We start from the raw sequence: 61,266 nt of genomic DNA, 5'->3' as shown, positions 1-61,266 counted from the left end.
TGATGATCTCGCACGCTGGGGGGGGGGGGGGGTGTAACAGTAGTGTTAGGACCATATTCTGCTAGAGGACCATAGTCAACTTGTAATGAAGTGTAGAGAGATTGTAGTTGGGCGACGATGGTGGTCGGAGTGACCATAAATGGCGAGCGAACGATGTCGAAGGGACTATAACTGACGGTAACGATTGTTGTATGGTGCGTTATTAGACGTGATGGTGGTACCCGAGGGAGCATACTCGAGCCTGATGGTTGTCAGAGGGACCAGTAGCCAGGGGGCAACGATGATCGCAAGATCTAGTGTCAGTTGAAGGGACCATAGTTTGGTCATGGACAACATAAATTAGGAGGGACTGTAGTTGGGGGGCGATAATGGTCTAAGGGACATATTGGGTGGGCGCAATGGTTTGGAGGACGCATTTAGGCGGATAGACAATTGTTAGTAGAGAATGTAATCCAGGCGAAGCAACAAATGTTGGAGAGCCATAAGTAGGGGTGAAATAGTGGTCATAGGAACCATAAGCGGTCGGAGGGACCTTAGTCAGCGGATATGAAGGTTGCAGGACTGCGTAGTTTGGGGAGTTGTTAGTTGGAGGGACATAGTCCGAATAGGGCGATGACGGTTGGAGGGATTGTAGTTGGCAGGCGACGATGGTCCGGAGGGACCGCAGGTCGATGGGCTCAGTGAGTCGCAATGGCGGTCGGCATGTCTAACATGTCAGCAGCAGGGCAATGGCTGACATCATCGACGGAAGTTAGACAGCAGTTTGGGGTGCTATCGAGTGGAGCTCTAGATCCTTAGAACGCTTTAGCTTTCTCATCTAATTTATATGCAATAGATATATGCCCAGCCTCCCTTTCAATGTGGGAAGAGGTGAGTGGTCATTTAAAAAATTTTTAAAAGAATGGTATCCCTGTAAATGTGAAGTCTGGGCAATATTCGAACTGCTCCATCGGACAACTATATTGAACCCTCGATTATAGAGCATTTTGGTATATATATATATATATATATATAATAATAATAATAATAATAAGATCTTTCATTTTGACTATTTTTCAAAAGTAAATTTTTAGCACAAAAATTTCGTTAATTAGAAATTTTTATACTAAAAAGATGATTTAAAAAACAGTAAAAAAAACTGTCCCAAATAAAGTCTAAATCAAATTAAAAAAAAAGAGTAAAAATATTGTCAAATAAGAGTCAAATATAAAAATATACAAAAAATTATGAACTCATAAGCCAATAATTCATATTTCATCAACCTAGTTTGGATAGAGAGATTATAGGTTTATTATTACTATTATTATTATAGAAGACTTCAAATAATTTGGATTTTTAAAAGAAAATAATTATTTTTAAAATTTACACTGAAAATTTAAAACTAATAATTTATCTTATTCACAAATAAAAACAATTAATCTTAAGCCTTATGTTAGAATTTTCTTAAATTCCAACAATAATGCAAAACTATTGAAAATTACTATTAAAACTATTCTTCAAATATAATTTTATATTATATTTGAATTTCATAACAACTTCTACTTCAATTATCATATCTTATAATTAACTTTGATACATCATCTAAAAAGTCTCAATCGGGAAAGAATATCAGATGCATACTTGAATTGGAAAGTTTTAAAATTAAATTTGGGATAGTTTGGGTTCTAATTTTAGCAAACTTTTAGTCTAATTAAACATCTTGACAAAATGAATCCATCGATACTAAAAATAATCCAATCCGAGCCCAACTTATTCTGAATCTAGGATCTGTAGCATATTGGGGAACTTCAAAGCATTCATTAGATGACTAAATGAACTCTAAATATTGCATGCTTATAGTTAAATCCAACGGCTTGATGAGACAAATCTAATGAGCCCAAGATCACTTGATTCCGATATCATTTTGGTTCCCAAATGTTGAATAAACAGCATAAGATCAAGGCTGTTCGATGGAGGCTCCATGTTTCTCCGTATTTACTATACATGCCACTCGAAAATATATAAATAGACCCCTAGCCGATTGATTGGAGTGAGCTCATAGGTTTGAAAATTCGTGGAGATCCACCCAAGCATCACCATTAGTGAGCATTTGCTAGTCGACTGTGGCCATTGAATCTCAAATCCGGTCTCCACTATTGGACTTTTAACCGATCCTATTGGACCTTCACTCGATCATTGCCAATGACTATTCTTGACCAACAGTCGCTGGATCTTCGACTAGTCATCATTGCTAACTTGCTGTCATACCTTAGCCGGGCCACTTTCCGACCGCCGTCGTCAGGTTTTCATAGTCCGACCAATGTTTGATTGCTATTGTCAGACCTTTTTGTCAACAAACTCTCAATGTCTCAGCTAGACCGTCACTATTTCCACCCAGTCCTCAAATTCTTCTAAGATAGAAGACAGGCTAATATTTATAACTCATATAATATATTCAACTGTACAAAGCGTTGGGGTTTTTTTTTTTATAGTTTTCACGTAAAAAATCTCTAATAATTTTATTATTTGTGTCAAATCTTCATGCTAAAATTAGCATGTAAAACTCTCTAAGTGTATTATTATAATTTTTCTAGTTACAAAAATCTTATCCTAATACGAAGGATTAGTTTTATTGCGCTATTTATAAAATCTTAAAATAAAAATTTTCCAAAAGAAGTGGATTATCGTGAGCTCTTAATAAACCTACCTTTATTATTTTTTTAATAAGCTACCGAGATGCTCAGCTGAGACGCGATCTTCACCAATAAAATAGTCCTCCCTTGCCTACCTTCGACGGCCGGAGACCTCGAAGCTCTCCGCTCCCTGTCGGCGCTTACGTCGGTGGTTTCGGCGATCTCCTTCGCAGAGCTGCGTACGCCTTCTCCTTTTTCTTTTTCTCTACTTTCTTATGCCATCGTTGCCTTTACTTGAGCCATGACTTTGAGCGCATAATTTAGGTCTTATTTTTACCACTTTCGTCGGTTAGGTCGTGATATGCGTCGATTAATTTTAGATATGAAGCGATGGTTTTTATTGGAAATTTATTTAAGCAATTCGGTACATGTTTTTGTTGTTATCGAGTTGGTTTTCTGGTCCTCGAGGGTTTCAGGATTTGGGTGATGGAGCATATAGATTCAGGGTTTATTGCTTCGGAGTCTTGGGCTTGGATTTGAAGTTCGAGTTCTTTTGCCCTTTTCAATTAGGGTTGGGTGAATAACTAGGGTCTTCTTTAATCATTGACGGTATATTCTGTTGGGAGATTCTAGGGCTCCTAGTTTTCCTAAGCATTTCATGCTGTGGGCTGTTTGTTATTATCTGTCAGTGTCTTGGACGGAGTTGTAATCTATGAAACGACGGTACTTTGCAGCCTTCCCCCTTTTATTCTTCGTTTAGCGGTAAATTTCCATTGTGCATTTGCTGAGAAGGCATTTATTCGTATTTATAGTTAATGAGCTGAGTAAATACTGACGTGCTACCGTCGATAGAATGTCATGTCTTGTTTGTCGTTTTGAATATTCATCTTGATTCTTCTTTAGGGTTGAGATACATATATATACTGCTTGAGGAAATAAGGACATCATTTTGAAGGACTTCAGAACAACCATGATATCAAGTGGGGCGGTTTACTTTGTAGAATTGTTTGAATCTTTTTTAGGATTCTATGTCCGGCTACTTATACATATTTGTTGGATGCAGGCATATGACCTAGTGTTTACGTGTAGGAAATGAGCATATACTTACCTTTGTTACATAAAATTTTAGGATTATAGTTTTTTCTTCCCATTCCTTGTCCTCCTCTTTATTGTGTAGTTTTACTGGATCCATAAAGTGAGTCTTTGTCCTTTCTCTAACATTCTCAGTGTAATGAGTCATGTAAGCAATAAGGCATGTAAATGACAATGGATTGGGGTGACAACACAATATGAAGGTTGGGATTGAAATTTTCTTTAAACGTAGGACTATAGGATGTGATTAATAAAGATATGACTAAAATAAATTTAATAGGGGAAGTTTTAAAGAGTGGGTGATGCGAAAAAGGTTCATATGATTGGATGGGCAATTGATAGTGGGAAACATATGTAGGGTAATGGAAGTGAGCATACAAATATTGACATTAAAATAATTGTTCTAAAAGAGAGATGAATAAGCACAACAACAACAACAACAACAACAACAACAACAACAACAACATCAAGCCTTTGTCCCACACTCCCACAACGTGAGGTCGGCTATATGAATTTTTTTTCTCCATTGTGTCTAGTTAAAATTCAAATTCTCAATTAAATCTAATAAAGAATGATCATTTCTAATATTTTCTAACCAAGTCTGTTTAGGTTTACCTCTACCTTTCTTAACATAAGTCAAATCTAATACCTCTTCTTTTCTAACAGGGTCATCGGAAGGCCACTTTTTTTTTAATATTTAGAGGGAATTTTTTAGAATATTTTGGGTATTTTGCACATTTTGCCCCCTCTAAAATAATTTTTTTGTCCTAATTTTATCAATCCTAAACATCTTTGCCCATCCCTAAAAAAATTTTTTTTTTGCCCACCCTAAAAAAAGGAGTTGGATCCGCCCCTGCTTTTAATGGTCAACATTCGTCACCATAAAGAATTGCATGTCTCACCACCTTCTTATAGAAATTTTCCTTAAGAGAGATGAATAAGCAAACAAAAAAAAAAAATAAAAAAAAATATATATATAGGAGTATGGTAAGACAAATTCAAGTACTTTGTATTCCCATTTATGCTTACCATGTTGTATCACATTTGAATAGCAATAGTGGCTCACCCCAACAACTATAGGTACGTGGAAGTAGTTCTGATTCTAACTTTGCATAATAGAAACTTGGAGCTAAAATTAGTACCTAATAGTTGCCAATTTTGTATAACAGAAGCATTACATAACTTCTACAATTAACTTACTGTGGAAAATAAGCTATAACATCTCTACAAAGAAGCCTGGTTCTTTTAATTCAAAAGAGTAGTCCTCATTTTTCAACTGATAACATAATAAGCAATAAAGAAATGTAAGTAAGTCTTAGCAACCAACCTTCCGAACAACTCTACAAAATTGGTTTTCCTCTTGGACTGGTCCTTCTACCAGACACGAATGATTCATAAAATTTTCTTCGAATAAGTTTGATGAACAAACTTAGTCAGTGAAAATTTTCTTTGTCAAGAGTCAAGCAGAATGGTGATGTGACATACAAATAATACTTGATAACATGGCATGAGCATAAAAGTATTGCATTTATAATTTACATCTTAGATCAGACGCTTAATAGACAGTGACATACATTTTTTATGTTATTAGTCTATAAACTTGTATCAGATCATGTGTACATATATGTGCTAGTATCTCAATTTATATCAAATAATCTATTATGAAGCATTGATCAATATAATGTCTGATCATGGTCATCCCTGGAATGATTAGGAAGTTTTTTACCATCCTTAATCAATGGGAGAGTGAAAATGTTTCTAAATCAATCAAAAGATTATCTCCAATCTTAATCAATAGGAAGGCGAACAGAACTTGAATCAATAAGAAGATGAAGAGAGTTGAATCAATAGGAAGATCATCACCAACCCAAATCAATTGCAAGATTGAGAAATCAATTAAACTAGTTCCTAATCCTTGAGTTGGCATTCTTTTTATTAAGCTTGGGTTAGTTGCTCTCAATTTATTTATGGGACAAAATGCTTAGATTCTATCTTTTTTCTTAGGCTAATTATACATGGATTTGTAAAGGCTTAAATTTATGTAATAGATGAGTATATTAATTTACTTGAATTAATGTGACTACTTAAAACAATTAAATTTATCCTTTTTTGTGTTATTGCTTGCATTCAACACTCCCCTCCTCCAACTATCCATTGTCTTATCTCTTTGATGAATCGAAGTTTGCCCAAGATACCATTGAAGGAACTATTCAACAATGCATTGTGCAAGAATATAAAGGAATCAACAAAGCTAACATTATTTAGAAAGAAATGCAGTGGTACCTTACTAGAGAACCCCCAAAAAAGATAAGTAACCATTTAATGCTTGTTAAGTTTTTAGTTTTATTCCATGGATGACATGACCCTAGAATGATGATAGTAGTACCATAACAATGACTAAGTTAAAACGATAAATGAGAAAATGGGAGCAAGGAATTTTTGTCGGTCGGTGGGAACAGAAGCACTTGGTTGAGCCTTAATATTGTCCCTCTCTAGCGGTGTTGCATGCCAATAATGGAACTACCAACTACAATCTTAGTTGCAAAACTAGCCTAAATGCCATCATTATAATAAGCATATGGTTGGTTGCACCTCATTCTATAGTGAGTCCATGCTTGGCCCTCTGCCACCGAACAAGCTGAAAAATTATTTATTTTTTACTTTTGCAGTGTAATTAAATACTCTTTTTTTTGAAAATTTCAAGAAAATCTAAAAAAAATGATCAATAGGTTTTCCAACAATAATAACAACAAAAACATCAAGCCTTTATCCCATTATGTGGGGTCGACTACATGAATCATTTTTCTCCATTATGCCATATTAAGAATCAAATTCTCATTTAAATCTAATAAAGGTAATTTCTAATATTTTCTAACAAAGTCTTTTTAGGTCCACCTCTACCTTTCTTAACATAAGTCAAATCTAATACATCTACTTTCCTTATTGGGTCATCAGAAGACTGACATTTTATGCGACAAAACCAACTAAGGCGGCTTTCTCTAATCTTTTCTTCCATTAGAGCTACTCCTACCTTTTCACGTATGCTCATTTCGTATCTTGTCTCTAAGAGTAAAGCCATTCATCCACCTATGCATCCTCATCTCTGCAACACTTAAACTTAATGTTATGATTCTCTTTTAATGGCCAACATTTTGCACCATAATGCATTGCAAGTCTCCCCACCATCTTATAGAATTTTCCCTTAAGTTTTAGTGGGTCTTTTCTATCATACAACAAGTTCGATGTATTCCCCCTCTTCAATCATCCAACTTGAATTCTACTAGTAATATCACCATGGACCCCATATATTCCACCATCACTATGAACAATAGACTCAAGATATCTAAAATGTGTACTCTTATTAATGACTTAATCGCCCAAAGTCACAATCCTCCACTAGATCTATTATTACTAAAATTACATTCCATATATTCAGTTTTAGATATACTTAAATGAAAGCCTTTAGACTCTAATGTCGACCTCCATAATTCAAGTTTACCTTCAACTCCCTCTATAGTCTTAACAACAAGAAGAATATCATCAACAAAAAACATACACCAAGGTACAACCTCTTGCAAATGTCTAGTGAGAACATCCATGACTAAAGCAAAAAGATATAGGCTTAAGGCTGATCCTTGATGTAATCCAACTTAAATAGGAAAATACTTGGTCAAACCACCTTGTATTTAAAAACAAGTAACAACTCTTGCATACATATCCTTAATGACTTTAATATAAGCATTATTAACCCATTTCTTTTCTAGACTCTCCATAGCACTTCTCTTGGAACTTTATCATATGCTTTCTCTAAATCAATAAATATCACATGTAGATTCTCCTTATTCTCTCTATACTTCTCCATCAAACCTCTCAATAAATGTATAGCTTCTATAGTAGACCTACCTGACATGAATCCAAATTGATTTTAAGAAACATTAGTATCACGGCGCAACCTATGTTCTATAACTCTCTCTCATAGTTTTAAAGTATGACACATTAACTTAATTTCTCTATAATTTGCACAATTTTGTGCATCACCTTTATTCTTAAAAATAGGAACCAGCACACTCATTCTCCACTCATCTTGCATTTTTTTAGTGTTCAAAATAATATTAAAAAGTATAGTAAGCCAATAAGTGAGTATTTTTCAATTGGCGTCTTTTGAAGTAAATAGGTTACCTTTTTAGCTTTGAATTTTTAATTTCCTAGGGTTTATAATATGCCCACTACATTTGAATATGAAAAAACACATTTGCTTGTAATTTGGTGGGTTAGAGGCTTGTCCATGCGTGTGAGCATCGATAACCTACCATTTATTTTTAAAGTGCCCCCACTTAACACTTTATTGAAATTGTAATCCCACAAATTTTCATATAATCTGACATATAAACTACTTAGTCATCTATGAAGAATGATGCTTATAATTGTGTTAATTAGATAAATCTAGAAAGGGGTTGTGTGTGATAAGAATAAGTCGTTTTGAACTGGATTGGTCTAGATTTAGTTTGGTTAGATTTGCTTGGGTTGTGTTTAGTTTATGTTGTAAATTTTTGTACATGATTTGATTTGAGATGGGAGCTTCTTTTAGGGGAGAGAGTTCATGCTCCACTATTGTCATTGGTGGCAACCCATTTAACGTCGCAAATAGTGCTGAGTAGTTCTACAATGGCTTTCCTATTTTTAAAGTGCAGTGGCGCTAGATTTGAAGACGCATAAAGATAAAAATTTAGGTCTAGATGAAATAAGATTCGGTGATTTATGAGTAATAATGTAATGATTTAGTTAATTATCTTCCAAATTAAATTTTACATATGTAGGGGTTGAAAATTGATTGAAGAAGTATTTTTGTGCAAATATTTAACAACGAAAGAGATGTTTAAGATTATGCTAACTATTGGAGAATTAATATATGATCATATACTGAAGTTATGAGAGAGAGAGAGAGTAATGTGGCATATGCATAGAAAATTTACATTGGCTTTGGAGAATTAATGTCATTTCATATTGGAAAAATCTATCAGGAAAGTGATGTTTGTGTTAGGGCAATTAATTAAAAAGCACAAGAGAGTAGAGAAAGGATATTTGAATGAGTTTTCTTGATTTTGAACGAGGCATATGATTGAGTCCAGGAGAATTGATTTGATGTACATTAGATAAAAAGATGTAGTTTAAATGTACATTGTATTATCTAAAGATACGATTGATAAAGCATTGACTAGTATTAGAAATATTTGTGAATTAACTAAAGAGTATTCAATTGCCCTAGGATTTCATCAAGGGTCAACATTAAGCTTTATCTTTTTGTATTGGCTATATAGATGCTTACATAGAATATTCAAAGTAAAGTGCATTTATGTAAGCTTTTTGCAAATGACAATTCTAATTGGTGATATTTATTGAAATAAGTGAAGTTAGAATGTTTACCAGTATTTAGAATATAGTGGGCTCAAAATTAATAAAGCAAAGATTTAGTAAATATAATACGATGTTTTTTGGTGTGGTATTAACAGTTATTAATCAAGATTATTAAAAGATAAAATGATACATATGTGTGAGAGGTTTAAATATCTTAGATCTATTGTACAAAAGATGAGAAATAGATGAGGATATAATTCTAGAATTAAGATTTGGTTTTTAAGATAGAGAAATTCCTTAAGGGCATTTTGTGATAAGAGGATATTATGGAAACATGACGGTAAAATTTTATAAAATTGTAACTAGTTTTGCAATGTTGTATAAATACAAGTTTTCAGTGGTGTAAAATTCATTGATATTTAACTTGAATATGATTTGCTTGGGTTGTGTTGTAAATTTTTGTACATGATTTGATTTGACAAGGAAGCTTAGAGTCCATGCTCCACTATTGTCATTGGTGGCAACCCATTTAACATCATTACATCACGAATGGTGCTTGAGTAGTTCTACAAGAGCTTTCATATTTTTTTATAGGAGAAAGCGCATTGGCATTAGATTTGAAGACGATGCATAAAGATAAAGATTTAGGTCTAGATGAAATAAGATTAGGAGATTTATGAGTAAATAATAATGCAATGACTTAGTTAATAATCTTTCAAATTATATTTTACATAAAGGGGTTGAAAATTGATTGAAGAAGTATTTTTGTTCAAATATTTAAGAACAAAAGAGATGTTTAAGATTATGATAACTATTGGAGAATTAATATATGATCATATACTGAAGTTATGAGAGATAGAGAGAGTAATGTGGCATATGCTTAGAAAATTTACGTTGGCTTTGGAGAATTAACGTCATTTCATTTTGGAAAAATTTATCAGAAAAGTGATGTTTGTGTTAGGGCAATTAATTAAAAAGCACAAGAGAGTTGAGAAAGGATCTTTGAATGAGTTTTCTTGATTTTGAAGAGGCTTAGTCCACGAGAATTGATTTGATGTATATTAGATAAAAAGATGTGGTTTCAATGTACGTTGAAGTATTTAAAGATATGAATGACAAAGCATTGACTAGTATTAGAAATAATTGTGAATTGATTAAAAGAGTATTCAATTGCATTAGGATTTCATCAAGGGTCAACATTAAGTTTTATCTTTTTGTATTGGTTATATAGATGCTTACATAGAATATTGGAAGTAAAGTGCATTTATGTATGCTTTTTGGAAATGACAATTCTAATTGGTGATATTTATTGAAATAAGTGAAGTTTGAATGTTTGCCAGTATTTATAATATAGTGGGCTCAAAATTAGTAAAGCAAAGATTTAGTAAATGACTAAATGTAATACGATGCTATTCGGTGTGGTATTAACAGTTATTAATTAAGATTATTAAAAGATAAAGTGATACATTTGTGTAAGAGGTTTAAATATCTTAGAACTATTATACAAAAGATGAGAAATAGATGAGGATATAATTCTAGAATTAAAGTTTGGTTTTTAAGATAGAGAAATTCCTTAAGGGTATTTTGTGATAAGAGGATATTATGGAAACATGATGGTAAAATTTTATAAAATTGTAACTACTCTAGCAATGTTGTATAAATCCAAGTTTTGAGTGGTGTAAAATTCATTGATATTTAACTTGAAGTGATAGAAATGAGAATGTTAGGATGAATGTTTAACAAAACTACACCTATCGAAGATAAGGTAGTTGAAAATAGGCTTAGGTGATTTAAACATATTCAATGAAAGGTAAAAATTACAGTATTATATGAGTAGATGAAATTAGTGTTCGTGGATTCTTAAGTAGAAGACTTAGATCCGAGGTAACATGAATAATACAAGTTATTCAAAATAACTTACAGAAATAGGTTTAACACATTAGGCATCACTCAATAGGAAAACTGAAAATTGAGGATTTATAAAGCTGACTCCAAATAATTGAGATAAAGCTAATGATAATTATGATGATAATTTGCTTCAATAATTCTAATAGCACTATAAACACTTGAATTTTTTTTTGAGCCACTTGAACCTCTTATTATGATTCTTAAGCTATGTGAGTTGAATACTTCGTTTGCTTATGAAAAATGAATTTTTAATGTTGAGAATTTTTGGATCCAAAATTGCCCATGGAAAATACTTGACTCTGCTAGCATGAAAACTCAAGAGGCCTGAATTCGAAAAACCTATTGTTGGCATGGAAAGAGGAAGAAATTTTTTGGAAGTTTGATGTTTCACTAGCTCAGTAAGATTTTTAAGATATTGAAAAAGTTAAAAAATATGCGTCTCACCCTTGATTTGTTGGGATTCACGGTCTACAAGGAAGGCTACACCAAAAAAGATAAAAGTACAATAATAAATGAGGTACACAATGAGATGCGCTTGAGACATGTCTTGATTTGATAGGCGCTTGATATGATTGTTGCTCTATGGCCTAGATTTTCAGTGGTGGGGCGAGTTTTCGTGTGTCGAGTGTTTGTGGGCGAGTCAATGAAAGCTTGTCATCTGATGGATCGAGATGGAAAGACTACCATCGACGAATCCTTTGGCAGCGTTGGCGTTGGGCGAGGTATTGAATCATTTCGATATGAAGAGTGTATCCACTTGAATGATAGAAGTAGCAGCAAAGCGTGAGGGTGCGAGTTTGTATTGTTCTTTGGGGTGATCCTTCTTTGTGGCCGGGTTGGAAAATTTCGTTGATGGCTCATCGGTCGAGGTGACAGTGAGTCGCTTTGAGAGGGCACGTCCTGTTGGAGGGATGAGTCTTCAAGTATGGGGTTGGAGGGATGAGCCTTCAAGTATGGGGAGTTCTGACTACTTTGTTGAGTTGGGTCGAATCCCTTAGCTGTCATGTAACAATTGTTGAAAGTGACCATTTTTGGATAAGTCTTAATTGCAGGGGCCTATTGAGTCTAGGTCCTTCTATTAGAACATATAAAAATATCTATAAAACACCGGGAAGGCATGTAGTAGGAGTATATAAGATTACTCTTTTTGTAAAATTTTTATATGCTACTTGTGAGCAAATGTTTACTAGAAAAAGTTCTCTTTGTTGAACCGCATGTGCGGATATACCAATTTAGTTCAAATTCTTCTGCTTCGCTATCTGAATGGTTCTTCAGCATACTAGAAGTCTTGAGAGGAGATTTTATCCTTTAGTAAGAGCCGTACAAGAACAATTTAGTGCTTATTAGTGCAGTATGTTTCATCATTCGTCCTGTATATTTCTGTAGCTCCGAATGCTGTGCTTTTTTTACTTTGCTATTTGTTTTGTTCATAGATTCCTATCTCAAGTCCTAATAAATAGTTAGACTAATATTTTTTCATTTCGGTCCTATTTTTAATATCAACAAGGTGATTTTTTTCCATTTATGTAAATGAACAAGTTTGTTTCAATCGATACTGATTTTGAATCTTCACTTCCTAGAGTTTTCAAAAAAATTTCTACTTTCTGATGACCATTGTGCCTTTTTAGTTTGCTTGATTCAAGTGTCTCCATTAATTTGAATATTAGCAATATATTTCCGGTTGCCAATTTTAGACACCATAAATTCAACTCAACGAGAAGATTCGTATGGCTGGATATGTTCTTGGGGATTCTTCATTCAATAGAACGGAAAGACATGGACAGCTTAACACTTCTGAGGAGGAACTCGATAATTATGGGGCCCGGTGGTACTTTTCAAGGAAGGAAATTGAAGAAAATTCTCCATCAAGGAGGGATGGCATTGATCTGAAGAAAGAGGCGTATTTTCGGAAGACTTATTGCACTTTTTTGCAGGATTTGGGCATGAGGCTTAAAGTGTAAGCAAATTTAGCACCATTGACTTCAATGATGGCTTATATTTATTTTTTATTTATTTACTTTTAAAAATCATGTTGTTATCAATATTCTTGCTTTTGTTTTCTTCTTATGTGATGCCAAATTTAATGGTAGCATAATGGGGGGACTGCAGTTCTATTTGCTTTCTTTCAAAAAGGCATTTACTGTATATTTTTTTGTACTGTGGCCAAAATGTCTTGTTTTTGAATTTTGACACAATTTATTTCCTGATATTCGTTGCACAGCTATACAAAATTACTATGAAGACTTTGATGTGCTCCTCGTAACATAAGACTTTTATATTATCTAGAAATGCTCGACTTTTTATTTTCTTTCTCATGATTTTTATTGCTTGAAATTACGATCTTGCAGCATGAAATTGCTGTTCTATTAGGAAACCCAAGTTTTTGGTACCGTAGGATTGCAAAGTTCAGCATCCAGGTGTTCATTTTTTTAATTAAATTTGGAAGTCATAACAATTCTAGATGTTGGTAAACATCTAATGCTGAAATGATCAAAACTTACATGCATTGCTATGATGGAATAACCAGAACAGTTCAGCCTGCTTATTTGTGCCCTGAGGAGTTTTACATTAATATCATACAAGGAACTGTTCAGCCTGCAAGTGTTTGTAGATGAAAACAACTTTTCTTGATATTTTATTGTGCCTTATAGGAAAATGTCAGATGATTCTGAAGAAATAAATATTAACTTGAGGATAAGTTGAACATATCTTATATGAAATAATTAATACTTCATATATGAGACCATTTCAAACCAAGATTCATTTGAATTTTTTCTTGAGCAAAATCGCAATGTGAAAGACTAATATCAGGATGTAGGGAAAACAAAGTTCCACAGAATCGATATGTATACTGACATAAAATAACACATGATGGAAGAAAAGTTCGACTTCTATTTGATTGGCAAACTTAATAGAGGAAGCCTATGTTTCTTGTGCATTTAAGTTTTAAATCATGTATCGAAGTATTTTAGTTTACCTTTTCCTTATAATGTTCCCAGAAGCAAGCTTTTTCAGACAACTCTCTCGACATCTCATAGAAGAGTAATGCACGCTGCTTATCTCCCTAAAGCATTTTGTACTCCATGTTTTATTCTGTCTTAATGCATCATTCTCAGAGATACGACCATCGCCAAGTTAACTTTGCATATGATTCATGTTTGTAACCCTCTGTTGTGTGATGTAACTGCCATACAACCTTACACGAAAGATACAAGTCATTAAACCAAGCCAAGCTTTTGCTAAATTGACTGTCTTATGACATTTAGTTCTAAGAGCCAACCGCTTATCTGTTGGCTTAAGAGTTGTGGGTTTTTGATAGATTTTTGTATATTTTGATGTGGGATGTTTATGTGGAGTTGTAAGGTGGCTAATGAGAGTGGAGTGGAGATTATATGGTTGACCAAGAGGAAAACCTAGGCCAAGAGCAATAATGGGAGGAGATGGAATGCAATGGAAATAGTGAGGGAGATAACTATGATTATATTTAACATCACAAAAAATTACAAGATAAGTATAAGGGTTTGAAGATCTCAACGAAGGACTTAAAGGGTGGAGAAGATTGCCAAATATACTTTAAGGAAAATGTCATCAAACCAATCTACAAAACGCTTGAAGTACAAGTTATTAATTTATGAATCTACTCCTACTTGATAATTGCTTATATAGTGAAAATTCGAGCCTATGGTAAGGAGTGGATGGTCCTAAATAGGGGTGTCAATTTTTGACACGACCCGAACCGAACCCGACCCAGAAAAATCCGGGTTAGGGTCAATTCAGACCCTAAACGGGTCGGGTTCGGGTTCAACAAATCAACCCGTTTTAAAAATTGGGTCGGGTTCGGGTTGACCCAGCAACCCGAAATTGACACAAAAACTCCTATTTGACCCGCAAACCCGAGATTGACCCGTTTTTACCCAAAAATCGAAGATTGACCTAATTTTTGACCCAAACTAGCAATTTTAGGTCAACTTCGGGTCATTCGTGTCAGGTCAGGTTGACCCAGGCCTGAATCGGGTCGGTTTCGGCCTTTCGGGTCCGGAAACCTGACCCGTTTTTAAAAACGGGTCGGGTTCGGGTTGATCGAATAGTGCCGGGTCAGTTTCGGGTTCGACCCGAACCCAACCCGTTGACCCGAATTGGGTCGGGTTCGGGTTGACCCAGCAACCCGAAATTGACACAAAAACTCCTATTTGACCCGGAAACCTGAGATTGACCTTTTTTTTACCCGAAAATCGAAGATTGACCTAATTTTTGACCAAAAACTAACAATTTTAGGTCAACTTCGGGTCATTAGTGTCAGGTCAGGTTGACCCAGACCTGAATCGGGTCGGTTTTGGGTCTGGAAACCTGACCCGTTTTTAAAAACGGGTCGGGTTCGGGTTGATCGAATAGTGCCGGGTCAGTTTCGGGTTCGACCCGAACCCAACCCGTTGACCCGAATTGACACCCCTAGTCCTAAATTACAAGGAAGGCTTTATGCCAGTTAAAATACATCTCATGAATTGTAACTTAGCCATGACAGTTAAGGAAAGATAATGACACTTAAAATAATAAAGCAAATAATTAAACATAATATTACAAAATTATGCCTTGTTTGATTTGGAATGAGAATGATCTTCATTCCATCTTACTTTTGCCAAGAAGAGGGAGGGGGCATCCAAGTCTTGTATGGAAGGTGGAGTGCACTTCAATTAAACTTATGTTGAGTTCAAACAATGGTGACTTCAAATAAGGAGCTTCTCAGCTTCTCTTGTTTGATATTAATCAATGCATTATTAATTTTTAAAGGACTCTGACAATGCAAATAGAAAAGGGAGATCCAAACCTCTAATATGTCCACATTAATTGATCTTGACCTCTTGTAATTTAACTTAATGTTATCGATCCTTGTGTATTTGATCTTCATCACCTTTGATTGATTTTTTTTGGTTGCATCATCTCTATCACACCTCCAAGAACTATTCTACGGGGAGTTATAGGCTAAATTATATAAAAGGAACCTTATTTAACTTAATCAAGAGAGAGAATGCAGAATAAAGAAAATAATAAAACATCTAATCATTAGGCGTTTTCATAGAAAAGACCTAATGATTAGGTGTTTTCAAGTATATACATATATTATATTATTTTGATTTTTTTTGTGATATATTGATGAGTATTGTATTTGCTACTCAGGAGATAGGATTGAAAGTTAGAAAAACTATTTTTTTATTCATTTTTTAAATCAGGGGGTTCTTTAGTCATTTTTAATAAATAATTTATTAAATACAATTTTCAAGTAATGGTAATTTTTTAAAAAAATTATTAAACATTTATTTAATAAATAACATAAATAATTCTAATTTTAATTTAAAAAATTAGTAGTTATTCTAATTTTAATTTAGGATCATTATAGACTAAAATTATTAATAAATTTTTTTATTAAAGAAATGTTTAATAAATTTTATAAAAATACTATTACTTAAAAGTTATATTTAATAAATAATTTAATTAAAAAATAACAAAAAAATCTCTTGATTTAAAACTATTAACCCCAAAATTTTGATGTTAGGATAAAAAACCACTTTTTAAGGAGTTGAGGGACCAAATTGGTCCTTCAAAAGAGTTAGGGACCATTTTGGTCCCTCTCAAAGAGTTGAGGGACTATTTTGGTCCTTTTCTCTTGTTTGTAATGCTCAAGTTGGATGGTTGAAGTGGAGAAATGCTTCATGCCATCAACCCCGATCCCTAATAGCATTGTACATCCTGCAGTGTGATCGTCATTTTGCTGATTGGTATGTGGAATGTGTTTGTTAGTGGGCAGCACCACTCGCCTAACGTTGTAAAAAGATAGTGGTCTAGTCTTATGTACTGCAAATGGCCTATGCTGTCAAATCCACCATTCTGTAAACATACATGAATATGGGGCACTGAATGGGCCACTCACATGTTATGCGAAGATGGGTGGCTGCCTGTAAAAAGTAAAAATATATCCACTAATTTTACTTTTCTCTTGTTAGTAATGCTCGAGTTGGATGGTTGAAGTGAAGGAATGCTTCGTGCCATCAACCCCAATCCCTAATAGCACTATACATCCTGCAATGTGATTGTCATTTTGTGGATCGGTATGTGGAATGTGTTTGTTAGTGGGCACTACTGCTCCCCTAATGCTGTAATAAGGTAGTGGTCTAGTTTGATTTAGTACAATTGGCCTATGCTATCAAAGCCACCATTCCGTAAGCATACATGAATTTGGGGCACTAAATGGGCCACTCACATGTCATGCGAAGATGGGTGGCTGCCTGTAAAAAGTAAAAATATATCAATTAATTTGATCAACTTTTTAAATAAACTATAACATACTTATGAAAAATGTTCCTTACCTCATCCAAATTCGTAGCTCTGTGGGATAAACTCAAAGATGATATGCTTGGAGGCAACTCAACCTCACTCTCCTCATGCTGTGCTCATGTGCCTCTTTGACATGGACGACGACGCCCACCTCTACCTTTTTGCTCAGCCATGTCTGCAAAAAATATTGTAAAGCTAACATAAAGCACTACCTTTTGTGGTTTAACTTTTACATTATGATGCCACCTTGATGAGCTAGTATTGATGGGACATGTGGCACTATTGTGGCCAGCCAGTATATAAATTCTGCAAAGTTTAGCTGAGGATTTGCGAGTCATTCATTGTGTTTAGTATCCTAGCAGTTCTCTACTAACTTGCTTGGTGTTTAAAAGGTGGAGGTAACAATGATATAAGGCAAGAGTTAGTGTCATAAGGAGGTCACCACGTCTTGTTTGGTATCATATGAAGCAAAGCAGCATAACTTTCTTTGTAGCATTCCAGTGAGTAGTAGGGGGAGACAAATGGTATACTCCCTGCATTTCACACCAGCAATAGCAATTGCGTGATTGTATGAAATATGATATATTTATGTTTTGTTGCAACTGCACTGCATTGGGTGATGTTATTTGAACTCTGAAAGCTTTATATGACATGCCGAACACCTTGTACTCAAGATAATTAGGGGCTGTTTGCTATGATATATTAGGAGGGTAAATTAAAACAATTAAATGCATTTGTTAAATTAGATTGTTTGGTTGATTTTGAGCAAAAGTAAAGCATATACTCCGAAGCATTATCCGTGTATTACGATAGGTGTTTCTCGCGAAATAGAAACCCGCTCAAATTGAGCGGGTTCTGAATTCTCTCCACGAAATGCTTTTTTTCTTCGTCGATGTTGTTCAGCTTCATTGCTTCGCAGGAGGTGTAAGATTGCATGAGTGGCTTTTTGGCTCCTTCGTTCTCGTTCGACTTCGCTCCTTCGACGAGGATCCCTTCTCCTATCGGATCGGAAGCTGCGACGTTTTCATCGGAAGTAAGGACGGCAGCTCGCTAGTCGTGAAGGTAACTTTCTCCCTTTCGCGCGCTTCTTCGGCCAAATCCCGTCAATCCTTCGAACTACAGGAATTGGTACAAAAAATCAGATTTATTCCGCGGTGAGATGGGGGAGCTTCTGTGATAGTATTCTCTGAAGTATGAAGCATAATCAGAGGTTAGGGTCTCGAATTGCACTTTTCCCAAATTCTCGTGTCTGCTTTCCTTCCCCCCTTTGAACGGTTTGAAGAGATGCTGCGATTGCTTTGACTGTATCAGCACCTTCTTCACTCCTTGAGGTTCTTTGTGGATGTAATGCCTTTGATTTGGCAAGAGGGAAGAGTCTGCATAGTTTCTCTATAAGAGAAATGGTCGAATGACTTCGGGTCATTCAGTACTGCAGTGTTAACTTTGAGAATAAAATTAACCTAAATTACAATTTAAAGAAATTTAAAGAAATTAACCTAAATTACAATTTAAAGAAATTTAATTTACAACAAAGTTGTGTAGAAATTGTATGCAAACTGAAATTTTATGTTTATATGATTTTCTGTGTGAAAGGTTCATGCTCAAAGTTCATCTTTTAATCCTTTCTAATTTTCAACATCTAGTAGTATTATAATATTATCGTGCAATAAATGAATACATTAATTTTATTTTATAACACCAAATAATACTAATTACTATAAATACACTGCTTTTATAAATACACTTGTTTTAATGCCAAAATAAATTATTTTTAAAAAAATGCTTTTACTTTACTTTGGATATACCCTAACCAAATAAATGAAACAATTCTCCTGCATTTATTTTGCAGACAACCAAACCTGCTCAAAGTATTCTCAATGATTTACATTTACTTTACATTGCATTTACTTTACACTGCATTTCTTTTTCCGGCAACCAAACAGCCCCTTAATACATATTGATTTAGGGAACCTACGAGCATCACACTCGAACCGTTGCAGAGTGTTAGTTATATGAGGTATGAACTGGGAGTCACAAAAAGCAATTCAATGCATCACATTTTCAGTGAGCTTTAAGGAATAGTGAGACGAGATTGTAATAAGCGGCTATGATAAGTCCTTTATTGGGAGTCCTCTAGCATGTCTATGGACTCGATTGAATCACTCGGATGCATTAGTTGTCATTATTCCATAACACCTTCCTCCATCATGTCGTAAGCTTCATTTATTGATGTCACACTCGTCTAACCAATCCTACACCTCTTGCTTAATTGTTTAAAGCCCGCCATGTTACTATTCAAAACATCCATGGCATCAGTATTGCCGCCCTCCCAATATATTGTCACAGCTTACATCATAGTCACCTATTGTGAGGCGACTGGCAGCCTTCTTGAAGTTTTCTTGGAGACGACGAAGGCAGTGATGATGTGCAACATCCAAAAATATATTCCTACATCCTCTTACGATACTTGAGTACTTCTCTGAAATGAACTAAAGGCCTCTCCGACACGAACAACATGAAGCAAGTCTTGGAGCAACTATAAGAACCAACTCCATGAATCGTTAGTCTCTACTTCCACCACAGTGAATTCAATGGAGGACAACCCACCAACAACATACATGAGTGCTTCTTAGTTTTTGTGATGTGAAACAATGATGATGAATACAAATTGCATTTAAGAAATTAGTAAAATGCGAACTTTGTTTGGCTAAATATGAACGGATGCTTCTTCAAGTTAGATCTTAGAAAATTTCATGAAAGGACTAAGTACTGGCAAGCGGTTACAATTGAGATTACTAGGATACTCGCAAAGTAACAACAACAAATAAATGAGTAAAACAAATGGCAAGTTAACAAAATTCACTGTTTAATAATTAGATCGTTCACTTAGGGATCCCTCACTCACACTCTTGAAAGTGGTTGGCTTAGTGGAAGAGTGTTGCAAGCAAACTTAGAGACGCCACTAGAAGACATGCGATGCTGAGGGTGCTAGTTGCCAGGGAAGGAGTCGGAGTTTGAGGAACGGGTGGCCATCTGGTGATCTTCCACTCTCCAATAGGTCTTTGTTCGTCGATGACGTCCGCTAAGTGGGGAAGGATATGATCAACATATTCCTTGACGGTGCTTTCAGATCCAAATCCTGGGTCAAAGAATGGTGATTGGATGACGTCAATCTCCCCTTGAGAATTGAGAATAAGCCCGTGATCAACTTCCGGATCGGCAATACAAGCTTACCGTGAGAAATGAGAGAGTACAAGTGGGGAGGAGAGTGAGAGGAGGTGGTGGGTGGAGAGGGAGGCCGGCGGCTTGGGTAGAGGGGAGGAGGTTGGGACGGCGTGAGGAAGAGGGGGAACGATTTGGTTTGAGTTAGAAAGCGTTGGGATCAGATAACTTGAATTTAATTTCTGTATAAGTGAAATTGGAGGGAATCACTTTGAAATTAAATTCAAATTTCAAATTGGGCTTGGGCTTTGATGGGCAATTATTAGAGAGGGAATTAGGGGAGCAATTAATTATGATTGGGAGTTGATTAAGAGGGAGAAAAGGAAAGGGAGGGGCCGACCACATGAAGGAGGAGGTATCTAGGTTTGTTGTATGTGGACCATGAGGATTAAATATTGATTGAAATCAAATATGAAATTAATTTCAGATTTATTTAACTGTATGGAGGTTTCCTAAATTGAAATTTATTAGGGAGGGAATTATTTGAATTCAAATATTGAATTGAATTCAAATAAATAAGCTTTCCTAATTGGTAGGAGTAATTTTAGGAAAGTAATGAAGGATGAATTTGAATTTTGAAATTCAAAATTCAAGGGTTATGTGAGGAGGGATTGGCGGGTTGGGCAAGGGAGGGAGGTGGCTGAGGGTGGGGACTGCCGGCGTCTGCTTATGGCGGCCGGCGGTTGAGAGGGCCAAGGGGCTGACGGCGTGGGGATTATGGGAGGTGGGAGGTTCGGTTTAAGAGGAGAAGGGGATGGGGATGATGAGGTTGATGAGTTGGGCAAGAGAAGGAGGATGGGGGCTGTGGTGGAAAGGAAGAAACGATGAACCGCGAACTTTGGAATCCACCAAGATTGATGGGTATTGCTCTCACCCACTTAGGGTTGCTCTTCTCAAGAACTCACCAAGAGATCATACAAGAAAGTGGAAATTTCATTCATAAGCATCATTAACCATTACAATGCAAGAGGCCACATGTAAATAGGCCCAAATGAAAGAAAATTGAAAAGACTTAAGTGCCCTCGGGCTACAACATAGACTCAATTCCCCATAGGGGTAAAATGGGAAAACTCAAATACAACATAAAACATAAAACATAAAATACATAAAAAATATAGATTCTGAATCGTAGCAGTCGATCCATTACTACGTCGACAATACACATGTCGAAATCTCTGACTGATGTCCTCATCATTTTGGATCTTAAATATATATTTCATTATCAAAACCAAATAATGAGAACCAGATAGAGTCGAATATAAATGTGGATGCTTGTTCATCAATAACTTTCCAACAACAATATTACACAACATCCAATAAAAAAACTAAACTATTCCGAAGAAACATAAACTTTCATAATAAGTGTAGTGAGTTGCTTGCATTATTAATGACCACTTGACTGGCACAATATGTTCCAATCTCTTCAATATATTTGCTCAATAAATGGAAAAATATATGACTTTTTTTTAATAAGAGCTTGCATCTACTGGTTCTTTAAATATGGTTTCTCTTGGGTAATTAACCAATAAGTTTATTAAATTTTTCTTATTAAGAGGTGTCTCCAACAAACAATCTTCTTTATGGCATTGAATGTATTGGGCCTCTTTCAAATATGGATTTCTGCACCTAATGATAGCTTGGACGTTGTCTTCCATGATCAAATTATCTATGTGCCTCCACTATTGTCAAAAAAACAATTATCTTTAATTTCTTTGAAGGGAATACATGTATTATACTTTCATCAACAAGACACTTGAAATGTTCTTTCCCTCATCTCCATTTTAACATCTTTGTTTTTTTGCATTTTTCTCTTCTATATGTGCTTCAAGCGTGCATCATCAAAACACTTGAAATGTTATTTCTGTCATCTTTTTTCTAGCTACATCATTTTTTTTCATTTTCCTCTTTTATTTCTTTGCCAGTTTAAAGATATTCGGTGTTAAAATGTATCTAATGGTCCTTTACATTTGATATTTTTAGCATAGAATTTATAGTACTTGATTTTGATTTTGATAGTACTTTGATTGTCCAAGACATAAAATGTCCTTATTCATCTATTGAAAATCATCTTCATGTGGCATTTGATGAACTTGTTCTTTTAACTCCATTTTTTATTCACACACTTATAAATATCTTCATTCACATGCTGAGGGTAGCTACTAGGAATTTTAAAGTTTCTATAGCCCCTAGTTAGATAGTGTTTATGATGAACAATTCCTCCTTTCATTATTTTATCATAGAAAGTACTATTATTTTTTTTATCAAGATGGTATATTTCCATGTAGGACCCTTTCTAAAAATTTGATCTAAAATGAATATTTTCTTTGTTATGTAACTAATAAATGAAACTATGGGATAATTCAACTTAGCATTATTTTTAAATAGTAAGATTATAATTTTTCAAATTAAACAGGAAAAAATTATGTTCAAATGCTAAATCAAATTTAGATCAAACATTGGAAGAAATAATGAAGGAGACATGAATTTCAAGGCAATGAGAATCAATTGTCTACGTTCCTTTGTAATGGAAAGAAAAAGTGAAGATAGCAAAATAGCTGAAGAGGATCAATCATCAGCATATTTTGTGAAATCTTCTATTTCCTCTAGGGTTAGTTAAATCGTATTAATTGTCCTGAGATAACTCAGCAAAAGGAGGTCAACAGAGGACATTAGGCGAAAAAATGTATCATGGTTGACGACAGGGGTTGGTGATGGTTAATGGAGGGCATCGATGTTGGCGGCAGTGGGCATCAATAGTGGTTAATTGCTAGCATCTATGTTGTACGAGAACAAGTGTTTGTGGTGGTGCATCTTCTAAAATTCCCCTAATCTCAGAATCTCTCCACAAAAGTTCTCTTTGGGAATCCGCCTTGAATGTGTTTGAGGAAGGTCTATTTATAAATTTCTAGAGAGGAACTTTTAAGCATTTCTATCATAACCTAGGATACTTCATTTGACAGGCTGAAAGTTGGCCCCTCTTGATAATTTAGTGTTTTCTAGACATTTTAGTGCCTTAATTGTATCAAAATTGAACAATCCTAGGCTCGTTGAATTTCTCTCTTCAATTTCTCCGTTTTGATTATAAATGTGCAAAATTTAGAGATTTGGTCTCTCAAATGATCTCTCAAACTTTTCAATTATACTTTTTTTTTCTTTTTTGATGATATCCTCCATGATCATAAGTTTTCAATTATACTTGAGCGCTTGATTTGGGCTATTTCTTTCTTTAGTAGATTTAAACGAGAATTTGACTTTTAACCGGACACAATGGCGAAAAAAGATTCATGTAGCCGACCCCACGTAGTGGGACAAAGGCTTGATGTTGTTTGCTTGATTTGGACTATTTGGATTTAGATTAAGACATTATTGATATTATTGGATTTTTTTTATTTAAATGCTTATTTTATACATGTTTCTTTGGAGGATCTTAAAGTATATTATGAAATTTCCAGTCCAAAATTGTGGGAAAGAATCGCAAGATCTATACGTAAACTTAAAGAAACTTACCTGGAGAAATAATCGCAAGATCTGTAAAACCCTCTAAGATTCTACATCCGATGACACAATATTTGAGTAAATTGAAAATTTATTTTATTACTTAATGCTCCTTGTGATGTGAAACATAAATGCCATGTACTTGCCTAAGTGACAAGATTAATTAAATCCAATCAATTTGGGGAGAGAGAATGAAAATCTGAAATTAAATTTCAGATTAAGTGGAATTGCAGGATGAATTTGAATTTAAACTCAAATTTAATGGGGAGAATTAAATTGGATGAGGGGGAATTGTGAGAGGTAATTATGGAGGCTTAATGAGGGGGCCTATTAATGAGATAGGAGAGAGATGGGAAATTTTAAGTAGGTGGGGACCACAATTAATTAATCAAAATCTGAAATTTAGATTTCAGATTTTAATTATATCATGTAACTCCCTTCTTTAAAGAAAATTACCAATTGATCACAAAGATAATGGAGAAGAAGGTCTAGAACTCACAAAGAGATCTAGCTCTTCTCAAAACTCACTAAGAGATTTGAGAGAGAGATGCACTCACAAAGAGAACACAAAGTAGAGAACTCACTAAGAGATCTCAAAAGAAAAAGAACTCACTAAGAGATCTAAAAGATGGAACTCACAAAGAGAACGCAAAAAGCAAATTTTCATTAACCATTCATCATCCCATTACATAAGAAAGGGCCTCTATATATAGGCCTAAGAAACTAAAACAAGACACATATGCCCCTAAGGCTTACATAGGACGACCCTCTTAAGTGAGGGTAAAAGCGGAAAATTCATAATAAAAATTTAAAAATTACAAATAAAATATAAGATAACGTGGGACGATGACAGCCGTTGATCTTCAGCTCCTCGGATAGTCATGGACGGTTGGATGTCCGCATCACCTTGATTTTTACATGTTGTTGAGGTCTTAAATATAGCCTTGAAAGGACCCAAAATAAGAAATCCGATCTAGGAGATCATACTTAATGATATTCCAATTTCAATTGAAAAAATGAAATTTTATGCTAAATTAAACTGGTTTTTTTTACTATTACTTTGAGAAATAAAACAATAAGTTGGCCTTTCTGTCCAATATTCAATGAAACATGCACCTAGTTGGAAGTCATCATAATCATTATTAGTCATATCCCAATTATTTGTGATTGACTTTCTGAACACTTTCATTCGTACATGCTGAGCATTATCCGAGAAATAAAACTTATTCTTCATAAATTTTTTTAATAAACTTCTATCCTGGTTTGTGTTTGTGCAGAGTGCTGAGACAGTTAAACTTAATTATGTGATTTCATTATGCAAAGCAAGTAGTATGGGCTTCAAAGTTAGAAGCATAAGTTTCAAACTGAGTAGCTTTTGAAACATGGTTTTGAGGTGATTTGCGTGTGCTTTATTTCTAAACAAAAAAGGTGACCTATGAAGTGAGTCTGGCTGTTTGTGGGGATTGAAGATGTTATGTGCAGAGCAATTTGTTGCAATTTACTACCGAAGCTCTAACTGAAATATGATTTACACCTAATGTTACTGCTTGCTACACACAGCCTTAGCTGGAATTTATTAGTACCTCAAGCGGCTGTTAATTATGTATTATTTGGAGCCATTCAATAGATGCATGTAAGGTCATGCTTGATCACCATAGCTTTTATTGTCATGGAATGCACAACATAGTCACAAGTAAAAAATGGTAAATATGGGTTTTAAAAGTCATCTACAATTATTTAGATTAAGGTTTGACAATGATGTTGATGCAATGTATGATATTTAATCTTCTTTCATCATGAACATCTTGAAAAGCTCATCAAATCTTTTGTTTTGCAGGCCTCAGGTGACAATAGCTACTGCAATAGTATTTTGTCATCGCTTTTTCCTTCGCCAATCACATTCAAAGAGTGACAGGATGGTGAGCCTTTCATGCTTTTTCCTCTCTCTTCCTCTTAATTGCTTTTTCTCCACCAATCTCATGCAAAGAATGAATCATCTTCATTGTTTTTTCTTCACCATTCTCATGCAAAGAATGAGAGGTTAAGCCCTTCATTGTAATATTGCTTGTTGTTGCTGTTGTTTCTTATTTTTCTTCTCCTTCTCATCCCCCTTTTTTTGGTGCAAGTACATTCAAAGAGTGAGAGCTTGGTAAGCTTTTGTTTGTTTGTTCTTCACCCTTTATGTATTAATTTAGTTCACAAAATTATGCCAAAATTTTAGCTGCAAGCTCACCTACTTCTTTCCTGTTATGTTGTCATGTTTTTTGAATTCATATAGCTGTTACTTCTTGCATGCTGGTCTGGATGGCTTCAATTGACTATCAAACGGAGCTCTGAGTACTCACTTTTTAAGCCTTATGATATATTTAGCAGAATGGCTTCGAGCCTTTGATTGGATTTTATCTTCTGTTAATTCTTCCTTTTAATCGAATTTATGTGCATTCTTCTGTTAAAAATCTTAATTTTGAAAAATTACTGCGTATGTTTGGTGGATCACATTTTTTGTTTTGTCAGGCCTTAGTCTGGAATTTTTTGGTATAGGCTGAAAGTACGGTAATCTGACCAAATGTAACAGATTTAGCTTTTCTCGGTTAAGTTTTAAGTGACTATCTTTAGAACCTAAATCTTCTCGGGAAAATGAAAATTATGCGTGGGATGGCATCTCAGATTGTTGTAGTTTAATTCGAACTTTGTTAACATGTCTAAGCAAATGACATGGATCCAAATTCTCTTGAATTTCCAATGCGTATGAACTTCCTAATTAACTGTTGTCAAATGGAAGGAACTGCAGGATGGAAATTCGATAGAAACCCTAGATTCAAGGTATCCGTTCAATCTTAATATCTTGCAATTGTATGCAAGTTCTGGCAATTGTGCATAATATTAGCATAATATGGCTTTAATTTTTTGTCTCATGAAAATTATATGGTAAGAAAGCTATGGCAAAAACGTGAATTCTCTGAATGAATGAAAATTGAAATTTGAAACCTTGTTTTACATAAAATTTGATATTACATTAAAATGCCAGATAAATACGACTCGTCACATTATATTTCATTATAGGCGTTGAAGTTACATGGAAAATTGTTGCTGTGTAGGTCTTGCCCAATTTTACTGCAGAATGCGCGTCTATAGGATTTATTTGTTATAGTACAAAACAACCTGAAAAACTCCCAGATTGCGACTGATATCACGTGCAGAAACCATGGTTTCAAGACTTGGTGATCAAAAAAGCCTTTTCACTGCTGGCACCAAACCGACCAAAAGATAGAAATTGTGATGAAACAAACTGTGCCACACTTAAACACTGTTCCAAATGAAGTCTAAAGCTTTAGATAATCATCTCACATTAAGTACAATTCTTCTATTAAAGAAGTTGGAAGTTGGAAATTTTGATGCATATTTGGCCCCATTGGGAGGTGTTTATTATTATTTTTTAAACAAATATGCTGTTCAGTTTTTGCTGAGAAAGATCTGAGGTCAAATAATACAAGAAATAATTGGATTCCTACAGCCAACATTTGAAGGTACAGGAACACTTTTTAAAGCCTAACATTTTTTTTATTAAAAATAAAAAGGAACATGGCTAAAGAATTTGAAGGAGCAATGTGATGCTGGCCTTATTAGTAATAACCAAAGGTCGAGGATCAAATTAGGATAGATGATTGGCTACTCCAGTTGGTTTCTTGAACAGGCTTTAAGATGGTTGTTAGAAAAGCATTCTCTTTTCTTAGCCTTTCCAAAGAATTATTTGTATATCAACCTTAGCTTATATTTAAATAGTAATACTCAAAAACTACAAAACTTAATGGTGTCATCATGTTTTTAAAGCGTAGAGGCTAGTTCAATCACTAAGAAATTAATAAGCGTTTAGGATCTTTAAGATGCAAGGGACTCAATATTTGAAGTTGCATATAAATGTAGCCCATTTTAGTGTTTGATTTATAGATGGAGGTTGAAGGCTATGCAAGACAGTGAATAAGAAAGTTATTTTTTGGTGAGGAAAATTTAAATCATTTTTAACATGTGACATTTCAATCAATGTAGTATGCTATTATGAAGCATGTGACATTTCAATCAATGCTTTGCAAATATTTGAAGAGGATACATACGAATGGTCATCTTGACATTTTTTCTGGCGCGTTTCATTATCAATTCTCCACTATGCTCTTATCCCTTGTGTCCCATAAATGCAGTTTATTGTGATGGCTTGCTTACTTTCAGTGCAATAATGTATAGGGTGATAGACTATGCACATTAAGTTGGTATCTTGGACGCACGGACATGGACATAGACATGGGACATGGATACGACACGATCTATGATGCACCGACACTTCTCCTCAAAGAGGCGTGCAGTGTCCGACACCGTGTCTGACACGACGTGTCAGACACTCGTCCAACACTCCTCCGACAAGCGTCGGACACGCCGAAAACGTGTCTGATTAAAAAAATATTAGAAACAAATTGGACACATGTGTTTGACACGCGTATCTTAAATATTTTATAATTTGTTTAAAATATAATTTCTTATATTTGGCTAGATTTAAACTAAATTTTTTATTTCCTATCCACAACACCAAATCAACGTCTGCATTTAATACCCATTCATCAAATATTCTCATTTTCATTTCTCTTTGGCAGTGAAGGTATTTTCATTTCCTCTCTTTTTGCACAATTACAAATCTTTTTCTTGTTGAACTAGAGTTGAAAGTAGTGATATTCAATGATGATGATATTGAAGGCCAAAAACAAACCTCTAAAGCTAATCCTAGTAGTTGAAGCTTGAATGCTTGATGTTGTAGTAAGTGATTATTTGCTTATATTTTTGTGGTTGTACAAGATATTTTGTACTAAATATTTTATATATAAACTAGACAAATTATCATGTCATTCATTTATTATTGTTTGTCATTTTTAATATGATATTACATCAATATATATACACTATATAAAAAAAATGTATTGTCGTGTCCGCGCCGTACTCGTGTCCTATATTTTCAAAAAAAGCCGTGTCCCATGTCCGTATCGTGTCGTGTCTGTGTCGCCGTGTCCGTGCATCATAGGACACAATACAAAAAAAAATCTATTATTAAAAATATAGGACATGGACGCACATTATACATGGTATTATAAATTTTATATTTTTAAATTTTAAAATAATGCATATAAATCAAATGAAATTAATAGAATAAACTTTCAGTGTTATAGCAGTGCTCATTAATTTTTATTTCATATTACACAATATACATAAAGATATATACAAAATATTAAATAACACAAATTAATAGAATGATAAACAAAATCATGTCATGATAATTGAAGCAACATATTATTTGAATTTTTTTTATTAATGATGTTTTGTTTTGTAATAAACTTATAGAGTTATAATTAAATACTATTTATCAGAACTCATCGTCATTCCCTTTAATTATTTAGTATTTATTTGGAGGACCATGAGCTTTGGCATCGAGAGGAGAGGATGCAAATCATCGCCTCATTGGGCTTTGGTGTTGGTTGTGGCATCGAGAGGGGAACAACGTCAATCGTTAGACTTTAGAGTCGAGTTTTGACGCCGATAGGGGAGAAGAAGTTTGGAAATGAGCATGCAAAAGCCGTGCTTTGGAAGCCTATGATTTGATTTATAGATCTGGTAATGTCAATCCAAACCCTAGTTGAGCATTGGGAGAAAGGAAAAAAGAAGGTTTGTGAGAGAAGTGTTGGAGAAGGAAATGGAAAATAGAAATGTAAGTTTTTTTTTTTTTTAATTTTAATCAAGTTTTAGGGCATCAGTGTTGGACATGCTTGTTAAATTTTTTCTTTTTTTTTTAATTGGACACTTGACAGCCAAGTTTGATATGTTGAATGTGTGTCTAACGCATCCGTCACTACAAACCCCCTTAATATGAAATGTTGTTGCATCATAAGTCGTAAGTTGGTAGTTAGTGAGGTCTATAAACTAGACTGTGTATCAAATTTGGAGTGGATAATTCTTGCATGTTACGTTGTTGTGTAGGCCTTTCATGCAAGGGCAGACCTATGCTTGCCCACCTAAAAAAATAATGTACTCTTTATGATAGGGATAATTCGATAATTTTCCCCCTACACCTCACATCTTGCCCTTTTTCCCTAGCCAATCGGCAGTCACGCATTATTTTCGAAATCGCGAACAACTCTCCGTCTCTCCCTCCCGGCTCCCTCATCTCTTCCAGCAGCCTGCAATCGCCCTTGAAGCTCCACAAAGCTGAAAAATTAGTGTGCGACCAGCGTTTCGTCGATCTTATTGTCTTCCTCAAGTAAGTAGTGAAATTTTTTTCCTTCACGCATGTCATTTGTTTTGTCTCCTCTTGTGGTGAGGTTATTATTGAGCAATGTTGCACGCTTTGATGTTTCTATGTTGATTGTTTCGTCTCCTTCTCATGTGGTGAGGTGTATTGAGTTTTTAATAGTTGCAAAAATGTCATTTCTCTTTGTCGTCTTGCCATCATTTTTTCTGTTCATGTTCTTCAGTCCTTTATGATGATTTGCTACTAAAATGTAAAATGTTTAGGTTCTACCATTAGAAGTAGAATGATCAGTGATCAGGGGCAGTTTTCAGGTAATTTCTTGAATAAAGGTTTTGTTTTGAAGGTTTTGCTTAGATTTCAAGTGTTTGGAATTTCCATTTCCTTCTCCAACACTTCTCTCACAAATCTTCTTGCCTAACATTTTCCTTTCTCCCAATGCTCAACTAGGGTTTGGATTGCATTGCCAGATCTATAAATCAAATCATAGGCTTCCAAAGCTCGGCTTTTGCATGCTCATTTCCCTGTCATTTCATATTTATTGATGGCTCTTTAGAAGCTTGGTGTTTGAGATTAGATTATTTCAGAGAGGTTAAAGTATTGTCTTGGTACACTTTTTTTATATGTTTGTTTCATTAATAAGCAGCTTGGTGTTTGAGACTAGGAATGTTATGTTACATTTTTTTTTTAATTTAACTTTTTTTTGTATTGAGTTTGCCACCCTCGAATGTGAAGCTGGCTCCGCCCCTGCTCTCATGGTTTGGCCCTTTCATTTTTGAGGTGGTATTTTAATGCTTTTGTGGATTTGGTGTATTATACTGAACCACAGATTCCATCGGCCAAAGGTTTTTTGAGGAATTTTGTTCATAGGAATTCCCTTGAGATTGGTTGGTTTTTTGAAATTATGGATGAGTTGCACATGTTTTTAAATCACCTAATGCGAGATTCTTTTTAAGCATGCTGAATAGGCTATTGAGCAGAAACCTTTAATTATGCTATTGTTTCTGAAGGAACGTTTGAAAATTCTTTCTACAGACAATTGCAACGGTTTGCATGTTCCTTGCTGGAAAGGTTGAAGAAACTCCTCGCCCCCTGAAAGATGTGATCCTTATTTCATATGAGATTATTCATAAAAAGGACCCGTCTACTGTCCAGAGAATTAAGCAGAAGGTATCTTTATGTTTTAAGCTTCTCCTTAACTTTGGATAGAGTCACCAATCTAAAATGGTGCTTTCCTGTGTTGCGCACGATGAATCATTCTGTGCGGACGCCGAACACGGTCCAGAGCCCAATGAAAATGTGCCACGTCACCCCTACTCGGTACCGCGGCTCGGTACTGCTCGATGTTGAGCTCGGTACTGGATGACGTGGCTACACCTAATTCGCCTCTGGATGGTAAGCTGTGTCCGGTGTCCGCACAGAATAATCTCTCGTTGCGCACACCCATCCTTTTTTTATTTTTTGTTACGCCACTATTATACTACTGCTCTAGTGGTTTTAGTTTTGTTTTTCTGTTTTTTTTTCTATTTTTATTTGGTCTTGTGTCTTTTATCTGGCAATTTATTTCATTGCTTTCTTTACGTGTTTTATTATGGTCCTTTTTCAGGAAGTGTATGAACAACAGAAAGAGCTCATCTTATTGGGGGAAAGGCTTGTTCTTGCTACTCTTGGTTTTGATCTGAATTTACTCCATCCATATAAACCGCTTGTAGAAGCAATTAAAAAATTCAAGGTGGCACAACATGCTCTTGCTCAAGTGGCTTGGAATTTTGTCAATGACGGGTATTCTACATCTCTTATGCTCCATTGCTGTGCAGTTCTATCCTCAACACTTTCTCAACCATGCCATGCAGGTTGCGGACATCTTTGTTCTTGCAGTTTAAGCCCCACCAGATCGCCGCCGGTGCCATCTTTCTGGCCGCCAAGTTTCTTAAAGTGAAGTTGCCATCCGATGGTGAGAAGGTTTGGTGGCAAGAATTTGATGTTACACCAAGGCAGCTTGAAGGTTGACCCTTTGTCAAATCGCTTTTGTGGCATGGGAAAATCTTAAAATTTACATGAAATAAATTTCATGTTGATTCCTTGTAGATGTCAGCAATCAAATGCTGGAGCTTTACGAGCAAAATCGCACAGCCCAACCATCTCATGGTAATGAAGCTGAGAGCAGCAGTGGTGCTGGAACTGTTAATCCTCCGGCGGCATCCTTAACCACCGGCAAGAATTCAGCACCAGTAAATGCCAGGGAAGGAGCTCAAATTCTTCAAAATAGGCCCTTAGGGACACAGCAGGTGAATCTGGATGGTCAGCAGACGCAAAATAACAGCACTGAACATGGAAGCGCTTCCGCCTGGGACCATCTTAGAGATGGTGATGGGAAAGAAACCCTAAACTATGAAGCTGGGCCGGTTTCTCAGTTCAGGGAAACAGCCCTTGGTGGGGTAATTGGCGACAAGGCCAATGCTGTGGAAGCCATGACAAAGATTGACAAGGACAAAGTAAAAGCAGCTCTGGAAAAAAGGCGAAAGCTACAACGAAATGTCGTGTCCAAGAAGAATGTTGTTGTCGACGACGATGATCTGATCGAAAGAGAGCTCGAGAATGGAATCGAATTGGCTGCGGAAGATAAGATACGGAAGGAAGAGAGAGATAGCTGGCCGAAACCTCTCCGTCGGCTAGAGCAGCTGCCGCCTTCTCAGGGAAGGTCAAAACAAAAATCTTCAAGTACAGAAGATGGAAAGTTTGATGGCCAGCTTCATGAAGAGAATACCGAGGAAGGCGAGCTTTCCTCCCTCGACGAGCACGACTTCCCTTTTCCTAAGCTGCAGAGCAGCAATGGAAAAGTTTCAGGTGTTAAGAGAAGACCAGACGAGAAGGGATGGTCAGATTTTTCAGAAAGAGACCTCAAAAGAATGAGATGAGAAACTTCTTTTTACTACTCTTATGGGGAGGAGTTCAAATATTTCAGCTATGTATTTGCCTGTGCTAAATAGAGAGCCGAGCTATGGAGCAAATCTCGTAACCAAACTGATCAGTTCAGGAGAGGCTGTTGCTTCACAAGAAATTGAGGTACTTCATTCAGATTTCCTGCTGACTTTTATGCTTTATTAAATCGGGCCTTTTAAGTACAAATTTTTCATATTTTTAACGTTTTTATTGAACATTGTGGATCTCTATTTGTGAAATTTTGCTATTAAATGTAGTGATAATTTTGAAATAGGTAACTGTTGTCATGGACTGGAACTTTTAATATTATGATTGAGCTTTATACTTCAGACACCATATTTACAACTAAACAAAAGAAAAGAATAAAGAGAGAATAATTTTTTTTTTTTAATCTCTCATTTCTCTCTAAAAAATATTTAAAAGAGATTTCAATTCTATGGAGCGGAGTTTTAAATTTCATGATTATTCGATAAGTTTTATATTAGTTGTCGAATATCCAAATAGAATTTTTGTTTGTTTATTACGATGTATTTTAAATATATGGATTTTAAAAATATGATAGGTAGCAACAACAATAGGATGTGGGTGGGTTGGTGAATGGTGGCCGATGATGTTAGGCGATGAGAATCAATAGCGTCGGCAAGTTACGAATGATTGTGGCCAATGGCGGGGGTCGTGATTAGCCGCCAAAGGCCGTGTTTTAAAATTTTTCGATTTGGACAATTTTTACAAAGATGAAATTGAATTAATAAATTTTGTGTGCATAAACAAATTACTTTAGATTTATATTTCTTACAATAAAATAACTAAAATTTTAAAATTTATATACTCTTTTTACTCTATATTGAAAATACCTTAAATCAAGCAATCTCTCTTATCACTCGTAAAAAAAAAAAAAAAAAAAAAGCATATCTCATTTTTGACCTATTGTTAGAATTAGTGCTGGCAAGAAAATGCAAAATTTAGCATTTTTTAGGCCAATATTTTTGTTAGCTGGGAACAGTAATACTTTATGTCCTTTATCTTCATTTATTGTTCAATAAATAATGTAGCGCTTTACATTTTATTTATATTAAATTTGATTCAACAAATAAAAATATAAAGAACTAATTTATTTTTCAAGGCTTAGTGTTAGACAAAATAGCCTTACAAAGTTTCTTCCATTGAGAAATAAGTCTTCGTTTGGAATAATTTTATTATTATTTTTTTAGGCAATTAAGCTGAATGTTTTATAGAAAGTACTTCATTAACTACCAAATTAACAATTTAGGATTTTTTAAAAATAAATTATTTTACGTTTTTTTTTTAATTGACAAATATTAGGCCATTTAGAAAATAAAACTCAACATTTTACTTTTCTTCTTTACAAATACTCTTCGCTCTGCAGCAAATCAAATAATATAGAGGCCCTTCAAAATCCTCTTAAATGAATGATCTTCGAGTTTTTTTTTTTTACAAGATATTATAATTATTTTTAACTATATTATAAAAAAGAAATATAATTTGCTGACCAAATTAGCACCATAAGAACTAAGATTCTATGTAACATATACTGATATACATGCCACATAACATTCATTCATAAAACCTAAAAAAATTCTTTTAAGCTATATTTTGAACACAGTGGCAATACTCCATTTGAAAGGGTATAGATATGTGATTAATGTTTTTTTTTCTATTTATCAAAATCATCTCTCTTACTCTTACATATTGCACTTTAAATATCTTATTAAAAATATTTTTATAATTTTTAGTAAAAAATTGTTGCATTAATGCCCCTATTAACAGAGAAATTATTCTGTGCGGACACCGGACCGTTCGAAGGTGAATCAGAGCGTGTCAAATCACCTAGTACACAACGGGTACACGGCAAAAAGTGATGTGACGAGCTCTGATTCACCTCCGGATGACATTCGATGTCCGCAGTGAATAATTTTTACTATTAACATGACACGAAACATAAGGATTAATATCTGTGATTATCCAAAAATAATAAATTGATAGAAATTAAATAGCTAGAACATGATGAAATGGTAAGAAAATAAGTGAAGATTCACAATGTTGACCATAAAAAGTTAAGAGCAAAGATGACCAAAAGTGAAAGGTTCTATAACTCATTGGTTAAAGAAGATGTCTACATCTCTAAAAGATCACAGGTTCAAATCATATAATTTTAAGATTTATTTGCTCATCATTTTCAGTAAGTGAAAAAAGAAAGAAGAACAAAAATGCCTTCCCACATTCCAAGAAAATTTCATATGACATTATCATAGGCAATTTTGTATGACAAATGCTATGCATCAGCAGATATGGTGCATAGGAATATTCTCATAGACCCATCAAAAGAATGATAGGGGAAGAAAAGTAACAAGAAAATCCTGCTGAGCTTATCATTAAGTGCTCGTTTCAAGCATTTTTGTTGAGATGAAAAGAGATTAGAAGTTAGGAAACCAGACTCAAGACTACTTTTGGCTTACTTGGGCTCTTGAGGAAGTTGCTCCACTTGTTTGTCGCCTATTGATTTTCCATCCCCATTTGTCAGAATTTGCTTAAAAGATGAGTTCTCTTCGCCATTTGCTGCGTGGGATTCATCAGAATTCAGTTCAGAGATATCAAGAGAACTTGAAGAAGGTTCGGCCATGGCCGATCTCTCTGCAGCAACAGAAGTTTTGCTGTTTCCTTGAGACCAATACAGAGGCATCTTCTTATCATCATCTCTCATCCTCTTTGCATATTCTTTGATTTCAAATCCTGCTTCATTCTTTCCACCAAATGCTTTTTCGAGTTCATCCATGTTGAAGAGCTCCTCCATTAATTTCAGGGAGGCTTGATTGTCGGAGTATACAAACTTAACTTTTCTGGAAGTTTTGGGTTCTAGAAAAGGTTTAACCACCTGCAAGAAATTTCATTATTTAGCTTTGATGTCTTCTCAGCTAGATCTTCAAAGGTTTATTGGTTCCAGGTTACAACAAGGTCATCCAATGCAGTCTAATAGTAATTTAACAGCTTGATAGTGGCAGTCACATTCTAGACGTATATTACATTTTAATTTAAGAATAAATGGTAGTTTACAAACATGCTGATTTTTTCAAAGCCAAGTTCAGTACTTGAGAAAACATTGGATATTTTATGCTTGTGAAAAACTATGTAGAATTCTCAAAACCATGCGAAGCTATCAAAGAACACCGTAAGTTAACCAATAAAATAGATAAGCAAATGTTTATATGTATTGTAACAACCCTATGTTATCAAATATTAAGATATTGATTTGATCTTATAAGCGTTATGATTATGTCTTCTTAGTGCAACTTATTAGGGGATTGCCTATACCGGCAATGCTGTAGCATAAACTTTTAACTTCAAAGTTTTTGATGAAGCTCTAATCACTACATAAAAAAGTCTTGATGTTTAAGAGTTTGGCTTCACTATACTTGAGGAGTGTTTTTTTGTCAGCATCTGAGATAACGTCACACGCAAATTGAGGCAAATGAGGCTTTTGTCATTTTATCACTTATGAAATCATGAAATTGATAATAATAATAATAACAATAATTTATTATTGTCGATTTTCATACAACAAAACCAACATCAAGCCTTTGTCTCACTATGTGGGGTCGGCTACATAAATCCTTTTCTGCTGTGTCATGTTAAAAGTCAAATTCTCATTAAAAAAAACAATGTGTTTGTACCTACCGTTCGACGCTGATGCCAACGCCACTCATCCCTTCGCATGCTCTCCTGCTCGGATCGTAAAATCAAACTCGGTCATCATCATCAAAACCATAACGAAGCGAAACTTTGTGTTTTTCTCCCGGCACCAAATGAAACCTCCACTGGAACCGAATCCCACTAGCTGCAGCTCTCCAGCTCCCGATCGGACCCAGCTGCAAGATAAATCTGCCCTAAATTTCCATTTGACTCCACTGCTCTCTCTGATCTCCAACTACAACCCCGACTTCCTCTTCTCCAAACAATCGCAGCTCAAGCCGGCCGACCTCAGTCCCGACCCCCGACCATCGAGCAAATCCCAATTTCGCGTGAACTACAAGTCAACCATCTCCACACCTCCAGCCATTCCGAACGTCCGACCTCCAATCAACTGAACTACCTAAGCCCATCAACTCCCCAACGCAGCTGCTTCCCACCAGTTCATCCCCTATTTGCAAGATCCCGTCGACAAGAGTCCGAACCCGCTTCCTCAAGTCGTAGACACTTCCAAAGCCCCCGATTTCCACAGCTCTGATCTCACTCTCTACCTGAAGTTTTGACCAGCTTTTCCAGCCAACGGCCGCCCTACCCGTTCCAGGAACCACTCCGTCTTTATCCGGCTCCTATAGCCGGACAATACCCATTTTCCCTTTCTGATCGAACGCAAGTCGAGAGCTGCCTTCTCACCTGAACTTTCTTACCTTATAACCTCTTTACTCTATTTCTTAACAGCCAACAACAACTCCAAACTTACAACAACCCATTAAATCTCTAATTTACCAACTCAGCCCCATATTTCCAAGCAGCATTGGCAACCCATACAATCCTCAGAGCCCCTCTTCCACTTCACAAGCAATCGACAGATGTTTTATTTTATCACTATTATTATTAATAACTATTAGCTAATATTATTAATTGCTATTTTTATCATTATAAAAAAAGGGGAGGAGAAAAGGAAGAAGAAAAATTCCAAAAGAAGAAGAAGAGAGAAAAGGAGATTCAAAAAAAGAAGAAGAAGAGATTTCTGTGTTTTTACCACTGCTGACATCGACACCGTTGTCGACTTCTCAACAAGGTATAAATGTCTCAAACTCATAAAGCCTTCAAACCCCGCTTTCGACTCTCACAGTGCGTTGGAGACTTTCTATACACGCTTTTCGTAGCGTGGTGAGAGGAAATCTGGTGCAACACTTGCAGCGAGGCGAGTAGGCCCCATACAAGCTCTTCGTAGCGTGCAAGGGACAACTTTAAGTATCCGTATATGTGTATCAGTGCATGCGAGAAAAAAATTGTGTTTTCAAGCAAGTGCCTTGAAGCCCATGCATGCTCTTCATAGCGTGGTGAGATTAAAGAAAGCACGATCGCAGAGTCGCCCGACACCTACCATATATGCTCTTCATAGCGTGGTAGGAAGGCACAGACTCCCGAATTTCCCCTAAACAGAGGACACACCGAGAGATTGCCAAAATTTCAAATGGATGGAGGACTTGATTTGAACAAAACCATCGGGAACTTGTATAGATAGTAGGGAACAGAACATGAACCACTAAACAAGAGACTTGACTTGGACCACAGAGAACAAGACCTAATATTTAAAAATGAAAATTGAGAAATGCACAATCTTAATAAAAATTCAAAGGCTAATAATCCTTGTCATCCAAATGAACAAGCAAGGCGAGCAATGAATAAAGCATGTGTATATTACCCAAAAATGATGAAATTAAAGTAAAATATCATGTTCCATCAGTCAATTTACAAGCAGGGATCAAGAACATGCAACAAACACGAATTCTCATGAGAATATGCAGAAGACATGTACTGGATAGGATAATGGGCTTACAAGCATAAGTGTGAGCTTATGACACATGCAACAACTCATTTACAAGTCATTGCAAGGAAACTTGCAAGTGTTTACAGGCGATAGAGCAAGGCATGCAAATGAATACAATAACTTGCCAACCAAGGTGTATAGGGAAACCAATGATGAACATGGCTCAATTGGTTGCCCATACCAACATGCAACCAAGCACATCAAACTCTGCAAGTATTACAAAACAATATGTAGTGAACTACCTAAATCTGCAAGTATTAAAAAAATCCATTTGTACATGTCCGGCACCGCTCCGTAAGGTTCTGAAATCGTGCCCAAATTCTGCAAAGTTCGCGACTGGGACGTACGACCATGAAGTTCGCACGTTCGCGTAACCTCTTCGCACGACCCCGCATGACCTGCTCATCTTTAAAAGCCGAAGAGACGAAGGCCATTCGCTCTTTCTCCTTTCCCACTCGCAAAGCCTCCATCAAAGCCACCCGACTCGCATTCTTCTTCCTTCCCGAACTCGGTCGCGATCTTCCTCTCCTTTACAACTCACGAGAATGACTTCTAATTCGGTTGATTAAAGATATTTTTAAATATTATTAATGTGTTGAAATTAAACCTTATTTAAATAAATTTGTACTACAATATTCTTAAGAAATATTAATATTAATAAATAATAAATAAAAATTTTATATTCAAATTAATTAATACAATTATGATATTTATATAATTAAGTATGACAAATTAAATAAATATGTGGTTGATAATTAATTCTAAAATAGTATTATTATTATTAAATCATAATATTTTATTTTTAAATAAGTATGTTGACTGTAACCGCATTCCATTGACTCCCCCACCGACAAACTCACGAAAAAACCATCCCCGGTCCCACCTCACATGGATGATCGCCAAAACGAAGCAACTTTTCGTTAAAAAAAAATGGGAAACCGCCTCTCACGACATAAAAGCGACTCTCCCTCTCTCACGCACACTCACGCATATAGAAACTCTGGGAACTGCAAGGGATCACAAGCAAAGAATTGAGCGACTTACCTCTCTCTTGTTTGTGCTTCCTTCTCTTGCTCCGGCCGACTCCACCCTTCGATCGACGCTTGCTCTTCATTGTCCGAACTCGATGTGCCCTAGATCCGGTCGAATCCACGTCGCCGAGCCCAAAGCCGACCCGCCGGCCGACCTGCTTCCGACTTCGCCGACCCGAACCTTGACTTCGTCGCTCCCTCTTCGACCAAGGATCTCCGGCGTGCACCCGTGCGTGATCCCTCCGAGCCGGGAGGCTGCCGAAATTTTCAGTAAACAACAAAGGACTTGGACAGAAATTTGGAAATTGATTTGAACAAAATTCAAATATAAAATCAATTTTAAAATTAAATTTGAACTGAAATATATACAGAAAATATCAAGCAAACACAAGTAAACATATATTGTGTTTGCAAAGATGCCCTCAAATCAACATCGTTAATTCCTACAAGTCAATGCTCCACATCAAAATTTTCTTTTTTTAAGTAATTTTGTTGTGATAAAATGAATATCTTGGCTCTCACTAAGCATTTTTATGATAATTATGATAGCACATCCAAAATCATTTTTGGAAAATTTTAAATGATATATGAGATCTCAATCGTTAAGTTGGTAAGGCCATTTATGTGAATAATATTCTCATAAATATGTTTTGGGACTTATGCTTTGATATAAAAACAAAGATTATGATTGTAGTTGCATAAGTGTTGACGGTGCTACAAATTTAAAATCAAAGGAATCACAACATCTGTTGGAGGTTCATTGTAGATGTTTATATTAACTACAATGAATAGAAGTTGAAAATAACAATTTGATTAGGATCTCAAAATTGTTCATTCATGAAAACTATCCATAAGATCTACATGATATTCTGCAATCAATAGTCTTGAAGAGATCTATTCAAAGAGTGATGATGACACCAGGAGATGTCTCATTTTGACTCAAATGCACTAGACCATTTATGTGCTACTAACATTTTGACAAAAGCCTTAATCGTCTTCTTTCTAGCACTATCCCACGATGGTTACCCATTGTCCTTTCATAAAGAGGTATATTGTGAATACGTGACAAAGGAAAAGAATCGTGCTGATCTAGAAATTTTAGAATAACGCCACCGGATCCGCAACATGTGTGCAAGCGGACAGAAGACGTTCGTAGGCCCTTAAATGAAATCTTGGGCTATTTTTTAAGCAAAATCACTTGCGCAAATGGATCATATTTAAATATTTTAAAATGCCCCTTATGTATTAAATGTGATCCATTAAACTAAATCCACCCTGCATGTGCTCCGAGAAGTGCAATAAATTTCAAAATGCCAATATCTGAGAATGATGTGCAGGGTCAAATGCTCGCTAATAGAACATTCTATTTACAAAACTAAATATACCCTACATGTGCTCCGGTCATCATGTTAAAAGTATAAATACTAATGACCGAGAATGCTGCGTAGGGTCAGATACTATAACCCGCATGTGCTCCAATCACCACATCTAAATCCTAAAATCCAACGATTCGAGAATGCTGCGCGGGTTTATATTCAAGTTTCATCCTCCTCCACGAAAGGACTGGACTCGACATGACTTGAAGTATAAAATGCCTCCCAAAATCCTACGAAAATATGTGACTTTGAAGTCACCCCGATGATGGTATTGTTGATCGAAAATTTCAACTAGAGGGGTCAAAATCTCAAATCTCAAATACAATCAAATTCTTAAAATAAAATCAATCACCTAAAAAAAAACTCAAAACTAAAAATCATCCATCTCCCGCAACCGTTTGTCAGGGGTGATAAATTTGAAATTAACCTCAGCTCACAAAGAGCGAATGCATGTGGGGTGTATCACTTTGATTCATCCTCAAATAGTCTCTTGCCAACAGGGACGTGGCACGTGCCCTCTGATCGGGTGGTTTTGCCGCAAAATGGCACCATTATATTACGATCACGGCCAAAGCCCGTATGTTCCCTAAAGGCGTCAAACCCTTGAGCGATGGATCATAGGGTATATCCAATAGGCATAAAGCCCTCTGTTAGCTAAGGTGGATTCAGATATATCCCCTTAGACAAACACCAACCCAGGTCTACAAGGTATCCTTGGACGAAGCAACCCATGGACAAGGTGCCTTCGTCAGAATTGGTGTCGACTACCTCCTCTGACTAAGTAGATCAGAGGTATCATGCGACCCGGGTGACTGGAACCATGGGATCTTGATCGGGCTCGTCTATTCCCCCCACCACCAGTTTTAAGTTTATGGTGATAAACTATAAATTCCAAATTTCCAATTTTTAAATTCAAAATTTAAACCCTAAATTATTGCTATTATACGATAGGTTCATAACCTATGTGAACGCTTGAACGACTAGCCTTAATCGAAAGTTCTCTCTTGTTATCAGGAGGGGTAATTAACTATAGGGTCTTACGCCTATAGGAAACCAGAACTCAGATCAAAAAGTCCTCACCAAATGAGGGTGAAATCGCTGGGTAATGTCTTATCGAAAACCCAATCTGCCTTCTGAAAATTCCCCCGGAACCTAATCTCGTTAAAACTTTCTACCGTCATCGTCAAACATTTTAAAAGAAAAATTGACGGATGGCGTGGAGAGGCCGGGATCATACATACAAAATGAAATTTTCGGAGCCCACAAAGTAATTATACATGTTATTTTAATCAATTTTAAATTAAATAATATACAAGTTATTATTGAGTTTAAAATCAAACCTTTAATAAGTTACTTGTTGAACAACAAACAAGATTTTCACAAACATAAATAAACAAGCTAGACTATGTTTAAGTTTTGGTTCATTTTAAACATTTAAATTGTTTAATTACTAACTTTAACGAAAATTGAATGAGTATTAATTGAGTCAAATTTGAGTTGTTCATCACGTGCATTAGTTTACCAGCACTAAGAAAAGATTATGGTTCAAAGATTTACTTGGATGGATTGGGTTACAATAGACCTAATTAACCTCTTAGAGAGAAAAGGCGAGTCAAACCAAGCTAAGGAAGATAAGAGAGGAAGCAATAAGTCTATAGTGAAACTGGTTAGACAATGTGGCCAAAAGTATAAGAAATGTCATAGATTCATATATGGTCATACATAAACTCTAAATCACTATTTAAGATATGTCATAGATAGTTTTGAACATTCTTTTTTGTCTGTATTGTTCGCTAGGTATTTTTGGAAAAACATAGCTGCAATGGTTTAGATGGACCAGGTGAACCGGTCCCGCCTGGACCCGTGCGGGTCTACAGGCGGAAGAGATGGGGGGCGGGGGACTGGCTGGACCAAAGGGACCCACCCACTTAAGTGGGGGTAATTTGGGGAGGGGAGGAATTTTTGGGGAGGGTATGAAGGGAGCCATTAGGATTTAGTTCTAGCATTATGAAAAGTAAAGTCTCTTTCTAGTTTTTTTTCTTCTTCTAGTCTTCTTCTTGTTCTTTTCTAGGGTTTTCTTTTGGGAGATCTTGTCCTTCTCGAAGTGGACAAACTTATCTTGTTTTCTCTTGGCTTTCTAATGCAAAGGTTTTTGCTTTTCATCTCAACCCTCTTGTGATTGTTTCTCTTTGATTTTGGAGGAGAAATTCCTCTTTTTTGGGGGAAATTAGGGCAAAACCGAAATTGTGGAACCCTAGGACGTATCAGGTTTTTAGGGCAAACAAACCTCATGCTATGTTACTTCTAATGTTTAATCTTTGATGATATTTCTAATTAAATTAAAGCATTTAGTACTAAAATGGGTATCTTACCATCCAGAATGGTTCAAAGAACTTTGGCGGATTGTACAAAATAGCTAAACCCAGTCTTTCAGGATAATGATTTTGAAGGACATCAGCAGTCTCCTTTGTTACCTTAACTGATAAGTGAGACATATTGTACCCACAAAAATCAATCAGCCAGACCATTTGCTCCTGGTCAGATGGCAAATTTAAGATAGCATTCTCCATGCAGTATACCAAATACCTGATCTTCCCCTTGGTTGATTTAGAATTCTGTAAATGTCATTAAATTTTTGTAGTAAGAACAATTGAGAAGGAAAGAGAGCAATGATATATGGCCATAATCCAATTTAAAAAAACAAACAAACCTCGCAACCAGGTCTCATAACAAGAACGCTTCTCCCATACTTGTCAAAGCAATTAGATCGGTAAATTTTTCCAGTCTCAGCTTCTTGAGCTATCTCATCCTGCAAGTCAAAAAAGTTATAAAAAGGAACAACGGGAGTGAAGAATAAGTTGAAGGAAAGCACAAGTATGCTAAAGCTAGAATACTTTAAAAATATAAGAGAACGGCGGTAAACACAGCAAAGTCTTCTTCCAATATATGCAGCTAAAAGAATTTGAATATAAAGCCTGATATTTGTCTGCATAGAACAAATAGTTAAAGAAAACAGCAAATTTTTTTCTCGTCCAATTATTTAGAAATGTCATTTATAAAGCCATACTAAGAATAAATGGCGCCCTTTTGTCTCCCACGACAGACAACTTACAACAACCTTAGACACTACCCAGTATCATGATTTTGCAATAATACCATAAACAAAACAAGAATTAGTGGCTTAAAAATGACGCTGATATATAATAGTATGCAGATAAATAGGCAATCAAACACTTCATGTTATTTGCCTAGAAATTACCGATTTTATTCATCAAAAGGTTGAAAACAATTGTTGGTACTATCGTGAAAAAAAAGGTCATAAGATTCAAATGTACAATAAAAAATATCATCCACTCGGGCAATAGGTTAAGTAAATCATATACTTACTTAAATGATTACATTTTAAGTCATTTGTGGAAAATTATATACAAATATTCAAATCCATTTTAAGGGGAAACACTCCATTAAAATGAAAAAAAAAAATCAGAATAGAAGCATGAAAATTATACTTTATAAATTTCATAGCAATATCAGCAAAACATTTTTTTTATTAAATTGAAGAAATAAACTTTTCTTTCTTGATAAAAAGTTTGAATTTCAAGCCCAAGAAAACCAACACTAACCTCAAATCCTTGAATAGAATATAATGGCTAACTCAAATCATCTCCAATAGCAATCTAAAAGACATTCAATGACTAAATTCAGATCTCCAACAACAATAATCTTAAAGACCAAAGCTTTCGTCTATCCATCCATAACCCTAGAAGTATAATGGTTAAGATCAAATCTTGAAATAAGGTGCCTTAATCCTCATCTATGGGAACTTTTGTACAGCACAAATATCGAGAACAAAACATTTCTCAACCTAACATTTGCCTTGCTAAAAGCACCAAACTACCCTCTGCTCAAGCAAATATACATACTATATATGGAAAAGGTTAGATGTGTCAAAATGGGTTGTTGGGTTGAGTTCAGGTTCAACCCAAATTTGACCTTGTTTGGACCCATCCAACCTAAACCCAACCCAAAAATCTAAACGGGTCAAAATCATGGACCCATACCAGACCTACGAACTCATTTATATAAAAAAATTAGTTTTAAGCCCTGAATATAATACAAGCAAGAAATAACCAAAAAATAAACAAATCTATAAAGCCAACTCCGCCTTGAGCGACCTATGAGCCTAAATAGATCAACTTAAGAGAATGATTGAATGAGTAACTAGAAGGATTTCCTTGAATCCCTTCCCAATTCCAAGTCCCAAAACTATGAAAAAGAAAAAACCCTAAACTATAAAATAGACAGAGAGCAAGAGAGAAACAGCAGTCTCATGGGATAGTGGGAGGCGGTTTGGAGGTTGCAAAGGTACAATCTAGTCCTCTGAAGGTTGTGACGATGAGATGGCAAAGTTGGCAATTCAAAGGGAGCAGCTCAAGGCGAAGGCAACTACTGAGTGAAGGATGAAAGGAAGGAGGAATATACGAAGTAAGAATAACTGAATGAGCATGATGACCATTAATTTTGTCCTAACTCTAATATAAATCGAATCGGGTTGCTTTCAGGTCATTCTTTTTTTTAATCACAAATCTTCCCCAATTTACAATAACAAAATCAGAAGAGATGATCAAAGAAAAATCTTTCACAAGCGTCCATGCGCATTGGATTTCGCAAGCCCTGAGTAGCCAGCTATAGTACTTGAATCAAAAGAAAGATAGAATTCCACTAGTTACGGGTATCCGGCTACAGTACCCGAATATCTAGTGTAGCACAACTCCACAAGCTACAAAAAGCCAGCTAACGTACCCGGATCTCAAGGGAGACAATTCCACAAGCCAAGGGTGAGAACGGAGAGGCGTTAAACCAACAGGAGTAGAGGCACTAGACCAATGAACAGAGTTGAAGTAAAACTGCAACTCGAATAAAAAACCAAATCAAAGCAGGAGAGGAATTCAGAAAATCAAAGAACATAAACTTCCCAGGAACATCATAGACATGATTCAAAAGAAAACTGAAACTAATCCAGAAACTACTAAAATAATATCAACTAAAGAAAGCCAATGCTCATAATGTCAATTTGCTAGTCTGAACGCACACATCTTATGTTTCCGACAAATATAAACTTCAAAGTTTGCATCCACATTCTTCATTGAAAAAAATGACTAATTCACCAAAGATGGGAAGAAGTGCATTGCATTACCCACTCAAGACCTTTTTTTTTCAAACAAAGAAAAACATCAGAACGCAATCATTCATGAATGACAAGGGATATCACAGATGAAGTTAACTTGTAAAAAGGTCAACTAGACCGGCTGCATCATGCCATTCAAGTATTTAAAATGTTTCTAATATACTCAGCAACTTTAATTTTAATTAATAAAATGGGTATTATAGGGAAAGCCAAGATATATTATCCATTTTCTGGCTGTTTTTAAGGACAAATCATCAAAAACATGATTAAATTTGATCATTTCCTAGTGTTTATATCATTATCACTTGATCATAGATTTGCATGTGTTGAAACAAAAAATCAATTGAGTCGGAAACTGACTTTTTCCCAGTCAGCAAAGGTTACATTGATAGACAATATACATCATATCCATAACCTCAAATACCGTATCAAGATCCTTGTAACGAACCTTGCTTCTCAGAAGACATTCTTGAGAAATTATGCTTTCATAGTTAGGTACACTTGGTACCTACAAAGAATCCTTTAATTTATTTATTTTATTTAATCATTGCATAACTGATGCCTCCGAAATGACACAGATAAACAATAATGATTATGCTGGCTAGCATTTTTATTGTTCCCGCTGTATGTAAGAATCGGTTTGAAAAGGAGATGTATTTCTTTATTCATTTTAGTTTACGTAAGAAAAATTTTCATCCCATTGTGAACTACTAGTTCATTGCTATCATGGAACAAGCTTCTTTGTTTACCAGTAAAATATATTCTTAAATAGTATAAGCATTACTTGGGGAAAATTTAATAAGGAATTCAATATTAAATGTAATACAATTTAGTGATACCTTTGTTTCCAGCCTTTCTGTCTTATATAGACCAGTCTTACTGTGATGCTCATAAAGCATTTGACCAGTATCCATATCTATGCTTCTTAGAAAAGAGAATGAATTTAAATGAGACATTAGGCAGAGGAAGGGGTAAGTAATCAGAACTTGAAAAGCACCTTAAAACATACATAAAATCCAAACTTCTCATTCTTTTTGCAAATACTTAAATATGGCGTTAGCCTAGCTCTGTAAACAAGAGAAGCATTTGTATATCTGGGCAATGAACACTGGTCATAGGGCCCAGCCCTTTGTCGATTTGTACATATTTAAAATAAATATAAGCTCAATTGGTTAGATGCATTTTAGAATATCAAGCATAAATAAAAATCTGTAAATTTGTTCTTCCTAGCATAAACCAAGTCATTGAGCCAGGATTATGCAAGTTATTTACCAGATTTCATAAAGAAAAGTTCACATACCCAGCGTATATCTTCAGGTTTGTATTCAAGGCGCCATTTCAATGTTTCCTTCAACATTTTAACTGCTTTCTTCACATTCCAGTTTCTTGCCCTTAAATATCTTGCAATAGAAGCGTCAGAACAGTAAAGCAACAATTTGTCTGGCACTGGTTCCAACAGCTTTCTCACTTCACTGATCTTTAATGATTATGAAAGAAAATTAGAGAGTAAGAGAAAGGAAAACATTAGCATTGAAAGAATGCCAAGAAAAGTTTTTTAAAACAATAGACAGCTGAAAAATATAATAAGAACAAATGGTTCAAAAATACAACCCAACTCCTAGTTCAGTGGTAAGATAATGAAAGAAAGAGGTTAGTAAACTTGACAGCAATGCCTTAAGATGAATGTTTAATATAGGAAATCCGGACTTGATCAACATACCTTAGCTCTCTTCTCCTCAAACAGTGCCTTCTCTAGAGAACCATTAGCCTCTGAGTTCTTTAAACTCATATTCACAGATTTCTGCAGATGTAGAATTAGAAGTTCTGCAGACAGCAATATCTTCTGCATGGAATACCATAAAGTTAGAACTTCTTGATCTTCTTATAAACTTTCACTAGTTGGTACGAAAATAAGTAAGCTAATCTTTGTGTAAGAAATCTAAGCGGCTCATTTGGTCGCCTCAAACCATGTTTTATAAAACAATGAATTTAATATACTCCATCATCTGGCCAGATGTAATAAGAAATCCACATGAGTTTTAAACTCAGCAAACAACTCAAAAGGACTTCATTTTCACACACAAAATGGATGAAGAAAAATATTGCTTTCTAAAATATGTTTTCAAACTATAAGCAATCAAATGGGCTCTAAGAAAGTATATTTGAGGACATACATTCACAATGAGATCCCTATGACATAGAGCCTTGGCTAGGAAGCCTACTTTAATAACACTTATAATAAGCAAATGACACTAAAATCATAATATCGAGCTAATTATGATTGTTGTCTATAATCTGGAAGTTTTAAAAATTAGAATTCCAATAAATTTGTTGAAGATTTATGTATTGGCTTAAAATAACTTAAATTTTATTTCAAATCAGTGAGGACTTAGATGTCAAATGATAAAAAAACTGGGTTGAAGATGCAGATTTTTAGAGATGAAAGTTCATTTATGTGTATTATTCACTAGAGGACCCATCTATATATAATAGAAGAATGACTATAATGTTCTAAAATATAATAAAACAAACATACATGACTTATTAAACATGGAATTCTTTCCAAATATGATATTTTCCTATGCTAACACTCCCTCTCAAGCCAGAACATATATATCAATTAACTCTATCTTGCTACATAATCAAAAGGAAGGTAGAGAACCCAAACTTTTGTAATAATATTAGCAACATATTCTGCCAATTTCTTGAAAAGTATATCATGTCCATTTTGGATAGCAAATGCATGTTTGTTATATCACAAGCAACTTTGTATAATTCAATAACACTTGGAGATTTTGATGTGCGTCACCAGATGACCTTTGAACATTGTTAGGTGCTCCTAGTCCTCTCACCGCCCATCACCCATCTTCTATAGCCAACAGTGTGGAGGAAGAATCTTATAAAGTATATAAGAGGAATATATGTTTTTTAAGACTAAACACTAAACCAAAAATGTTAAAAACTACTCTTGGCTCTCCCCCTAGTGCTTCTTATCAAGAAGTGGTTTCCCCCACCCTCAAAGCCTCATAATGAACAACCACTTTTGCACCACACAATGGGCATATAATACAAAGCCAAACCACTTAAACTGGTCATGTTCATATGCTCTAGTCTTCCTTATCTCTTCTATTCCACTTTCTCCTCTCTATCCTCCCAAACACCTATAAATGCAATATCTCGGTCTAATGACTACATTTCTTCTCATTTAATGCCATCCCATCCACATGTCGAGATGTCACCCACTGACATGATGATAAGATTTAACTATTTATTAATATTAAAAGATATAAAAATGAGAAGAGACTCATGGAATGGAAGGCATGGAGTTTCAACAACCTAATTACTAAAAAAAATTTCAAGGTTTATTCTACTTTGATTCGATTTGGCAAGTGTGGGCCCCCATTCTTGAAATTGATTATGATATTCATCGTCATTCTTTGAGGATCATTTTGAAGCCAACAACATATTCGAAAAGGAGCATAAACTCTATGGTACTTCGCAAAAGTTTTAGGATTGCTAGCAAATAGTAGCGGGCTTGTTGACAATAATTGAGATTGCCAACAAGCACCTCATCATTGGCTGCTCCTCCAAGAGAAAGAGTGTATGTCCATACTATCTATAGCAGTGATGTCACACAACACTACAAGGCATTGCATGGTGTAGGGTGCCCGCACATAGAGGAAGAACCTAGGCTCGAAGGATCTAATCCTATGGCCAGCTCAAGCTGACCAACGCCCATTCAAGCTCTAGTTTAATTAGCTTGAGCATGCATGGACACCATTTAACTTGTCTAAACCAACTCCAAGGTCAACTAAGCCAATACGAGACACTCAAACTTAATTTCAACCTTTTATAAAAGCTTAATATTAGCATTTTCCTTAGAAATTATGCTTAATTAAATTGGGCTTTTATGAATCCACCAAAAAGTAAAAGGATTTTATTTGCTTTTGCAGTATGGATGTATAGCTGTTACAAAAATCAATCAAAATTTGAAGAATTGCAACAGCATGTTCACATTACAACTTGCATATTTCTATTTTTATATTAGCCCTAGGAAGTAAAGATAATAGATGCATTGTAAGAAGATGCTCCACATAAATCAATAAAAATCCTTGTTAAACATTAGTGCATGAAATGCTATAATAATAGTTGTTGGATCCAAAAGTGTTCATGAAAATATGCCAACACTTTACTAGAAAATGAATCAGGCTCAAAGAGTAAAGAGAGGAGAGATTTGGTCTCAATGAACCTCTCTGAGAATTGCTTTGCAAAGAACTCAATCAAACCACTTTGAATAAAAGACAGCAGGTCAACATGGGCTACAAAGGAACAAAATTATAAAAAATTGGAAAGTTATAGTGAAATTTTATATTAGATTCTCTCACATATGCCATTATTCTACTGGTAACCTCCTATTAATAGGTAAAGACTAAGGTCAACATTACAAATTTGTCTACATAGTACAATGCTATACATAATTTGAAGTTGGAGTAGCTAGTCATATAGTCTACAAGTAGTCATTACTAGTCAAGGGAATTTCAAGTAAACATTGGCGAGTTCTTCCGACAAAAAATAACAGTGGTTGGTGAGTAATTAGATCAGCCGATGAATTTCTTTTAGCAAATAGCCTCATTTAACTATTGATTTCATGAATCCAATAGGATGAGTTCAACATCTTAGTACTAAAGACATAGTCAAAGCTAATTCTTAGGTGAATTAATTAAATTTCAGGTCTAAGAGAATTGAGGCTACAGGCGACTTCAAACCTGGCAAGTTCCAAGTTGTAAGCAATTCAAGCTGCTTCTCAATCAGCAAATTCTCATAATGACTTGATTTGCTCGACCCAGGAGAACATGCATGAATAATGGTTAATATCGTGTAAAATCAACCATCAAATCAAGGAGCCTAGCAGCAATAACAGCAGACAAACGCCGCCTACAGAATCGAACTCTGTAAACTACAAAAGGCCAATTTGCACACTCTCCCTAATCGCTAATATCTCCTACTGTCCCGGATAAAAATTCCAATGTATCCTCAATCGAACGAACCCCAAGCCAACCAAAAAAACTGTAAAGAACAAAAAAAATGCAGAGAAATCGCAGAGAAAACAATGGTTTTTCCGTCAACCCGAACGCAGACTTACCTCCAACGGATCGTACTGTGGAACTCAACCGGAACCCTCGGATCGATTACTGCACAATCCGCCGGCGAAGAACCGGAATCACTTTCGGACCTAGATAGAAAGCGGAGGGGTAGCTGTAGCTGGTCAATGGGAATGGGCGAAGTCGATTGAAGTGGAAGAGGGGGCTTTCATCGAACGGCTGATATAGCTTGGCGATGTGGGCCCCACTTGTTAGAAAGGCAACCGACTGGCCTAACGAAGAAAACAGTGAAGACTGATTTTGCGTACTTGGCTGTAAGGGAGGAGTCGCGGAGAGTGGAAACCTTGCTGTTGCAATTATGGCCTGGTGGGCTTGAGGATAATGAGAGTATTAAAATAGTATTTAAATTTATCTATTTATCTTTTGAGATTTCTACTCATCTTGATCACTTATGTCTTACTATTTTTATAAATATATTTCTGAATTGATTAAGTTTAAATTCTACTATTTACATTTATTTCGAATTAATTTTTTTCCTGATGATGTATTTTTAATGATCAGTTTTTATAGTTTCAAATCAAAAATAAATTTTGCCCTAAAAATTTCAATCGTGCACGTGCTTGCCCATCCCGTCATCCATTCGCGAATCGCGTCTTCCCAATCACCCTGAAGAGGTTGTCGCCTTAATCTTTGAAGCCTTCGTTAATCATCTTCGCAATCTTCTTCTTCACAAACTGCAGATGCAGACTTTGGCTAATCAACTCTTCGCAGTTGTAGACTCGCACCCTTCGAACCTTCAACATTCTTGCTGGTTTGAAGAGATCGCTATTCTCATAGGACGCAACCTTCATCTTTGCCATCTTCACAGAATCACAATCGCACTGTTGCAGACGGCGTTCTCGCTCGTTGAAGATAACTTTTATCCAATTGAATCATTTTTTTCTGATGATATATTTTTAATGATATGTTTTATAGTTTCACTATTGCATAACATTATTTTTCTAATCAAACTTTTTGTTTTTCTTAATTTCATTCATTTCTAATTACACAAATTTTATTTATGCTTTTTTTTTTCATACTTGTACTTCAACAAAAGAAGATTTGAACACATTATTTTTTGTAGAGCTAATGTTTTAATCTAGAAATTTTAAATATTGAATTTTCCCACCTTAAAAAAATGGTTAGATCCGCCCCAATCCATAACCCCTCTTTTTTTTTTTTTTTTTTTTTTTTTTTTTTTTTTAAATATTCAATGCTTATACCATTCTCCACTCTTGTGCAAATCTCTAAGAGTAGATTGGCATCCCCTACCTTATTTTTTAGTCAACTCTTCTTCTCCCAACTCACCATCACTTATTACTCAACCCTCGATGACAAAAAAACTAAACCACTTCAGTTGAAACGGCCTCGAGCCTCACATCACTCATGTGGTCTATCTTATTATATCCAATTATCATTGCATCCCCTTTCTTGTCTTATCGTTCGGATACCAATCAGAATGAGCCACATCAACAGCATCGAGCCCGAGACACGATACTGAGCAAGAGTGATGTGACGCATTTTGATTAATCTCTAAACAGTATTCCTCATCTGCACAAAATAATTTGCCCCACAAATGAGCATCAAAGCGATTGGGAACCAAACCCATCTGTCTGAAATAACAAAAGCAGCAGATCATTATTATCAAATGATTGTCCTAAGCCAAAGGGTCATAAGACAAGACAGTCTCTAGGCCATACCTTCACTGCATAATGAATCTAAAACAGCCGGATGCAATTATTCTTCAATAACACCTACCTTTATTACCAATACGAGTATGGCAAGCCAACTCATGGCAATTTTCTTGCATTGCTCCTGCTAGAGAACACAAAAACTCATTGAGGTTAGGTTCAAGGCAATTACTCTGCTTATATGTCCCCAACATTCAAGAGACGCCCAGCATGTTCTGAAAGATGTGGCCAATCAGAAATTATTTTGTGCGGAATTTGAATGTAAAAGATCTTCCAAATTACTGTGTATCCTATGCTCTATGTATTTTCTATTTATATACCGCGTATTTATAAATACGCGATAAATAAGCAACAAATAATTAATTATGAGTTGTTGTTTTTTGTTGCGTATTTATAAATATGCAGAGTGTAAACAGAATGTACGCAGTGCATCTAGTAATCCAAAAGATCATCAACATACAGACTCTGAATAGAATAATTTCCCATGGCCAACAGTAACTGCCCATGCCGCCAGCAATGGACTGCAGGACCATTCTCATTAAGTAATTATAAAGTCAGCTTCTAATCCTAACGATAGTTTTGCTTGGGTTCTCTACCCACAACTGTTGGACATTTCTACATTTCTACGCCTAGCCTAGCACCTGGCACTAGCAGGAGCCACTTTCTGAAAAATTATTCTGTGCGGAGATCAGACGCAGAACATTATTCGGAGACCAATCAGAATGTACTACGTCAACGGTACTGAGCCGCGGTACCGAGCACATGGATTATGTGGCACATTCTAATTGATATCTGGATGATATTTGGTATCCACGCATAATAATTAATCCACTTTCTTAGGCGATAGACGGGTGACTAAGCTAGTTTTGCGAGAATATCTACAGCAGTGTTAGCACAACTGCTTCTACGTATTCCCTCATTATTTTTAAATTCATATAATCATGAAATCTCGTAGAAATTTAAAAAAAAAAACTGATGTAAACTAACATAATTTAACCACATTTCTCACATGAGGAAACAAAACAAACCAAAATCAATCGAAATATGCCACACGAGCTCAGGAAAGTAAAGATAAAAAGAAATCGTCTTACAACAACAAACCACAAAGTTCTTCAACAATGCAAAATAAATATACGCATAAAATAAGATAATGAACTGAGCAGTGCCACCTTCTGTCAAGCACCCAGTTCTGCATCCAAACACCCCACACCACCACTAATATGCTAGCAACAAAGAACCTCTCCTCGTTTCATTTTTTCTTCGCAGCAGATTTGGTAACCTTGGCGCCACTTGGATCCTTCTTCTCCACACTCTTGATAACACCCACAGCAACCGTCTGTCTCATGTCCCTGACGGCAAACCGCCCAAGCGGCGGATACTCGGAGAAAGTCTCAACAACCATGGGCTTGGTAGGAACCATCTTCACAAATCCAGCATCTCCATTCTTCAGGAATTTCGGCTCTTTTTCGAGCTCTTTACCGGAGCGCCTATCGATCTTGGTCAAGATCTCGGCGAACTTTACAGCAATGTGGGAGGTGTGACAGTCGAGAACTGGAGCGTAGCCATTGCCAATCTGGCCTGGGTGGTTCATGATGATGACCTGGGAAGTGAAGTTGGCAGCTTCCCTGGCTGGATCATCCTTGGAATTGGAAGCAACAAATCCACGTTTCAAGTCTTTCACTGCAACATTCTTGACGTTGAAGCCAACATTGTCCCCTGGAAGGGCTTCTTGAAGAGCCTCATGGTGCATCTCAACTGACTTGACTTCAGTTGTAAGGCCGGTGGGGCCAAAGGTGACAACCATTCCTGGCTTGAGGACTCCGGTTTCGACTCGGCCGACGGGGACGGTTCCGATTCCGCCGATCTTGTAGACATCCTGCAGAGGAAGGCGAAGCGGCTTATCTGTGGGACGCTTTGGTTCCTGGATCAGGTCAAGGGCTTCAAGTAGGGTAGGGCCCTTGTACCAATCGAGATTTGTTGACCTCTCAATCATATTGTCACCTTCAAAACCAGAGATTGGCACAAAGGGGATCTTCTCTGGGTTGTAACCAACCTTCTTCAGGTAGGAAGACACCTCCTTTACAATTTCATCATATCTAGCCTTTGAGTACTTGGGAGTGGTGGCATCCATCTGTTGCATCCAAATGAAGTTAGTAAAGCAACATTATATTATAACTAATAAGAATAACAAACAAGCAAAAAGACAAATACTAACCTTGTTACAGCAACAGATCATTTGTTTGACACCAAGAGTAAAAGCAAGAAGGGCGTGTTCGCGAGTCTGACCATCCTTGGAGATACCAGCTTCAAAACCTCCGGTGGTAGAATCTATAATGAGTACAGCACAGTCTGCCTGAGAAGTTCCAGTGATCATATTCTTGATAAAATCGCGATGACCGGGGGCATCAATGACAGTGCAATAATATTTTGTGGTTTCAAACTTCCACAAGGCAATATCAATGGTGATACCACGCTCTCTCTCGGCCTTGAGTTTGTCGAGCACCCAAGCGTACTTGAATGACCTCTTGTTCATCTCAGCAGCTTCCTTTTCAAACCTCTCGATAACACGCTTATCGATGCCACCGAGCTTGTATATGAGGTGACCAGTAGTGGTTGATTTCCCAGAGTCGACATGACCAATTACTACAATGTTGATATGAACCTTCTCCTTTCCCATTGCTACTTCTCTTTAGACTATAATAAAAAATGTCTTCAAGTTAGATTTTTGTCACCTGACTGTTTTATAAGAACAAAACTCCTAAGAAATATTACATGGTAAATCCCATTGTGGGGTAAGCACAAATGTGTAGAGAAATATAATAAAGAAAAGAAACAAAGCCATTCAATAGGTTCTCAAGCCACATCCAAATTCTAGGAAAATCTCATATTGGAAGGTTACAACATCCCGAAAAATTTAGATTTGGAAAAGTTCAGCATCCTCTTGAACAGAATTAGTACATAAGCACAACATTTGAAATATCTCCAAGAACAATATAAACTCATCAAGATTCAATTGTAACACTACCTTCAGAAAATAACCAACCTAATAGATCAGCGTAACAGCAATAATCAATACAACACTGACGTCACATAGTGAAATGCGCATGTCTCATATAAGGATTGCATTACAATGACTGCATCATTATACATAATATTGTATTCTAAACAATTGAAACTTCAGGATACGTCATGACTGAAACAACAAACACTCCATTTTTTTTTAATTCTAAGCAGTAAAAAATAAATAACTAAATCTTAAGATCAATTCTCAGAACATGTGGAAAATTTATTGAGTCCATGAAATGTGGGGAGTGGGAGTAGTGCATACATTGCAGGCGCAAATGCACAGCTAGGGGTGTAAACGAGTCGAGCTGAGTCGAGTCAAGGCCCTATAGAGCTTGGCTCGTTAGTCGGAAAGTCAGCTCGAACTCGAGCTCGTGCCATTGTAAACATGCTCGAGCCAGCTCGCGAGCCACATGCAAGACTTTTAAAATTTTGGAAGGATTTTTAAAATTTAGAAGGGATTTTCAAAACTTAGGCGGGACTTAGGCGGGATTTACAAAAATAGATGCAATATTTAGTATTTATTATTAAAATTTATAAATAAAATAGATTATTTAAAAAATATTAATAATTATTCAAGCCGGCTCGCGAGCCGAGCCTCATCAAGCTCGAACTCGAGCTTGACTTATAAGCTCGATAAGCTCGGCACACAAGCCCATAAACAAGTTGAGCTCGAGCCGTCTCGGCTCACTTACACCCCTATGCACAGCTACAAGAGTACACAACTTCGTATTACACTCACTAGAGAAAATTGTTTTGTACTCATATCTACACGTATGCAATGCTACAAATGTTGCATGGATACAATAATTTCTCTGACATGTAAGGCAAAGCTATAAACAATTTCGATACTCATATCTTCATCTATACACTAGCTATCAGAAAACATTTTCACAACGACAGCAGACTTTTAATCCCTAAAGAACTATATAACATCAATTATCACAAAATAAAAATATCTACCAAAACAAATGAATAAATTTTCAAGTGAATGAAGAACATACTTGTATGTTCAGTTTATTTAAGGATGCAAATACAAAAATAGCTAATCTTTCTGTGTTTTACAAGTTTATAACTACCTTGAAAGATAAAACCATAACAACCACCAGCTCCATGAAAGATTTACCCTTGATTTGATCTGACCTTGGTTAGATACCGTTGTAAGTCATTTGGTCTGATCATGAGACAAACCAAATCTAATTATGGTCTAGCTTCAAGTTTAATATGATCCAAAATAAAATAGAAATTTGATTTTTTTTTTCAAAAGGAATACCCGGTTCAATCTACGTATGTGCATGTATGGATATCGGATCCACTCTCGAGCTATTCATATTAGAAACATGTTAGGCTCAACTAAAGATAGATTCAAACTTGACATGGGTTGGACTCATTAGTCAACTTGTTGATTTCAACCCAAGCTCAAGCATGGCCAAAAAAGAATCCAATGGTTAAATTCTCAATCTTGTCAGCCAAAATCTTCAGGGAGGAGGCACACAAATCCATTTCAGTATAATAGGGGATTCTTCTTCCCACAGGTGTATAATATCATTTGCGGTTATCACGTTTTTCCTATTTCTCTTTATATATTCAAAATTATGAAAAAAAAAAATAACGCCGAATCAGTGTAGCAATATTAGAACCATTTAAGAAGCTTAAACATAAGAAAATGTTGCACAGGGCGATCCGCCTTCTAGGCAACAACTGTCATAAGAATTTTACTAGTATCTAAAAAAATCAACCTAAAATCTGAAGAACAGAACATGAATATGAATGAAAAAAAGCTCAGAAACACATATCTTAAAATTCCCAAAGGTCCACCGTAAACGGAACAAAAGAACAAATCTACAACCTACAAACAAAGATTAAATAAAGAAAATCAATTGCTCCAAAGCGTGTGATTGCAAGAAGAAAAAAACCTCATCGGCAGTACCAAACGGAGTAACCCTTCCTATCTGGATGCTACCTCAGGTCAGCGTGTAGAGGAAAAACCCTAAAGGGTGTCAACTGCGTTTTATAGAACATTTAAGTATCAAATTACCCTTACTCGCTACCATAGATGGAGCCCATTTTCGCCTTTTGTTTTGAAAATTATTATTTTTTTGGACATTTGAACCATGAAAGTGAATAGCCGAGTACATGTATTACATATGCAAGCCTCAAATTCAATACTTCTTAGTCAGTAATCAAACCCAAGACCTCTTAGTTAATAATTCTAATCAATTATTAGTAACCCAAAAAACCGAAGGCCTCTTAGTTAGTAATTTATTTACTACAAAAATCATATCAAATGCATAAACATCACATTAAAATACAGGCAGTGTTTTAAAAAAAGGCCATTAAAAAGACTTATGATTTAAAAAATAACTTAGATCTATGTTGCGAAAAAAAATAAAAACTTAGATATTAAAAATGGTGGAGCCAGCAAATTTTGCCAGTGGGGGCCTAAATTTATTTTGACAATTTTTTCCTCAGCAGAAAGGAACGATTAATTACAAAAAAATAACTTTGTTATGTATAACAATTAACTTTTAACAAAACGACAAATCTCAAATGGCTTTCATTTAGATCTTATAACACTACGCATAAGGCAGTCAAAGCTTGCTTCAAAGTGAACCAATCCCAAACTACTAAAACTTATAAGCTTGAAGTTATTCTTGATGTTCTGACTAAGATTTTTTTTCTTTGGTTTGAAAAATCAAAATGCATAACTTTCCACAGTGTTTGATAAAGTTATATATTAAACTAAAGTTATTAATTTCATTATAATGCTCAAAATAAGCTGCAGTTATTGCAACTTCAATTGCAGTTGTTTACTTCAAATTTCTCAAACTACAATTATTAACTTGATTGCTATTCATATATTTGGCTGCATACCTCTGAACTTCATTCAAGAGACTCCTTTTGGTATACCCAGTAAAAGAGAATAGCATTGTTTGGACTCACTTCAGATCCACGTTCATAATTATATAAATCCTTAAATTTTGAAATAACTAATCAAATACTTTCTCTGAGTTTAATTAAATTTAACAATTTTTAATCCAAATAATTTTCAGAATTTAATCAAACAGAAATTATTAAAATTTAGTGCAATCCTGTTTAGATCCAAACAATTTAATAGTGGATGGATAAAATAATTTTTCAAAGACAAGAAATTGAAGACAGATTGTTTGCAATTTAATGCTTACCTTATACTAAAAACTAATTTGAACAACATAGAACTCGCTTAGGCTGTGATAAAAAAAATTTCGGTCCTATTAGCTTGGGGAAATAGAGGTAAGAAGGCAATTATCCATTTTCATCGGAAGATATTTTTTTAAAAAAAAACTTCCACCTTACAGCTTACTCCCCCCTGTTTCCTCATGAATCAGACAGAAACGGACGAAAGAAGAAGCTCTTTTCGTCAAGGAGAGGGAGAGAGAGAGAGAGCTGGCAGAAGATGAAAACCTTCTCTCTGCAGAGACAATCAACTGTTTCCTAATGATTCACAAAGAAACAGTGCAACCTAAATGTGTAGAGAGAGAGAGAGAGAGAGAGAGAGAGAATGAGCAGATATAGCTGAGGGAGAATATCAAACATTCTCTTTAAAAAAAAAATTCTGATGCATCACAAAGAAACGGACCAAACAAAACCGTGGGGAGAGAGAGATTATCTTACATTTTTTCCTCTCTGGAGCGGTCGAGCGGAGCAGCCGAGCAGGTGAACGACTCTTCCTCACAGAAGTCGGAGCGCGACCTATCGAAGCAGGAGAACCGCGAACGAATCTTCCTCAAGCGGCGTCGAGCGGAGCAGACAAATCGCTAGAGCAGCGAATCGCAAGGAAATATAAATTAGGGCTTAGCGTCGAGCGGAGCAGATGAATCGCGAGACCAGCGGGTCTTTCTAAATTTCGGGGGTGGGGTGCAAGCGATTCAGCGCTAGTCGCGAGTCAAATCTAAAGCTTGAACTAAGTCCAGCTCAAAAGATAGAGCTTGAATTTGACTCCTTACTAAAAATGAGCTTTTCGAGTGGCTCAATTACACGATTCAAACTGAATCGTAGACAGCAGCTCACGGACGTGATTCGTAGGCGCTTTCCCCCCTTTCTATTTGGCTTCTTCGTCCCGCACGCGCTTTTGTTCAAGTTCTCCCCGGCCGCTCTACCATCAGCCTTCTGCATCCAATAACCCCCACTCCCCACCCCTCCCCCCGCCACTCGATGACTAATCTAGTCTAGCCTTCTATAGTTTGAACTTGAGCTCGATAATTCAATAAGTTTGAAACCCGATAAGCTCGACTCGTGAACTCGTTAATGAGTCGAGCTCAAGTTTGCGAGTCAACTTAACTCATTTGCACCCCTATTCTTAGATTGCCTCTATATGTCCCTAGATATTAAAAAAATATTTATGATCCCAATTGATCTCAATGAAGAAACCCAACACTGCTCTCTTTGGTAAGGAGCGATTCTTTAATTGGAGCTTCAACCACATTTCTTTGATTCTTTCTTTACATCAACTATTTCTCTCATCTTTTTATGAGAGGAGCAAAAATTGCTCCTATTCATGTTCGTTAACCTATTATTTACTTTCTAAAATCAATATATATGGGCAATTCCTCTTCCAACAAATTTTGGGGCTTCCATAGCCTATAAGAGTAGACACAACCTCAAAAAGAAATTAAAGAAAATAATGGTGTTAGATAACTAAAGTAGAGAAGTATTTATAGACAATTATATGCCTCTAAAAAATTCATGAAATGTCAAATTGGAATGATTAAATTTGATAATTTTTTTATTCTTGTTGCGTCATGGAGTATTCGCGATGGTTGAGAAATATGTAGTTTAACGTCTTAACGTTGTACGAAGATCCAGCACAAAATCAGATAAGAGAGAGAGGGTGTAGCGTTCATAAGAGACGCCAAAGAATTTTCGTGGAACCCCCTGAAAAGGGGAAAAAACCACGGGGCCTCGCTCAGTTTGAATGAATCCACTAGTATTTGTAGTTTATTAAACATGAGGCCCTT

General features: G+C 35.7%; 3 protein-coding genes across 10 annotated transcripts; 1 reads left to right on the top strand and 2 right to left on the bottom strand.

Annotated features, from left to right (window-relative positions):
* Positions 1–2,694: 2,694 nt before the first annotated feature.
* LOC110112579 (cyclin-T1-3) lies at positions 2,695–33,569 on the top strand. Its single transcript, XM_020844854.2, has 7 exons — positions 2,695–2,851; positions 12,662–12,924; positions 25,852–25,933; positions 31,333–31,467; positions 31,904–32,079; positions 32,151–32,302; positions 32,386–33,569. Exons 2-7 carry the CDS (start codon positions 12,695–12,697, stop codon positions 33,213–33,215), a joined length of 1,605 nt encoding a protein of 534 aa, XP_020700513.1. The 5' UTR covers positions 2,695–2,851; positions 12,662–12,694; the 3' UTR covers positions 33,216–33,569.
* A 1,886-nt stretch (positions 33,570–35,455) lies between these two features.
* On the bottom strand, positions 35,456–51,745 carry LOC110112602 (phosphatidylinositol transfer protein 3). 8 transcript variants are annotated; one of them, XM_028694344.1, is made up of 6 exons: positions 51,518–51,745; positions 48,095–48,217; positions 47,675–47,851; positions 43,897–43,995; positions 43,661–43,801; positions 35,456–36,133 (listed from the first exon to the last, which is right to left on the bottom strand). In XM_028694344.1, exons 2-6 carry the CDS (start codon positions 48,161–48,163, stop codon positions 35,714–35,716), a joined length of 906 nt encoding a protein of 301 aa, XP_028550177.1. In that variant the 5' UTR covers positions 48,164–48,217; positions 51,518–51,745; the 3' UTR covers positions 35,456–35,713. The 8 variants fall into 8 exon arrangements, with proteins under 8 accessions (XP_028550177.1, XP_020700547.1, XP_020700548.1 ...); XM_020844888.2 differs by having other exon boundaries at positions 43,559–43,801; positions 51,518–51,726; XM_020844889.2 differs by having other exon boundaries at positions 43,559–43,801; positions 48,095–48,214; positions 51,518–51,726.
* A 2,471-nt stretch (positions 51,746–54,216) lies between these two features.
* Positions 54,217–60,181, bottom strand: LOC110112601 (elongation factor 1-alpha). Its single transcript, XM_020844887.2, has 3 exons — positions 59,924–60,181; positions 55,422–55,900; positions 54,217–55,337 (listed from the first exon to the last, which is right to left on the bottom strand). Exons 2-3 carry the CDS (start codon positions 55,881–55,883, stop codon positions 54,456–54,458), a joined length of 1,344 nt encoding a protein of 447 aa, XP_020700546.1. The 5' UTR covers positions 55,884–55,900; positions 59,924–60,181; the 3' UTR covers positions 54,217–54,455.
* Between the last annotated feature and the right edge of the window lie 1,085 nt (positions 60,182–61,266).

This window comes from Dendrobium catenatum, unplaced genomic scaffold, assembly GCF_001605985.2.
Source record: "Dendrobium catenatum unplaced genomic scaffold, ASM160598v2 fragScaff_scaffold_459, whole genome shotgun sequence".
Taxonomy (NCBI): Eukaryota; Viridiplantae; Streptophyta; class Magnoliopsida; order Asparagales; family Orchidaceae; genus Dendrobium; species Dendrobium catenatum.
This window is presented reverse-complemented; position numbering and strand designations above follow the sequence as displayed.

What these genes read in the sequence shown, in the direction of transcription:
- LOC110112579 (XM_020844854.2), top strand. Translation starts at nt 12,695, where the DNA reads ATGGCTGGATATGTTCTTGGGGATTCTTCATTCAATAGAACGGAAAGA. An exon ending in TTGGGCATGAGGCTTAAAGT is followed by an intron (nt 12,925 to 25,851) that starts GTAAGCAAATTT and finishes TTTGTTTTGCAG; the next exon opens with GCCTCAGGTGACAATAGCTA. An exon ending in TGGAATTTTGTCAATGACGG is followed by an intron (nt 32,080 to 32,150) that starts GTATTCTACATC and finishes CATGCCATGCAG; the next exon opens with GTTGCGGACATCTTTGTTCT.
- LOC110112602 (XM_020844888.2), bottom strand. Translation starts at nt 48,163, where the DNA reads ATGAGTTTAAAGAACTCAGAGGCTAATGGTTCTCTAGAGAAGGCACTG. An exon ending in AACCTGAAGATATACGCTGG is followed by an intron (nt 43,996 to 47,674) that starts GTATGTGAACTT and finishes TTTGACTTGCAG; the next exon opens with GATGAGATAGCTCAAGAAGC. An exon ending in TCTTTGAACCATTCTGGATG is followed by an intron (nt 36,134 to 43,558) that starts GTAAGATACCCA and finishes AATTTCTTGCAG; the next exon opens with GTGGTTAAACCTTTTCTAGA.
- LOC110112601 (XM_020844887.2), bottom strand. Translation starts at nt 55,883, where the DNA reads ATGGGAAAGGAGAAGGTTCATATCAACATTGTAGTAATTGGTCATGTC. An exon ending in TGATCTGTTGCTGTAACAAG is followed by an intron (nt 55,338 to 55,421) that starts GTTAGTATTTGT and finishes TGGATGCAACAG; the next exon opens with ATGGATGCCACCACTCCCAA.